The 72,089-nt window shown below is 45.5% G+C and overlaps 1 protein-coding gene across 1 annotated transcript; it reads right to left on the bottom strand.

Annotated features, from left to right (window-relative positions):
• Positions 1 to 27,469: 27,469 nt before the first annotated feature.
• On the bottom strand, positions 27,470 to 63,034 carry LOC136122014 (mucin-13-like). Its single transcript, XM_065875849.1, has 14 exons — positions 63,027 to 63,034; positions 59,710 to 59,832; positions 58,918 to 59,061; positions 57,086 to 57,189; positions 56,893 to 56,997; positions 51,992 to 52,114; positions 50,942 to 51,048; positions 47,455 to 47,510; positions 36,510 to 36,661; positions 32,686 to 32,811; positions 32,213 to 32,345; positions 31,517 to 31,554; positions 29,845 to 29,929; positions 27,470 to 27,671 (listed from the first exon to the last, which is right to left on the bottom strand). The coding sequence occupies exons 1-14, from the start codon at positions 63,032 to 63,034 to the stop codon at positions 27,470 to 27,472; spliced, it is 1,506 nt and encodes a 501-aa protein (XP_065731921.1).
• Positions 63,035 to 72,089: the final 9,055 nt, after the last annotated feature.

Below are 72,089 nucleotides of genomic sequence, written 5' to 3'. Positions count from 1 at the left end.
CAGCAGTCCCCAGCCTTTTTGCCACCAGGGACTGGTTTCGTGGAAGACAATTTTTCCATGGACGGGGGGATTGGGGGGGGAAGGCTCAGGCGGTAACACAAGCGATGGGGAGCGGCTGAAGAAGCTTCGCTCGCTGGCCCGCCACTAAGCTCCTACTGGGCGGCCAGGTTCCTAATAGGCCACAGACCAGTACCGGTCCGTGGCCCAGAGCTTGGGGACCCCTTGTCTAAAGCCACCAGGGAAAATGAAGCCACAGTTAGAAAATGAAGACAGGAGGGGCTTCCTTGGTGGCGCAGTGGTTGAGAGTCCACCTGCCGATATAGTGGACGCGAGTTCGTGCCCTGGTCCAGGAAGATCCCACATGCCGCGGAGCGGCTGGGCCCGTGAGCCATGGCTGCTGGGCCTGCACGTCCAGAGCCCGTGCTCCGCAACGGGAGAGGCCACAACAGTGAGAGGCCCGCCTACCGCAAAAGGGAAAAAAAAAAAAGAAGAAAATGAAGACAGAGCAGACAGAACCAGCATGAAGTGTGGAGACGGTGGAGGGGGGGTGAGGGCACTGGCTGACTCAAACGCCACACCTGTGGGAGAATACAGTGACGAGAGGGGGGACTGGGGAGAGGAGATGGAATTAGGCTACAAGCAGTGTTAAACGCAGAGTAAGACGTCCCCACCCCCACCCCAAATAAATAAGGAAGTCATTGTGGGATCTGGAGCAGCGGGCTCCTGACGGAATGTGCTCGGGGGGTTAATCTGTGGCGGTATGCAGCCACAGGGTGGCTAGAGGCGGATCAGCATCCACGGGAACACACTAGTTAGGGACCAGGCCCTCCCTGGCCCTCCACTCGGCACCAGCCCTCCAGCGCACACACGTCATGTGTTCTTGGCAGAAACCTCACTTCTGCGCTGATGTCCCAGGATTCACTGTTAAGGCACTCGGCCACACTTATCCTGTCTCGCTAAGAGGCAGGGGTTGATCAAAACTATTCCTGAATGCCCCAAACCCAGCTCTCTGAAACACACTCAGGCCATGGGGAAAGTTCACCTCCCAAGAGGCTGGGAAGCCGCATTCCCGAGCAGGCATCACAGGAGGTTCTTCAGCCAAGATTGAGGCTATAAGCACAGAGCGAACCCAGGTGTGGGGCCAGGACAATGATATGTTCCGCAAGATAACATCAGTCACTACCAGTGTCGGGACGTCAGACTTGGGAAGTACTAGCCCAGGAACGGAAGAGACCTAAAGTAGACAATGCAGCCCGGCTTCCTGATCCCACTGCCCACACTCCACTAGAAAATATCCGTAGATGACAAGGTTCAGGAGGCTTGGTTACTTAGCAGTCCCATCCACAAGCCCTCTCGTGAACTGATCTCATTTTGTACTCCCAAAATGCTGGAGGGTGAGAATTCTCATCTTCATTTTACATACCAAGAAAGTGACAATAAATAAATCATGGTAAAACTGAGATTTAAACTTTCGTTTTCTAACTCCATGTCTTTTTAGCAGGCTTCTTTTATCAAATATGAATTCCTGCCAGATTCTTGGCCAGATCTGAAGATGAAGAAGACAAAGATTCTCAAGGAGATGATGATTTAATTGGAAGCAGGCATGAAAACAAATGCACAGAATAAGAGGCTATAAGTGCAACGGAAGGAGGACGGACTACAGGGGAGACAAAGAGGTGGTCATGGCCTGTACGTGCAGACACGTAATAAACAGCCACTCAGTGAAATCCTTCCATCAATCTTACTGAGCAACTACTATGTGCCAGGCACCAGTCAGGGTGTGGGGGATCCAGCAGTGAAGAAACCAGATAAAACCACTGCCATAACATTCTGGTGGAGGCAGCTTACATTCTCATTTCAGATGGATGGATGGATGGACGGACAGATGGATGGTTGGACAGATGGATGGATAGATGGTTGGGTGGACAGACAGATGTGTCTGGGGGAAAACCATGGAAGTTTTCATGGAGTAGATGAGTCTTGAACTAATTTTTCCTTTTCTTTTTAATTTTTGGCTGTGTTGGGTCTTCATTGCTGCGTGCGGGTTTTCTCTAGTTGCAGTGAGCAGGGGCTACTCTTCACTGAGGTGCACAGGCTTCTCAGTGCGGTGGCTTCCCTTGTTGTGGAGCACGGGCTCTAGGCACGTGGGCTTCAGTCGTTGTGGTGCACGGGTTCAGCAGTTGTAGCGCACGGGTTCAGTAGTTGTGGCGCACGGGCTTGGTTGCTCCATGGCATGTGGGATCTTCCTGGACCAGGGCTCAAACCCGTGTCCCCTGCATTGGCAGGCAGATTCTTAACCACTGCGCCACCAGGGAAGCCCTTGAACTCTTGAAAACTGAAGACAAGGTGCTGGTCAGGGAAAGGAGGGGAAAGCCGGGAAGGCCCTGCAGGAGAAGCAGCAGCACAGGGAAAACCATGAGGGTGTACATCAGTCAGGACTCTCTGGGGACCTTCGAGCCATTCCCTGGGGCTAAAGTGTTGCGGGCAAGCAAGGGATGAAGGTGGGGAGGCAGGCAGGGGCTACAGAACTTGGATTTGTCATGCAGGTCATAAGGAACCAGTGAAAGGTTTTAAAGAAAGTTGATAACAAAGACAGTACAATTAAGCACAAATACGAGGGGTTCATATGTTGGGAAGAGTCCTCTCTCAAAGTAGCTTGTTTAGTAATCTTACTCTCTACTAGAAAAAATTCTAGAATAGTCACATGGAAGAGGCAGTGTAGCCTAGAAGAGAGAGGCTGGGCTCAGAAGTCCAGGAAGCCAGACTGAAACCCTAACTTTGGAACATGGTGTGGCCTTGAAACAGTCACTTCCCCTCTCTGAGACTGAGATTTTCATCAGTAAAACGGGTGTACTGCCACCCACCCGACAGAGCTGTCGTGCGGATTAGACACACGATATACGAAATGTGTGGCATCTAGTAGGGGGTCCCCACACGATTGTTCTCAGCCATCAGAGGCTAAAGGAGTCCCTAGACTTCTGCAGTTGCATCATGGCGATGAGGTCTGGCCTCCCAGGAGCCATCCTTGGTCCTCCTGACAGGCACGCACATTGAACTGCAGAGGCTGAGGCAGCCCAAATGGCGAACCTTGGGTTCTTTTAAGAATACCTTTAACGGTGTACTAGTGCAGAGAGGGTTTGTGCTCCATGGTTCCAACAAGTTTAGAAAAGTGACCCAGAAATTTCCCCCAAGACAGGAGGGTTAGAAATTGAATATTTCCTGATGAGCCCACCAAGCACTGGTATTTGTATTGCTTTACGATAGCAATACGCCTATCGCCACCCCAAACTTACATCCCTTCCTACAGGGTTTGAAGAAACAGCAGCCATTGTCTTCAAATAAAATCATTTCACAGAGGCCAGTTCATATTATTCATCCTCAGATAAGCCACTCCACAATGACTGGCGTCCACCAACAGGCCACCCACCCAGGCATGTTTTAAATTGTTATGCAACAGACTCACTTCACAAGCTCAGGTCTTTTACCAAACTGCAGAAAACTATACAAGAGTCATAACTGGTTCCCCCACAAAAGGGAAGAAGACCTTGCTTCCCCAAAACAGGATTAAACCATTCAACACTACCTAGAGACCCAACTTATAAAAATGTAGCTTTTCTTTTCGTCATCGCCTTGGGAGAAAGAGGAAGAGGCAATTCGCAGAATCTGCACAGTCAACTTGCGTGCTGTGGTGCAGCCCATGCCCTCCCCCACCCCGCTCCCACCCCTCCCCCACCCCTCACAGCACTCCTCCCCTCCCCCACACACATACCTCTTTGGAGCACCAGGCACATTTTGGGTGGATTAGCAGACATTCTTCACAAGAGGTGGCACTTCCACTAGTGCATATGTTGAGACCTTCAAAGAAAGATAAAGATGCACCAATTAGTTTCTGGCCGTAATCTCTATTAATGAGGCTTTTGAATGGGGCGGGAGGAGGAGTCACTTCCTTTTTTTTTTACCAGGGGACCTCCGCGAGGCTGAGGGGTGCAAGGCCCCTGTGCTAACTGCAGGTGAAGGCTCACTGGCCAAAGCTAAAGACGGACAGTTTTCGAAGCACCCACCACGTGCACACTTGTGTTAGCAACTCCCATTCCTTCTCCTGCACCCACTTAGTTCCCACTGCCTTCTCCAGTAACACAGCAGGTCCTGCCTCATTGAGGGGGAACAAGGCCCCTTTACACTTAGTCCAGCCAAAATGACAAAAATAGTACAAAAAGGCAAAAAAAAAAAACCGATCGATCTTCTTCAGGCATAAGAAAATCCTGAATCAGGTACTGTCACACCAAATCCACAGTGTACCAAAAGAAGCCAGCACAGCCCTTAAAGAAGAATACATTCCAGGAATACAATGTCAGCTTAAGATATGGGAAATCCATTAATTCAATATATCTACTAGTAGGTCAAGTAAGAAAAAAACATACCACCTCAGGAGGTAATAAAAAGGCATTTGAGGGGCTTCCCTGGTGGCGCAGTGACTGAGCGGCCGCCTGCCGATGCAGGGGACACGGGTTCGTGCCCCGGTCCAGGAAGATCCCACATGCTTGCGTACCGCAAAAAAAAAAAAAAAAAAAAAAAGCCATTTGATCAAATTCAAAATCCATCCCTGATTTTTAAATAAAATCAGAAACTAAGATTAGAAGGAAACTTCTATATTGCTATAAAAGTCACTCATTTCAAGCCCAGGCCAGTACCTCCTCCACCCCATCCCTGTGCCGTTCATCTGGGGAGGGGCCTCCCGAGGCAGGCTCCACTGTGGTACTGAGGTTAAAGCCCTTGTCCCCTCTCCTCACCTACCTCCCTACCTCACTCTACCCCACCTCCAGCTCCCACCCCCAACAGCAAAGACATTCTTGGTGAAACTTAGCATCCAGTTCTTTTTCTTCCTTTCTGAAACATCCCTGACAGATTTCTTTTGACCAAGAGCAGAACTGGTTGGTTTTTCTCTGAAATAGAAATAACTTTATTTGGTCCTCACAGCACTAACAGACCCACTGGGTCTCTTCTGGCTATTGCCCAGGGGCACAGCAGATAAATAGAAAAAAGAAAAGCCCAGGGCCACCAGCCCTAGGAAGAAGGGCTCAGACCATAAAGGGGAAAATAAAGAGTCAATGAGATTAACAAGAGAGAGTGGAAGAGAAAACACCGGGAGGCGGAGACTATTCCCTAGCTCCACAAAACAACATAACAATATTGGTTGTAAGACATCTTAAAACTGTAACATTTCCCTAATTTGCTCATTTTAACTGTCTGCTTCTTCTTTGTCACTAGCAGTGAAAATCCTCAGCAAGTGGGTGACGCAGGAAGCTGCACCGTGTCACCCCACACTAGAGGGAACAAATACCATTTGGGATAATAATGGCAGCTGGGATGGAACCTGAGGTGCTAGGAGGAAAGGCAGGGCAGCTTTGGGAGCCCACAGAGGGCAAGAATGATGGTTTTCCCCAGCCAGAGACCCCAACCTGAACCCTCCCCACCAGCCATCGCCCTGTTGGGACCCCTGCCTCATACCCCTGGAGCTGGGGGACCACAATCTCACTGCCAGGCCTACAGCAGGACCTCCTGGGTGCAGTAATGGACTCAGAACACATTTTCCAGAAGAAACAAGCTGGGACCAACCACCATGCACGCCTCATTTCAGGAGGTAGAGTCTTTTCCGGGTCCCAAACACTCACCAAGAAGGTCTTAGAATCCAGCCCACGGGGGAAGTTGGGCTTGCCTGCCTCCTGCCCACCTTGACAACCCCCTTTCTCATTGTAAAATGAATCCACTCACTTGGAGACGTTCAGATAGATACTTTTTAAAACACCTTTTAAATAATGCCATTTGCAGCAGCAACATGGATGGTCCTAGAGATTGTCATACTGAGTAAAGTAAGTCAGACAGAGAAAGACAAATATCATATGATATCGCTTATATGTGGAATCTATAAAAAGGCTACAAATGAACTTATCTACAAAACAGAAATAGAGTTACAGATGTAGAAAATAAACTTATAGTTACCGAGGGATAAGGGGGGAGGGGAGGGATAATAAATAAAATAAAACAAAATATAATAAAATTAAAAAGCCTTTTAAAAAAGAGAATGATGGCAGGAAAAGTTTCAAAATGCCAGTTCCATGTTTTGGTCTAATCTCCTTACTGGAATCGCTTTGCTGTACAGCAGAAATAAACACAACATTGTAAATCAACTATACTTCAATTAAAAAAAAAGATATTCCCCAGAATACTTAGCTTGAAGTATTGACATTAAATAAATAGATGTGGATAACTGAAAAAAAAAAAAAAAAACTCCTTACCTGTCAGAAACCACTACCTGAGGGGGTGAAAAAAAATCAAAACTAGAATGAAAGTGACTTTTCTTCTGCTCTCCTCAACCTTATCAAATACACACTCAGGCCCTTGTGGCATGTCATTTGCTTTGATGTATAAAATCATTTCTATAAAAATAATGGAACTGCAGAACCCTGGAGCTAGAAATGCTTTAGCATAAGCTCGTCAAGTCACCTCATTTTACAGTTGAAAACATGAGAAAACAAGAGTGACTTGAAAGAAGGAGCCCAGTCTACAAGTAAGCGGTCGGAAGGGGCACTGGGGCTTCCCTGGTGGCACAGTGGTTGAAAGTCCGCCTGCCAATGCAGGGGACACAGGTTCGTGCCCCGGTCCGGGAAGATCCCACATGCCGCGGAGCGGCCCGTCCGGAGCCTGTGCTCTGCAGCGGGAGAGGCCACAACAGTGACAGGCCCGCATACCACAAAAAAAAACAAAAAAACACAGAAGGGGCACTGGTCGGCAAGTGCCCACGTAGGGTACCTGCCTGGGGATCCCTGCACCATCCCAGACGCAGGCCATGTGACCAGTGAGCTCCAGGGTCCTCTGGAGGAGAGAAGTCCAACAGGCCCTCAGTCAGAAAGGAATTTGAGATTGGATGTCTCATTTATGTCTCTGCCCTAATCAACATAAATTCACAAACACCGCTTTCTAAATAGCAGGGCCTCATCACTGAGCTCTGGGACCTTGGGTCGGGGTCCAGGTTCACAGCATTAAGGGCTCCTCTGTTCTGACCCATATCAGACTGGGCTCTGGTCGTCTGCTTTGTCAGCCCCAAAGACCTTGGACGTAATCCTGAAGAGGCTCCAAGGATGTGACAGGCATCTGGTAGGAAAACATACTGAACAACTATAAAATATTTGTCATCCTTAATTGTTTCTGTTACTCTTACATATTCACATGCAATAGTAAAGTAGTTTCCCTGCACTCAAAATGATTCCTCTAAAATCACATTGCTATCATCTGTAGTAACTGTAAATGGAAAGTAACCTTTTACAATCGTATAAAAATTAAGAATTTATTTTAAATATAAAAACAAAACTAGGTTGCTGTTGGGACACATTAAAATTCAAGAAACCCTGTTCTAAGCATGTCCCAAACGCCAAGCACCGGACTAGGGGATGCTAGAGATACAGAGATGAATGACCCAGGCCTTGCTCCCCAGGAGCTCACAGTCTGCCAGGGACCAGGTAGCAGCCAGGAACTCAGGGAACCAGAAGCACAGACTGTGTGCTGGTATGAGCCACGGTGCCAGCCTTACTCCCTCTGGCATCTCTCCTCTTTCCACCTATTAATATTTCAGTAAGCTTAGATTTGGCTGGATGAGTCACTTGGCACCAATAGCATTTTGAAAGGAAGGAAGCAATGAAAAAAACGTTAAACAGCTGCAGTTCACAAATGTCAGAGTGTTGCGTCTAGGTCATGGTAATAGATGCTAGCGGCCCAGACAGTGGCCACAACTTTTCTTGGTTACTGTTTGCACAGTGACCATTCCAGCTCAATGTCAGCTGCCTGCAGCCCTTAATGTCTCTGAAGCCAGGGGTTTACTGCAAACCATCATCTGAAAACACTGTCTCCTTCCCAAACTCATTGACTCATCCTTGCCTGTCAACAGTCATATCCAGGCAGCCGCCATGTCCGGCCGATTCTGCCTTCAAGATGCGTGAAATGTTTCTCCTAATCCATCCCTTCCTGCCCGCACCCTCCTCCAGCTAGGTGAGAGAAACACAATCCCGAATTACATTTTACTCATTGTTTTCAAGACAACAGAAAATAAAAACATTTCATCATTCTTGTTTGGGGTGGGGGAAAAAAGTGGTAAGGCACTGGAGTGCCTCTTCCCATGCCCTGAACCACAATCCCCACGTGTGACAAAGTCTTTCCAGTGCTGATTCTAGCAATTAAAGAGTCATCAGTCTAAAGATGTTACCATGAAGTGTAAATACGCCCTAGGAAGGATCTGTCTTGTTTATATCTTTACTGCCTTTCTGAACAGCAGACATCTGCAAAAACACGCGACAACGTCGGCTTTACAGATGTGACTTGGTTTTTTTAAAACACCAATTCAAATCCTAGAATACTACGTGGCTTTAAAACAGAATGTGCATGCTCCCTATTCCCTGCATACTGATATGAAGCCCACTCAGATATACTTGTCGCTAAGTTAACAGAAAAGGCAAGGCACAGAACAGTGTGTTTAGTGCCGCCTTTCAATAAAACTGGGGGAGGGAGATTTGTAATAAATGTACAGAAAACACTATGGATCCATAAGAAACTGACAGGGATGGTCTGTGCAGGGAAGGGGGTGTGGGCAATGTCCCAGACTAACGGGCAACAAGAATGGAAAAAAGATCTCCCACCCTACTCTTGTTATGCTTTTAAAAAATATGTGAATATATTACCTATTCAAAAATTTATTTTTAAAAAGACAACTGGGGACTTCCCTGGTGGCACAGTGGTTAAGAATCTGCCTTCCAACGCAGGGGATGTGGATTCGATCCCTGGTCAGGGAGCTAGATCCCACATGCCGCAACTAAGGAGCCCTGGATTTTCGTTAATAATAACATATTGATGTGGTTCATTAATTGTAACAAATATGCCATATGAATGCAAGATGTAAATAATAGGCAAAACGGGAAGTGGGGCATACGGGAACTCTCTATACCACCTTCTCAATTTTTCTGTAACTAAAATTGTTTTTACATGTTTAGGAAGTTGAGGGTTTTAAGGTCATTGAAACCATGGTAGGAGTGGCCGGCCGGGGAGGACTCAACTGAGTACCAATCATTGTGTCCGTATCAGGGACCTAAAGGTAAGTGAGACCCGGCAATTCACCACGTAGCAGATGAGGCAGCCCCCAGTCTCTCTAACAGACAGAATATGCTATGAGAGCAAGGGAAGGAGAGGCCAACTCTGCTCCATCTGAGGGATGCAGACAAGGCTTCACAGAGGACGGGACATTTGGGCTGGAGTCATGGGCTGAGGAAAAGGCTTTCCTGGCACGAAAGATCCAAGTACTTGTTCTGTCACTTATTGGCTACAAGTCACTTAACCTTTCCTGGCCTCAGCATCTACCTGCAAACAATTCCAGGGGTGGACTAAATGGCCTCTCTCATAGATTCCAGCTCAAAAAATCTTGACACACTCAAATGAGTTCTCTCCCTCACACGATGAATGTTTCCTCCTAATAAGTTACAGGCATAGTCCCTGACCTCAAAGCTAGTTGGAGGAGGAGGCAAGGAGGTGAGGATGGGACACTCCGCCTCCAACACACACACACAGTACCAAGACGCGTGTTCATCCATTCATTCAACAAGTATGAGTCAGGCACTGGTCGAGGCACAGAGGATACAGTGTCAAACAGAACGGACAAAGCTCCCTGCCCTCACGGAGCTTACGTCCTGGTGAGGGGCACAATGCTCAGAAGAGAGGATGGACGATAATCCAGATAAGGAAGTACATTAGATGGTGATAAGTGCTAGGGAGAAAGATCGAGGAAGGCAAGGAGACAGGAAGAACGTGGGGCAGGAGGCTGCAGCTCTGGCTGAGCTGGAGACACTGAGAAAAGGCTGGGGGGTGTGGGAGCGGGGGTGGAGGCAGCCCGCCTGCAGGGAGAGCATTCCAGGCAGAGGGAAGGCCTGCAGCTGAGCTTGAAGACAACGAGGCCCTCGGTGCTGGACTGAAGTGCATGAGGGGAAGTGGTGAGAGGCACGGGGGGCAGGGGGCGTTCATGGAGAGTCTGGCAGGACACTGGCAGGACTTCCGGAAGCCACTGGAGGGTTTGAAGCAGAGCGACACGATCTAACTTGAGTTTTAACAGGGTCACTCTGAGCGAGAGTTGAGAATAACTCTACAAGAGACAAGCAACCATCTCTGAAAAACTCTGGGGGGCAGTGGGGTAGGGAACTAGCCTGGAGCAGGGGAGGGGCACTCTACAGCCCTGCTTCAAGCATCCGCCACAGGGGAGGTGTCAAGGCCTGTCTGGGAGCAAACTTTTCACCATGTGGCCCAGTAACCAAACCCTGCGTTCAACAGAAGCAGCAGCCTCACCAACAAATGGGCACCTGTAAATCAAGTGTTCCTTTACATTTAGAAAGGCCATTAATCCCATTCCAACTAGAAAGAAAGAAAACACACCACAGCCCTCCGCCCCGCCCCGACCAACTGATAATACCTGTGAAGCGACCCCACCCCATTAACACAGCTGCACACCGCCACGTGAAAGGGGCACCATCGTTTAAGTACTGTGTAATCGTCCCACACGATGTTAAAACTTCTCAGAATGTTTCCATGAGCTGGCTGGAGGAGAAAAAGTAGTTACCAGGGTAGGCAGGCACAAAGGGCCTTCTGCCAACTACTTAGATATTTTAATTCTCTGTTGCCTCAGTAGCTAAATAAGCATGGAGAACAAGCAGGAGAGGAATACTAATTAGAGCTAATTAGGCCCTGCCCTCTTCTGCCTCAATCCCCTTTATTGAAAGTCCCCCTAATTCAAGGATGATGGCGCTAAAGTGTAAATACCTAGGGTAAACAGCAGCCGACACACCAAACCCCCTGTTTGCCTTTCTGAACCTTTGCCTGGTTACCTGAGGAGGGCTGCAAACCCAAGGCCAAATTCCAACAGCCCCAGCGTAGACCACGGAATCATGGGGGGAGGGAGTGCTGCCAAGAGGAGTGCAGTAAATAGGATAAAGGGCTCTCCTAGGATTTCCAGCATTCTAGCGTGCAGGACATTCACCAGAAGAACATTTGATTTTTTTCCTTTTAATAAACAATGATAGCAAACGTGACTCCAGTTCCACAGCCCGATCAATGCCACACTCCTCCCTCCTTCTTAGCAAAGATCAAGGGCCTCACCCCAGAGAAACCCTTCCCTGGTTATGTGGGAAGGCCACATCTTCGGGTCCTGTCTGGAGGCCCTCGGCAAGGGGATAATAAGGAGAGCAGATAACCCTGGGATGGGGGCTGTCAGCCTGCCAGGGACTTGTTTGAAGTGAGCCCCCTTAAATTAGAAGTCTATTTCATGCTGGATTAAACACACAGATGAAAGATGTATACAAACTTTGAAAAACAGAAATCACAACTCAAATGGAAAATAATGTATTGAAAGAATTATTTGCAACTGGAAGTATTTAAGGTTTTACTAGAATCAGAATGTCAAACTGTAAGGAAACTAAGAAGTCATCTCCTTCAGCAGTCCCCAAACTTTTGGATTTCACAGATTATTAGGATCATTATGATTTAAAAAGAAAACAAAAAGAGAAGGTAAAATGTATATAGGACTGCCAGACTTTTTCTTTTGCTCAAAATGAAAACCACTCTCTATTATCATTACAAATTATTAAAAAGTTTTCCCACCAAAAATAAAAAAGACATAATTTCAAATTAAAGGACAGTCCTTGGGAAGCAGGGGGCTGTTGGCAATGATATACTCCTGTGTGTGACACAGGATACATCCTTCTCTTTGCCTTTCCCTGGGGACCCATGAAAACATCAGCAATGGGCACTGGTTGCCAGATGGGTGTTTGGAAACCGGTGATCTACCCCAAGCTCTGGAGTGAAAAAAGAAACCTGCTACAGTAATAAGTTTGAATTAGGCCTTGAAGAAAGTTTTTGTTTGCCTAGACCTCTCCTCTCTCTCAGACAGAAACCTCCACTGCCTTCATGTAAATGAGACACGGCAGGGGACAGTCCTTCCCTCCCTCGCAGCCAGACATTTGCTTCACGAGAGCAATCAAAAATCTCGGGCTTGAAAGTGAATCGAGCACCCCAACACAATTATCTCCTACGGGGAAAGGAGAAAGTTTGGAGCTTCCTGCGTTTGGGGGAGGGGGGATGGGATGGCGGTAGCTCATCTGCCCGGCAGCCCCAGCGCCCAACAGAGCATCCCTCCGCTGTGGCCTCCCAACTGCCACATCCAGCCCCCTCCCAACTCCGAAAACTTAAAGCAGGTAACTGAGGGCTCCTCACGCAGCCGCCGACCCCGGGCAGTATCGCGCGAGTGCAACTGCACACCCCCTGCCCTCCGTTCCAGAATCAATCCTCCAGAATTAAGGGAGTGTGCTGCTCGGGGTGTTTGTAAACTCCGGGATAAAGCCTGGCAGAAGGAATCAGACTGGGAGGTTCCAGCTGGGGCTTGGTTCCCAGGTGGGGCTGTGGTTTGGGACGCGGGTCTCCCCTCGGGTATGCGAGGGCTTGGGGGAGGAAAGAGGGGGTTACATCTTTAAAGGAAGGCGGCTGGCCTAGGCGCGGTGAAACTCTAGGATTCGCTACGAGGGCCTGAACACCAGCGGTTCCAGGAGACTAGCCCTCGGGAGTAGTAGCCCTGGCCCCCACGCTTTGGCTCCAGCGAAGACTCCGGATCACGCGCCTCCAGCTGCCCTTCGTCTCCCCGGGACCAGGGTACCGGTGGCATCACTCGTCGCCTCCAGCAGCCCGGCCGTCCCCGGCCGGCCACAAGGGCCGCTTTGTGCCGGGAGTGCAGAACCCAGATCCCGACGCGGGGCTGGCGGCGGCCCTCCCCGCGCAATGGGCGCGGGCGCTCGCGGGCTGGGTCAGCAGACGGGCAGGGCTGTTTACTCAGGAAGGCTCCTCCTCGCCCGGGAGGGGACCGGAGGCCGACGACCGCCCTGCGGGGCTGCGGCGGGCCGCGCGCGGGGTGGCGCACGCAGTTCGGAAGCCCCCCACCGGGCCGTCCCCAGCGGCTCGCCACCTGGGAGTGCCCCGAGGATGCCTCCCACCTTCAGACAACGGCCCGGGGCCCTGCCCCTCCGAGACGCCAAGGGCGGCTCCGTGCGCCACAAAGTTTCTTTGCACCGCCAGCGGCACGGCTTACCTGGGAGCCGGGGCACGAGCGTGCAGAGCCCGAGGAGGCAGGCGTACAGGGGCGCGGGGGCCCGCGGCATGGTGGGGCGCCCGGCTCAGCTGCGGCGCGGGCGGCGGACTCCGCGGGGACGTGCGGCCGGGGCGCGGGGGCGGGGGGCCGGGGGCCGCGGCCTGGCGGGAGGCGGGGGCGGCTGCGCTGGCCCGCGCCCCGCCGCCACCATCCCTCCCGCAGCGCTTGCCGCCGAGTCCCGGGGCCGCCGCTGCGCCGGCTCCCCGGCCGGGACGCCCGGGGTGTCGCCGCTCGGGACGGTCCCGGCGGGCGGCTCTGTGCAGGGAGGACTCCGGCTCCTGGACGCACCACGGGCTGAGGCTCCCCCGCGCGCCGGTACACTGTGCCCGTCGCCTCCGCCCCTTCCCTTTTCTTCCTCCCTCCGGCCCGCGGGGCTCCACTTTCCTCCTCTCCTTACTCCTCCCCTTCTCTCCCCGTCCCGGCCCCCGCCCGGCTGCCACAAGGTCAGCTTACGGCGAGGCGGGGCGGGCCGAGCTCCGCCCCTCCCGGGGACCGGCCAGCACGGGAGGCCGAGGGCATCCAGGTGGAAGTTGCTTCCGGCGCACCTGGCGGCCTGGGCAGGGGTCGAAATCCTGGGGTAGCGTCTGGCCCTGCTTCCCTAGCAGCTACGGGAAGGGGGAGGGGCACGCTCCACGGGCGAGCCGGGATTATACTTGGGGTTGCTGGATTTGAGGAGAGAGAGCGGGTCCGGGGCGGGGAGCGGGGAATCGTGCCGTGGCAGTCTAGTCCTCTCGAAGCCGCGCTCGCCGGAGGGACGGAGGCACCGGCCAGTGTTACCGCGAGGCGACGTGCTCTGTGGGGAAGTGAGGGCACGTGGGGCGTGGAGACACACACAAAACGCACTTTTCCCTCCCTCATTAAAGTTTTGCCCCTTACGCGGATTCGAGACTGGCCAATAGTCACTATTCTGCGTTTTTCTTATGTCGATACGCTGGCGGTTTCCGTGAAGCCGAACAAATAAACTGAAGAACAGATGCTCAGGTTTTCACCTTATCCTTTACACCTGAGCTGGTTCTAAAATTGACTGTAAGGGGCGGGGGTGGGGAGCTTCCCCTAACAGCACGTGCAAAGCACCAGGTGGGCTTGGGCTGGGCCACGATGAGTGGGTTAAGACTGGAATGGTTTATAGGCAGCAGGAGAAGAGGCAGCCTTCATGTACCAATAGAAGGAAATAATAGTAGGATGCCTAACACGTACAGTACAGAAAGCACACAGCTAGCCAGGAACTGAAATGTAAATACTTACCTTGTTAATTCACAAAATCCTCCCCACAACCCTACTGTTATCCAGATGAGAAAACTGAGGCACAAAGGGGTTAACTTGCCAGGAGAAGTGACAGAGCTGGATGCATCGTCCAAAAGTTCAGAATGCTTCGACTAAAAACAGAAGCAGTAAGCAGTAAAGAGAAAAGTGATCTGAACTTTGCACATCAGGAACCAGTTGGCAAGATGGCTCTGAGTGGGCAATTAGTTCTAACTGCCCAGATTAGGGAGCCGGAGTTTAACTGTGCACTCCCACCCTACACTCTACCAGGGTGGTGCCCTACTGCCAGAGAAAATAAACTTCTCCTTGTGGCATCGTGTGCATAGAGGCCAAGCTCCAAATTCCACTTGAAGGACAGTGTTTTATGCTTAAACTCCATGGAAGTGTCATCATACTCTAAATATTCCCCACGTTTATTCTGATGGAAGAGTTATGCTTGTCCCCAAACATTTTCCAGTAAACTTTGTGCTGCAGGGCCTGCCCCAGGTTTATCTTGGGTCTTTCTGCCTTAGCAGAATGGCCTTGCGGCTACTTTTATCCAAGCTTGAGAGGCAATGATTATAACTAATGGGCAGCCGGTGAAAGAGTTTGAACTGGGAGGTGTCAGTGCCAAGTGGTGATTTTAAGACTTTTCTGGTAGGGATGTGATGGATGGATTAGATGCAAGGAAAGTTAAGTTGCAGAAACTGGGTAAATATTGCATTGATAAGGACAAACAAATCTTGCATTTATCAAGCATCCTCTAAGTTTAGGCCTTGTGTTGTCTGATCTGTGCATCACCTTCCCCAGCCCAACATGGCGCTTTACTGTTCAGACCCAACACACACCCCTGTTTACCTGGACTGCACCTGGAAAGTGCTGCAACCCAATCTGCCCTCCTCCTGTCCCACCTGGCGGTTTCCAACCTGCCCAGACCTGCCATAAACAGCTGAAGCCCAAGTGATGACAACATTCTTCCACATTCCATTATCTCGGAACTAGGCTGGAGAGGATAGACGGCTCTTCTAATTCCTCCCAAGCTTTTGTTTTCTGGTTTGTGGCTTTTTCTTGTCCCGTCATCCTTCATTCTTTGTACTAAGCTGGAGAGTGGAAGTGCCTCTTAAATGCTTTGACTTCCTCTGACTGGCAAAGTCAGCGTGCACTGATGGCCTCCATCGGTGCTTCCCACAGCCACTGGCACAGTTCCCTTTGTGGCTGCCTCCACAGCATCCCATTTCTGATCATTGCTGAGCTTCTGGGCCCAAAGGAGGCTGCCGGTTGCACTGAGTTTGCATCTCAAGGTTTGAACACAGATAACCCAGAGGAATTTTATGTTTCTTATTAGTTTTAAAATAAGATTAATTCCTCAAAAAGTTAAATATAGCATTACCATATGATCCACAAACTCCATCTCCCAACTCCCAAAAGAATTGAAAGCAGGGCCTCAAACAGATGGTTATACACCCACATTCATAGTGGCATTATTCCCAGTCACCAAAAGGTGGAAATAACTCGAATATCCATCAACAGATGAATGGATAAATAAAATGCAGTATGTACATACAATGGAATATTATCCAGTCTTAAAAAGGAATTAAATACTGACACGTTACACAACACATATGAACCCTGAAAACATTATGCTAAGTGAAATAAGCAAGACACAGAAGGACAAATACTGTATGATTCTATGTATAAGCAAATTCATAGAGTCAGAAAGGATCAAAGAGGTTACCAGGGGCTGGACAGAGGGGTAAACAGGAGGTTATTAGTTAATGGGTACAGAGTTTCAGTTTGGGATAATGGAAAAGTTCTGAAAATGGATCGTGGTGATGTTTGCACAACACTGTGAGAATACTTAATGCCACTGACCTGTACACTTAAAAATTATTAAAATGGTAACTTTTGTGTTAGGTGTATTTTACCATGATTTCAAAGAACTTGAAATCGGATTAGTTAAAACTTTTCTATTTCATAATTCAGATTTACATGCTAATTCACTCGCACGACGAGTAGTCGTACTGTGCAATTCGATCTATAATCCAGGTCAAGAGTCTTTTACTGATAAATAGTTGCAATGTAATATGCAGGGGAAAAAGTTGGAGGGGGAAAAGACAACAACCCTACAGTATTCACCTTAGTTTAGGGAATATGCCATGCCAGATGTGGCCTGGGAAGAAATGCCACAGAATGAGGGGAGCGTGATGGGATAGAGGGAAGTGAACACCATAGACGTTGGCAAGGGTGATATCTGAAGAGCAGAAGGAAGCGGCGGGAACTTGGGAATGCTCTTGGAGGCTGAGCTAGCATTCTGCCCTCGGCCACTTGAGTACCACTTTTTTTTAATCCTCCTTTTCACCTACAATCCCCTCCGTGTCGCCCCCCACTTTCATCTTGCCTTTCTCTTCTGCCTTTTCTTAGCTCTATCAGTGGTCCTTCAGACAATGCTGGAGCTAGGAATTCAACAGCTTTTCAAAAGGTAGGACAAGCTTCTGACCCTTACCCCTTTCTGGGGGCCAGGTTTGGGGGTGTGATGGGGGGGTGGAAGCTGAGCAGCTTGCTGAAGGACCAGGTCTGCAGAAGTCAAGGGCCAACAGGCCCGCAAAAAGCCTCCAGCCCGGGACCCAACTTCGGCCTGTGTACAGGGGCTACTGCACCTTTTGTAGACTATAGCTCTTCATATTTAATTGCTAGTAGAGAAAAACTATAAATCTGGACTCAGAAGAATTCAGTTCCGGGCCTCAGTGCTATCAACTAGCTGAGCAGCCATGCAATTACCTGCCCCTCTCTGGACCTCAGTTTGCTCAGCTGGAAAGCAAAGGATCTGGTCCATGCCAGAGCTGGCTCTATAATTACTGCTTGTGAACTCAAATGCGTTTGGCACTTGGCAGCAGGCTCTGGTTTACATAACCTGTTCTACCAACTAAAAATTGTCCTTCAAAAAACTACTGCCCTTTAATAGGATACAGGACTTAGTTGAACACATTCACTATGTGGGAAGATTGTGAGGGCCTGTCTCGAGAGTAGACTCTGAAAATGACCATTTCACCTCTTTAAGGGATGTCCCAAGGAGCCCCCATCAGCTCCCTGGCTAATCTACTCTGATTGTTTAATCATCAATCACAGCGAGTTCTTCATTCCATGTAACCTAAGTTCCTTCTTTGGTAGTTTCCACTTCCCCAGCCTCACTGGAGATAGGCCACTATCTGCTCCAACATTTCAGAGACGATACAATAAAACACGATGCCTGCAATACCCACCAGAGGTTCCTCCGAGGGTCAACTCAGTATTCAGACACAAGCCTTCTAGAGGCCACACTTGGCTTTAAAAGTCAGGACAATGTAGGGAGGAACCACAGCTGGCCAGCCTGGCAGCATTGAGTTCATCTCATGGGAGTTCTGCTCTCAGTCTAGCATAGCAGTCAGCTCAGGTGCAGGAGCTAAGAGCCTCGTTGCTCAGGTGTAGGCCCCTCCCCAGCTTAGAAGCCATCATATTTTGTAATATAACTCTAGGAGTATAGTTTCCGGGTTCCTCACAAAGACAAGCACAGTTCAAAAAGTCCCCACACTCAGAGAGAATGGAGTCCAGCCAAGTATTTATAGTTCAATCAGGTATTTACAGTACAAATCAATGCTGTAAAACATACCTCATTCTCCCCATTTGGACGCTGGGGCTTAGAGAAGGGATAAGTGATAGAGCCAAGAGCTCCTGACTCCAAGGTCCACAGTTCTTTCTGTTCTATCACAGCTGCCTCATTTTGAATGGAACTCTGATCTTCACTATGACTATGACATAGTCTTAATTCGAGTGTACTTAAAAGAAATATATCTTAATATTTTCGAAAGTGCAATGTTTTCTCATAATTGGTCTTATTTGTGATCATTTCAGAAAATATTTACATGCAGGTTAAATTAGCAAATACATCTGAAAATACCTGGCACACAGTAGGCATTTAATAATTGTTTATTGAATCTGCCTTGTACTTCCTAAATTGGGTCCCCACCTGATTTCTTAGGGTGACAGCTTTGACCCACTATTCTTCTAAGTCATGTTATGTTATACAGGGTGGCCATCCAGGGGCACAGTGGACCTTTCATTACATGGAGCCCCATGCTTTATAGCTACCCTTGTAACATTCATCCCCAAACCACAATTAACAGCAAACGCAGGGCCTTTTACCCTTAGGTCAGTAGGCTGAAGTGTAGTTAGCTGTGGAGATCTGTGACTCCCCAGACTAGGGCACCCAAATCATGTTTTCCAAGTGTAGCTGAAGGACAAAGCCAAGCCAGACCCAAAGCAGGATACCTGCAAACTATAAGTTGAGATAGCTGGGCTCCCTTCTTCCAAAGGGGCCAGGGAGGGCATTGCAACTGTCTCCACACAAGAAGGCAGAACCTGAGTGAATGCCTTATTAGGTATAGCTGTTCAGCCTTCTCTTCAGAAAAAGCAGGTAGGGCACACAGTTGGTATAACTGAAAGATCAGCACACCAGGAACCAGATGACCATGCAACACACGAGGCCCTTCAGAGCCTGGCCCCAACACGCATCCTCACAAACACATTCTCACCTTTGCACATCGTGTCTCTTCTCCATAGATGGTCATGTTCCTGCTCTTTCCAGCTAGTAAACTTGACTCCCCTTTCCATACCCAGCTCAAGCCTTCCAGAACTGATGTTCATAGAACGTTTTCCTCCATGTTCTCAAAGGGCTTGGTCCTTCCTCTATCAGATGAGTTGAATTTGAAATTACTTGCTTACGGCACAACTGATTCTCTGACTTAATTGAGAATTAAGAGAGTAGGCACTTAAGTATCTGTGGGATAAACAACAAAGTCCTACTGTATAGCATAGGGAACTATTAATATATTCAATATCCTGTAACAAACCATGATGGAAAGGAATATGAAAAAATATATATGTGTATGTATAACTGAATCAGTTTGCTGTACAGCAGAAACTAACCCAACATTGTAAATCAACTATACTTCAATAAAATAAATTTAAAAGAAAGTATTTGTGGAATGCCTCATTTTTTAAACAAATATTTATTGAGTGTATATTCTGTGCTAGATACTGCTCTAGGTTAGGGATGGAATTGTGATATTTATGCAGAATCTTGAAGGGTGACATAATGTTGTAAGGTAGAGGGAGGGAGAGGACCAGAGACGGGATAGCTGTTCCCAAAGCACCCATTTCCTGGTCTTCCTGGACATGGAGCTCCCTTATATTCCTCTGTCTCCCTGGGTGTGTTGGGTGTAGTTATGTGGCTAAGTTCTAAGCCAATGTGATGTGGGAAAAGATGAGAGGTGTTAACACCAGACCTGACCCATAAAATCTGTCTTGCGTGATCCTCCGTGCTTTTCCCTTTCCGGTAGATTGATGTAGATGAGTGCAGTATGACCTTGAGAAACATGTTCAAAATGAGGAAGCCGTAGCAGGAAGGAGCCTGGATCACCACGTAGAGGAGAGCAGAGGGCTCATGAGGAGCACCCAGGAGCAAGGACAGATGTCTCCGGACTATAATGCAGTCCACCGTCCAAATGTCTATTTGTGTTGACCCTGCTGGGGTGTGTGTCTTGTTTTAAGCTTGAGACTTAGAATAATACCAATAGAAAATTTTAAAAGATTAGTGTAAAATGATAGACATTCTATTATGGAATAAGAATTACGTACAACTTAGAGGGTATTGTATAAGTTAATTCCTCTCAAGAAAATGGTAACGCTGGTTGGTTAGGGCTGGCTAAGAGAGGCTTTCTGTTATGGACTAAGCTTAAAAACAAAATACCTCAAAAGTGACATTACAAATAGACATTTGGACAATCGACCCTATTATAATCTGGAGCCTTCTCTTGTTTTGCCCTAATTCTATTCTTTGCTTCCATAGTCCAGGATATTCCTTGCTCGAGGATGTTACTTCACTGAAATAGGGCCTTCATTCTTTCTTGTTTTGTTGAGAACCTTCTACATACCAGAGAAATAAGACAGAGGGTTTTTCTCCAGAAGCTCAGGAGCAGAGAAGGACTGGCTGATAAAGGTGGTACTAAGCAGGGGTGGGGGTTGGAGGTGTCCAGTGTCAACCCAGCGGGGCCTTGGACCCTGTCAGGAGGTTATTGTTTCTAGCATAAGGAAAGAAGCCTCAAGGATTCCTCTGTCACCACATATGGGCAGGATACCACAGCTGGGCAGAGAGAGAATGGAGAGACTTTTCATTAGAGAGAAACTGGAGGCCCCGCACCCAAACAGAGAGGGAAGCCACAGCCACAGCTGGGGCCATCGGTAATGCACAGCAGGCATTTTGCAGATGATTTTAGATGAATTACTTTAATGGAGAGAATATGTTCTGAAATCTGAACAATGACGTAAGGACAGAATTTTTCATTTTGGGTAATAAAGGCCCATTAACCTATACACTCCAGGAAGATCTGGCACCAGGCCTAGTAAATAGAGGACACTCTCGGTTTCAAATATATGTCTCATAGTCTCTACGAACCATTGAAATATCCTACATACGTTAATATTTTGGCATTAAATGACAGAGGGTTGTGCCAATTACTACCCATAAAACTTTGGGCAAGTTTCTTGCCTCTATTTCCCCAACTATTGAACAAGGGTAATAATAGTATTACCTCACAATTATTGTGAGAATGAAAGGAAGAATTATGCCTGGCCTATATTAAATACTCCATAATATATTAACTACTATTATTATTGTTTTTTCAAACTGGCTGTCATCTGGAAGCAGGAGAGAATTCTTTTATTAGACCACACGTTCTGATTGTGGGCTCAGAAAATGTTCCTGAGCCTGCAGGAATAATGAAGCCTTTGTGGTTTGCTCCAAGCTTTGTCTTTGAATAAAAGTGCACACATGTCACAACCTGGAGGTTGAAGAAAAGCTCCCCATACTGTGTCCCAGGGCTCTTCCCAACCTCATTCTCTAAAAAATCCAGCCAGACCTTGATCACCTCATAAAAGCTGATGATCTTAGAAATCTCCCACTGGTGGCATTTTTTTTTAAACTTAAAATGATGAATTTTTCAATGCAAATTGATTTATCTTCTTTTTTATTTTGGAAAGCCATTAAATAAAACATTGATTATCTGAATAATTGTACCAAATTTTATGCATCATTAAGATGACATTAACATTACTTCAATTCTTAAGTTATTATAGGGCCACTGGAAAGAAACAATGTATGATTCTAATGATCCAGTAAAAATTATGCAAATGTGCAACAAGAGTGAACTGATAACATTCATGTTTCCCTGGCACAAGAGCAAGGAATGAAGAGACCAAGAAAAAGTCAAGGGGGAATTATTTAGAATTGTTGCATTAAAAGTGAATGATTTCCAACAAGGCTTTTAAAACAACTGTCCCACTGGAAGTTGGGTTTTTGCAAGCCATAGGAGACAGCACCACCTACTGGCTGCAGAATTTGCCCAGCGGCTAGGAAGAAGGAAGAGGGTGGTGGGTAGTTCAGGGGTAAAATTGCCCCTTTGGTGTTGATGCCACCTGGACGATTGACCTCCTCCTCCATAAGGAAGCTCAGAGACCACTGAAGCTTCTTATGCATAATAGATTCCTGGTTTCTAGAATCTCTGGGGAAGGAATGGGAAATGATGTGATCTGGGGCTTGACCTCAAGGAGCCAAGCCGCTGGTCGAGAGTAGTGATTCTCAAACTCCCCTGCGCATTCGAAGCACTTGCGGAGCTTAACCCAGCCGGATGCTCTAGACCAATGAAGCGCTCTGGGATGGGACCCAGGCATCAGTGATTTTTAAATCTTCTCAAGTGACTCCAGTGTACAGCCGAGACCTGCTGCCGTCGGGGCAATGGTCCATCCCCAGCTGGTTTTACCCAACGTTGACCTCAGAGAGCCTTCAGGCTGAAGCAGAGATCAGCAGAATGACACGTATGTGCTCCTGTGCTGTCTGAGGGCAGTGATTAGAGGATGCCTCCCTCAAGGTCAGAGAGGCTCCCGCGGGAGTGTCCACACTCCACTTTAAAAAAAGAAACAGCTCAATTGAGGTATATATACAATAAACTGTACATATGTAAAGTTTGTAATTTAAGTTTTGCTATAACCGTGGTAACCTTCACCACCATCAAGATAATGAACATTCAAGATTGAGCTGGAAGAGTCCCGCTTTATACTGTTTCATAACTATTTAATATTCTATGCCAGGCATTGTGCTGGGTGAGAAGGAAACACAGACTTACCATGCAGGACCTCTTTACCAGGGAAATGAGTTCCAGGACCCGGCTGACATGAGTGAGGCGATATTTCTGCTTGAGAGGGCTGTGTGGAGAAGGGGAGGATTCGAAAAAGCTGGTCAGAAGAGATGGTGTTTTAGCTGATCTAGACAGTTGGAGGTGTTTATTAGGCAGTTGAAGGAAAGGGGCATTTCAAGTGCAGGGCACAGCACAGGCAAAAATATGGAGGTAGTATAAAATAGATAACTAATAAGAACCTGCTGTATAAAAAAAGTAAAATAAATTCCAAAAAAATGGCGGTAGGAGGAGGTGGCATGTTTAGGGAACAGCAGGTATGCCAGTGTTAGAGCACTGCGGGGGTAGTGGGAGTGGGGATGGGGGAGGAGAGGCAACTCTGGAGCACTTGAGCCACAAAGAGTCTGGCTTGAATCTCTGAACTTGATTCTCTCAGTGGAGAACCCCTGAAAGCCTTACGCAAGGGCGTATCATGATCAGATTCACATCTTGGAAAGTTCATTCTGACAGCCCTGCGAAGTTGCAGGACAGTCAGTTAGAAAACCTTTGCAAAGGTCCCAGTGAGCGGAAGCAAATGAATTACACGTCCTATTATGTAAGATCAAAAGCAACTTTGGAGGCCAAAGCCATTTTCATAAATATTACACATATACATATTTGGAGCATTATTTTTATTCAAACAATAGCAATGAAATTCACCCAAGAACGGATGTACTCTGGTCCATGAAGCCCAGAGTTCTGTATGGCCCAGGACCTTTGAGAAGTGATGGAAACTGACATGGTGTAGTGCAGAGGGCCATGAGAGAGGTGGGACTCTTTAGAAAAGAGGTTCAGGGACTTCCCTGGAGGCGCAGTGGATAAGACACTGTGCTCCCAGTGCAGGGGGCCCGGGTTCGATCCCTGGTCAGGGAACTAGATCCCACAGGCATGCTACAACTAAAACTTTGCATGCCACAACTAAGGAGCCAGTGAGCCGCAACTAAGGAGCCCACCTGCTGCAACTAAGACCCGGTGCAACCAAATAAATAAATAAATAATTTTTTTAAAAAAAAAAAGAAAGAAAAGAGGTTCAAATAGCCTACTTTTAGCACTAAATCCAGAATCATCTTCAAACGTAAAGGAGGTAACATGCAGGTCAGAACTAGAGACTGTGATGTCAAGTTACAGTGGTCAGCCAATTTTAAGTTATGTCTTCATTAATTCTGTTAACCTATTGATTGCTGACTAATATTTTTACTGTGGGCATTAATAGGTCATACGAGTTTCTTTTATGTTCACCAGCTAGCCTTGAGAACACAAGAGTAATCACAAGCTGTATCAGTGAGGATGCTTCCACCTGCAAAAACAGAAGCAACTACTCAAACTGTCCTAATAGTAAAGTCCAGAGCCTTCAGGGATGGTCTGATCAGAGCACCAGCTCCATTCTTCCATGGTTCTCTCAGCTTTGCCCTCCTCTATGTGTCAGCTCAGCAAAACTGAAGCAGTTCGACGCCTCACATCCTCAACCCCGCTCTCCAGAACGAGTTTCTCCTCCTCCAAGCCTCCTACCAACATCTGAGATTTATTCTAATCATATCCACTTGTGCCATATGCTTGCTAAGTCAATCACTGGCAAGCCGGCATGGGATTCCACTGATTGGCTTGGGCCAACCAAGGCCTACATTTGGAGCTAGGGGTCGGATCAATCCCACCCAAAATGCTTGGTTGCTTCAAAATGGAAGGGTTGTGGGATACGCCTGGGGAAGCAGCCAAAAATGTCTATTCCATGACAAAAAAAAATTACCTTGGGTAATCCAACAGCCCCTAATGAGCAGATGTTAATCAATTCGGTTTACCATGTGTCATGTCTGCTATTGAAAGTGAAACTTAACTGCTATGTGCATCACCCAGAGTCCCAAACACAAGGGAGGACACCATCTATTAAAGACACTTTATTTGTTACTGCTAATAGTTAACAGTCAAGAACAAATAACAACAAATAAAAATAACTTGCAAAGAGACCAGACATTAGACATAAGCAAGGATACTACTAACATTAAAGAAAGCCTGTGCTGGAGGTGGCTGCCCCCATTCTTAGCTCTGTGTGTGTGTTAGTGACCACGGCTAAGGCTCTGTCCCCAGGGAAGGCTGAGGCTTTGGTGGAATACCTCTGGAGTCTGTATCACGAGGCTGAACATTTGGATCCAGAGCACAAGCTCCCTCTCTCACCATGAGCCGGTCAGAATGTCTACAATTTCAAAGTGACTTCAAGCTCTTGCTCTGGGGGCTCTGTCTTCACATCCTCTCCTAGGTTCTAAATCTTGGGTAGGGCATGAATTAGAGGAAATGCCCATTTGCTCATTGAGGAGGGGAATCTGAGGATGAAGGTGGGCCCTGGGTACCTTCTCCCTTACTCAGCCTCCAGCCCAGCTTCCTTCTACCTCTGTTCCTCCTTCTCCTGGTCACATTTTTCCCCACTGACTCCCCTACCTACCGGCATTTCAAACCCTCTAGAACGTACCCCTGCAGAGGACATTTCTAGTTCAGGCCTTCTAGTTGACATTAAGAAGGCCCTGGATTGCCAGTAACTGCTCCCAAAAAGCTAAGAGACCTGTCTCTTTTTATCTGTCCTCTTGATTTGAACCCAGGTCACAAGCTTCTGGCAGTTCAAGGGTAATGAAATCCCTACATTTGAGGAAAAGAAGGAGCTTCCCTGTTTTAACTTGCCAGAGAATGAACCTGAGCATCTTCAAGGATGGTATGTCCTCCCATCTCCTGGGACCTCCACAGCTGATGTGTCAGAGTCTCCCAGAATACGTCACTTATCTACAGGGTATCAACTCAAAGCAACACTCTTCTAGACTCTTTCAGGAGTGAAAAATCCTGGGGAGCTTCCCTCTAGATAGATAGAATGATTACTGCTGCATGGCCAGGAAAAAAAAAACCTAACTATTGTACTGATTGGAGCAATTCAACTGTCTTAAGTATAGATGCTTACTAATAGCATCTATGTGCATTTAATTTCATAGGTACTTAGTTAGCAAACAAGCTGTATTCATTGCAAACAGTCACAACTTCCATTCAGAGAGGCTGGATGGAAGAGAAATACCAAAGGCCAGACCTTCATGGCTGCTCCCTTCTCCATCAGTCTTTGAAACACTCAAAATAAAAGCTCATACGTTGGGTTGAGGGGCCATGGATGGTTCCAAATTTTTACTGTTCTAGACAAAACGAGAGAGAGAGAAAGAGAGGGGGAAAAAACTCTTAGAAAAGAAGTATTCCAACAGAAACATATGAGAAAATTTAGGTTCATAAATGATTAACATTATTGTAATTAACACAATTTGAATACTATTATTCAAATTAGAACCCATCGTGCTGTGTTCTTTATGCATTTTGGCTTATTTGATATTTACCCTCTGAGGTAGGCTTCATTTTAACCATTTCACAGATGAGAAAACAAACCCAGAGAAGTCAAATAACTTGTCTGAGATCACACAGCTCGTAGCAGGAAGGGCCAGGCTGTGAACCCAGGTCTGTCTGATTCTAAATCCCATGCCTGCTCAGCCACTAAAGGGCTTTCTTCAGAGGTTATACTTGAAGTAAGGGCTCCACTGTGGGAAAGGGAGGTTTGAAATGAGTTCCATGGTTAAGGTTCACCTCATGTAGGAACAAAGGGAGGTCCATCTCGGCTCTTGCTGGCTAGACCCTGTGTCCGACCCCACACGGCGCATTTCGTGCAAGTCATCCCTTCGTGCACGCATGGAACACTTAGATTCCATGACTGAAGGAAAGCTGATACGTAAAATCAACCGTGGGATTTCAAACTAAAAATAAGTCAGATTTTCCCAGAATATTCAAAGTGCGTTAAGATCCACAAAGGATGACCTGCTCACCTGGGCCGCCTGCAGAAGCAAGGCTCACACACGGGGAGTGGGGATACTGTGCTCCCCTTCCCCGGCCCCTCTACCACCCTCCTGGGTCCCCCTTCTCTTTCAGCCTCTTTATTTTTCTTCTCTCCTGGGGATACTTCACCCCTCCTTCTTTCCCTTTCTCCCCACTCTTCCTCTTTCAAACAAGTCATTTCTCTCCTTTCCTCTCTTCTCCCCCCTCTCTCTTCTCTGGCCACATTTCCTCTCCCTTCTGTCTTGTCACTCCTCCCCAAGGGAGTCCTCTCTGACAGGCTTTCTCCTTTCAGTATTTCATTTGGTCACACTGAGCAATGCCAGCTACGATTCTCCAAAACAAATCTAACAAGGACAAGTTACTTGCCTTGAAAGTCCTCCCAAGGGAAAGAAAATATTATCGGCCTCACTTGCCTTGTTGCTTTAGAAATTGATCGGGTGGCCTTGTGGTCTGGGGTGGGGCGGGGAGGAAAGGAGAGATTTGCCTTCATGTGGGCTGGCTGGAAAGGATCCATGTAAACAGAACCATGTTTACATCCAACAGTCCTCCCCAGGCCTGCCCTAGGTCCTAGGCCCTTCAGCAGTCTGGGAATTGTCATCACAACCACTGGAGTTGTATCCCAAGAAACATATCATTTAAGGAGACCTTAAGGGCATGTGAATTAAGATTCCTTTTTTATAGCTGAGGAAACAGATGAACAAATAAATTAAGTGGTGTATCTAGTCACATAGATGGTCAGTGTTAGGGACCAAGTGGTGGCTACTTTCAATAGCTTTTGATGAAAAAAAAAGTCTACTGGGCAGCCAGGGCTGCTGATGATACAACAGCCAGGTCCCAAGTCGGCCCTGGGGCATTTCACTCTGCAAAGGCAAACAGAAAGCATGCAAAGACTCACCTAATAGTCTGCGCGGGGTACACCACCCGGGATTACATAGGGATTCTGTGTCTGACTCTCTTTGGGCAGGTTCATGTTGATCTTAGGGAAGATGATCCTGTCTGCTCCTAGATTGCTAAAGCTGGTATTCTGCAGTTTCAGATTTTGAAAATCGTTCTCAATCAATTTCTGTTCTTCCACATTCCTCCTTTTGTTCTTTGAGCTGTAATCGGTAAGAAGAATTAGGGTCTGACAATGGCAGCAAGTTCCTTGAAGCAAAAGTTAATATTTTTTCTTCAAAATGTTTTAAATTTTTGAAATAACTTCAAATTTACATGTAAGTTACCAAAAAAAAGGAAATATTACACAGAGCTCCCATACATCTATCACCCAGATTCCCCGACTGTTAACATTTCTGAACCATTTAAGAATAAGCTGCAGACCTGATGTCCATTACTGGTAATACTTCATTACTTCATTCAGTGTAGATTCCCTAAGTCTCCTCATAAGCTCCATGTAACCATCAAAACCAGAACGTTGACCCTGATCCAACGTTACCATCTAATTCCTCCAGTCCCATTTACATTTTGCTAATAATGTTAGTATTTTTCAGTGTGCTTTTGAATTATTTATGGAGGTGGTAATAAAAGTCAAAGAAAAATATGATTTGTGGTACAATTTCTCATTCAGGCAAAGTCAATGTCTACAGAAGCACCTCAGTGAACAAAATGAGTTCAAGGCATAAAGGTCTTAAGGAGAAATAGGAGTTTCCCACGTTGTTCTGTGGGCCCTCAAGGACCTCAAGTGTAGGCATTCAAAGCCACGTGGATGGACTTGCAGGTGAGGGAGGCACCTGTCCCCCAGTTAACTCTGATCATGACCCTTCTCTCCTTCTGGCCTGCAGCGACAGTCCTGCCCTGTTAGAATATGGGTAGTGGGGACAGAGGCATCCATTATGGCCACAGGGCAGTCCTGGGGTGACTCTCAAACACTGGAACGTCAGAAAGGAAGACCCACTCACCTGGTGACCCTGACGGTCAGCCCAGCCCGCCACGGAGTTCCTGCCCTGTGACAGCACTCCCATCTAAGGTAACTGACAAGAGGCTTCCTTCCCTTTGGAATGGGCAAGAAATTATAATTCTTGGAGAGCTCCCAAGAGTCATGAATCTGTGGCTGAGCAAAGAGCAAACGGGGCTCTGCAGCAGGAAGGGGAACTGAGAACCGAGGCTCTCAAGGGGCACAAGCTCTATCACAGTCCCTGAGGACCCTGGAGACTGGGGCAGTGAGCCGGGCCACTGTGGAGGAAGCAGCCTTGCTCCAGAGTCACATGTCCTGTCCCCCACACCCCCACCCCTGGAAAAGGGAAAGTCGTGTTCTCAGTTCCCAGCTTGGCATCCTTATAATCAAGTCTCTGGGGAAGAGTTACTATCATAATGGAGTAAAAGAAGAAAAAAAAAGAAACAAAATATTTTAGGAATGTAAACTCTTATCCTCTCGCATTACAGTGCAAAAGAAACCTATTTTGCCAAAATATAAGATATTAGCTAAAGGTAATTTTCAAAAAGTAGCTTTCTTTAAAAAATCAGAGTAGCTCCTCACTTGGCACATTTAGAATGGAATAGATGATAGTATTCCGTCTCTATTAATGGAGGGAACTTTATCTAAATGTTTGTAGAATAAATCAATGGACCCTACTTAAGTTTTTAAGAAGGGCATTTAAGGCACAGCTGAGAAAAGGCCATGCAGAGGTAACGTTTCTACTTAAAACCCAGGGGACTCAGTTAAGGTGGACGTTAGGCTATTTGCAGCGAGGTCCTGGGCAAGGGAGTGACTTAATGAAAATCATATTTGACAATATCAATGGAGTTAAATACTGCTAACAAAAGAGTGTTTTGTTTTCTTTTGTTTTTGAGCAGATAAAGGTTTATTGCAGGGCCAAGCACATGGGTGGCTTGTGCTCAAAAGAAAACCCCTGAACTCCCAAAAGAGTTTTTAATGACATCAGAAAATGGTTGCTATGTCACTTTATAGTATTAAGCAAAAACAAACCTCAACAAAAAAAATTTTAAAGCACAAAAGATACGAAATTACATATATAACTTCATTTTAAAAAGTAGCAGAAAACCTGGAAGGATGTATGCCAAAATGTTGGTTGCTTCAGGGTGGTGGGTTTTGTGGGTGACTTTTTAGTCTGCTCCTTTACACATTTTCTATTTTCTTCAGTGATCATGTGTAGCTTATAGAATCAGAAGAAAATTCAGGTAAGACAAAAAGGGCAATGGTATTAGAGAGGCCTTGCCTTACTTTTCTTCTCTTGCCCAGGAAAGGCTGGGCGTGTTTGGAAACCAGAGTGTAATGCCGGTGGCACTGTGTCCCAGGAAAGGGACACTTCATACCTCACTGAGAAGATGAGTGCAATCACCAAGCCGAGAATGAGGATGCCAGCAATGGTGCCCACGATCGTGAGGATCAGCTGAAATGCTGAAAGGGAAAAGAGAAGAGTAGGAATGGCTTCCCCCAAGCAGACTCCCACTGTCTACTGCACAGGTACATGTGTTCCCAGTGGTTCCTGGCCAAGAGGACAACTGGGCTCTGGTTTCTGACCCTCTTCCAGGACCAGGATGGGTGGGGGGCTCACCTCCTTTAGCCCTCTGTCTGCCCACCACCAACTGTGTCTTCAGAACCCAATCAAAAGAGGCAACCTTGCCAGATAAAAGAAGCCCATAAGCACAGAGGAGGCCGTGGTGGCAGGACCTTCCTGGGCTTTGTGGGGGGTGAGATCTCAGCGGAGGTCCACACTGCCTCCTTACCTCTGCTGGTTTGCCTGCCTGCCAGAACGGACTTTGCTGATAAACTAGGGGAACGGGGTTGGAGTTAAATTTGTCCCTAACAGAGGAGCTTGATGGAATTGATGAGGGAAGAGACTGGAGGTTCATTACCACCCCTTCTCCTCTGGATCTGCTTGTTTGGTGCTCTTGAAACATGGCTATGGGGTGGCAGGTAAGTGTAATTTTAACATACACAGCAGATTTCAAACACATAGTATGAAAAAAATGTAAAATATCTCATTAATCATCCTTGTACTGATTGCCCATTGAAATATTATTTTCTATATATTGAGTGAAATAAAATGTTACTAAAATCAACTCCACCTATTCCTCTTTGCTTTTTAAAATTTACTTAGAGCTTTTAAAATCTGAAGCTCGTGTTACGTTTCTATTGGACAGTGCTGCTCTAGATCCCTTTGATCCTTTCTGCTACATGACTGCCCTATATGTCACCTCTAACCAGGATGCAAGGGACCATTAAGTCTGGAAAAAACCTCAAAGGTTATCTGATCCGAACTTGTCATTTTATAGGTGTAGACACTGAAAGCCCAGAAGAAAGAAATGACTTAGCAAACCCAGCCTCACAACAAAATACAGTAGAAATTAAAAGCATTTCTTATCACTAACTTTGTGGCTGGCTGGGAGGCTAACAGGAATATTCCCTTCATCTTGGATCATTGATCTTTTAGTTCATTATATAAAATTTAAAATATGAAATCACTTAAAATATACAGTTAGTATTGTCCCAATCTGGTGACGGTAGGGCCTGGGAGGGAACCAGGCAACTGAATTTATGACAACACATCCCAAAGTAGTAAATAGCTCTGAGACAGAAAGATGATTTGAGCATTTGAACGTCTGGTTTCTAGTTCTGCTCTACTGTGAACATAAACGTTTTTGGAATATACTGGTCTTTATCCTTTTTAGTAGCAGACAATGCATATTTAATCTAATGTAGGAAATGAATATAATGTTGGGACAAACTTCTTTGGCCTAGGACAAGTCCAGAGACACCAGCCCACCTCTTGGGCTGAGTTCTATTATTTCCCATAACAGAGAGGCTCTGCCCACAACCTAAGGGTGAGCATGGAGTGGCCTGACCCAGAAGACAAACTCCAGGTAGATTTTTCTCTCTCTTTATGAAACAAGCCAGAGACTTTGGGGGACCGGACAGAATTTTGAATGTGGTCAATGTCTGTTTCTTAGAAGCTTATTAACAAAGCAAGACTCTTCTACTCACAGTCTTCACAATCAACTCCTCTGTAGCCAAACGCACACCTAAAATACAAGGAGTAGGAGACCATGGTAAGGAGCCTTGTGAGAGCAGGTCAGAGTTCCCACCCAACCTCCATGTCTTCCTTGCACCTTTCTTTCATTCTCTCCTCCCCGTTCCGTCTCCTCTTTCTCTTTTCTTCCTTATGCTCCCATTCTTCCAGGTGAGCGCCTTTCATGGCACTCTGGAAGGTTGAGGGGGTACACAATCCCGTGTGGTTCCAGTTGCTACCAACTGAACGCTCCATCTTCTGAGCGCCAGGAGGATTCAGCAGTTTGGGTGAAGCCGAGTCCCAGAGGCATGGAGCTTAGTGGGGCCCCCTCGGGCTGCAAGACCACCTGGCTCGGCCATTTATTTGCTGCCCTGGGAGTGGGGACGTGTCATTTATATTCTCCGAGATTCAGTTTCCTCACCTGAAAATGGGGAATAAATACATTCCTGACTGTTGTTGTATGAGAAGCATTACCTGCTGTGGTTCCCAGCACACGGAGAATGTTCAAAAACTGATGATGATGATGGTGGTGGTGATGGTGAGGCTCTGTACCTACCAACTTATGCCAGCGAACCAACTTCCAGACCCTAAACTCATACGTATGTGACAAGCTCTATCCTTTTTGCCTAGCTTCAGCTATGACAAGATGCAGAAGGAGGGATTTCTCTTACTGTTCACAGATCCCATGATCATCTTCCTTGTAGCCTGGCAGGCACACGCAGGTAGCGTTCTGGCCGTCCTTCACTAGGCATTGCTTATGTGTGTTCTGTGTGTTGCAGTCATCAGGACACTTTGGACCCAAAGCTTCAAAAGAGAGTGATTTCTGGGTAATTTTCAGAAACAACCCCTTCAGCACCAAAGTGACACATCACAGAATACAATTTTTTCACGTTGCTTTTTCTGGGTAAAACGCGGTGCTCAGTGGCTCTGCACTTGACGTGCGCCCTGTGAAGCGGCATGTGGGCCTCCTCACCAGCTCTTAGCCAAGGCCCTATCCAGGCCCACAGGACTAAAGCCAAAATTCACACCCCTCAGACTCTGAAATGCACACGGACACTTGAGCAGGAAAGTGTGTACTTTGCAAATGCAAAAGGAGAGAGTGGAGGAGGCATGAAGAACATTTAGAAGCAGGTGGAACACTTACCAACACAGTGGGGGATCTGTAGGTTCGGTCTCAGCAGCCCCGGTTTGCACTGACATTGTAAACCATTGGTGCAGTCATCCTGCCCCTTCTCTTTCACACAACCATAATAATCACACCGATCTTGCTCTAAGAGGCACAAATAAATCAAAGACATATATAGCAAGACAATATGGATAAGGTAACTTGTGAAAGCACCCCATTCCATTGTGGATATTGTTGCCTTTTGACACATTTTGGGATTCAACCAATGAAAATCTGAGATTCTGAAATTCAACTCCCCAGTGGATCTCTTCTATAACTATTTCCTTACATTATTCAATTAAAATTAATTCAATCCAGTGCAATGCAATCATGTCCCAAGTCTCTTTTGCACCTACCTCTTTGCTGGGTTCCACAAGGGACACAGTAGCTGCATAAGTTTTGGACCCCATCTTTGGAGAGTTACCTGTTTATACCCTTAGAGAATCGCATCCAGCAACTTGTAATACAGACTTTAAGTACAGTGGGAATTCAGGGGCTCAGGTAGCTAAAGGTAACATCGTGGAGGAGGTGGAAATTGGGCTAAGTCTTGAAAGATAGGGAAGATTTGAACAGTCAAAGGAGAGGCAAGGTCTAAGTGGAGTAAACAAGGCATGAAAAGAAGTAAAGTATTCTTGTCCAGGAGTGATGGAGTTGTACTTGGGCAGGGGAGAGGCAGTGTGGTGAGGAGGAACAAAAGTGAGAACTCTTGGCTCTACCGTTGATTGGCCATGGGCTTTTTGTTCAAATGTTTAATTCGTGGTGGGTCCAAGTTCCCTCCATCTATGAAATGGGCTAATGATTCTTGTTTCACATGATTGTTGTGAGAACTGAATGAACTAATGTAAATGCAATTGTCCACTATAAGATACTCAGCAAGTAATCGTTCTTTTGTTCACTCATGGGTATAGCAGGGTTTGAATGTCAGGTTATAGATACTGACTTTTATCCTACAAGCCTGAGAATCCATTGATAGATTCTGAACAGAAGCATGGCATAAGAAAGCCATCTTTTAAGAATGTTAGTCTAGAAGCAGATTGGAAGACATTAGGGACAAAAAGATGAGTCTGAGAATAGATTAGGGGGAGAGAATAGGAGCAGGTAGAACAGATATGTGGTTACTCTCTTCTAAACATCCCAAACCTGTAACTAACCTTCCTTCATTACCTGCCATTTGAAAATGCCTCTAAATAAAAACCAGAGAAAGAGATTCTACAACTTTTGACACAGAAAAGAGAATCTGTCTTTGCAGCAGAAGCAAGAGAGCAGGAAAAAGTGTTTTTCTCTACAAGTTCTGAGCTCTCCCTTCCATGTGCTGGGCGGCTCATGCTCCTGTGGCCATCTCTAGCTGGCATCATTCAGTAATCTGCTAATGTACCTAAGAGCACATGCCTGGTCTCAGAGGGGAGAGATGTTGAGAAGAGTTGTCCAAAAAAAGAGCAATTCTCAGCCCTGAGACCAGATGCTTTCAAGTCTTCCAGGGCTCTGAACCAAGGCAGTTACTAAGTAGAGCCAAATGAGAGAATTGCAAGGGTCCCCAACTTTATTTTGAAGAATGCACTGGTTATTTTCATCTGACAACCACTTGGAGTGGTCAGTCCCCATGCTGATGGGGATCCTTAACTTCCTCACACTTGCTAGAAGTCTCATTCAGCCCAAAGCAGAGCCTATGATAAGGTTTTTGTCTTGCCTTGCTGACAATTTCATCTTCTGGGGGTAGATGTTCTGATGGCATGAATTGCTACTCTGGACAAAATTGTGACCCTGAGGAGAAATCTATTGGCAGGTGGAAGTGATGAGTCCCTTGGAAGACAAGGACCAAGTGACAGTCAGAAAGAGGAGTATGACTTTGAGAGAGTAAATATTGAAATGTTCAAAAAGGATAAGGTGTAGTTCCATGGCATGAGACTCTGGAAGATGCAAACAGTTCAGGAAAGTAAGAAGCTCTGAAAATGTAATTCTAACTTTCAGCTGCAAATGATCCCAACAAGCTGTAAAGAAAAAAAAAAAATGGGAGAGGGCCAGGTAATATAATAAACTGGCATGGTTTGCACAGGAAGCTCTCAGATGAGAGACATAAAATATAAAAAGAAGATCCTATAACCAAAGATGGAATATTAAAAGTGTGACAGAGACAGTCTAGAGTCCCACATGAGCTCAGGCTTGCCACAAACAAAACCCAAAACAACAACAGCAACAAAAACCCAACAACAAAGAGCAAAGGGTTAAAAATTTAAAAATGGGCAAATGAATGAAAGGGTGTATGTTTTCCACGTTACAGGGGCTCATGGAAAGGCCAGGCCTGGTTGGTGTAGTGTTGATGAATGACATGAGAAAAACAGAATGGCTTCAGAACAATTTTTCTCCTGTCTTGCCAGGAAATAATACTTGGATGGAAAAGAGTTGAATGGACATTGCTAAAGGGACCGCAGCCCATGGAGCGGGTAGAGTGCAGGGGAGCCCCCATCTTTTCTAATAGAATTTTAAGTGTTTTATTCCAGAGCATTTACATTCCAGGTCCTGAGAGAACAGTGATCATCTGTGAAATCTTGAAAAAGAGAGAAGGTGCTAGAAAACCATAAATGAACAGAATTTGATTATATTTTCAAAAAGAGAAATAAGTTTTGCAAACTAGGACATGGAGGTTACAGTAAGCAAAAAGCAAAAATTTAAGAGACTAAAGAAGGAGTCGCAGAAGGATCAAAATGAAAGATGAGGAAGGCAGAATGGGATCAGGAGAATGGTGAGTGGAGGTCCAGAGAGAAGAGGACTTCAGGAATGGGAGGATACGAGTATCAAATGTTACAGAAAAGTCAGATAAGTTGTGTCTCAACAGAGGCCTTTGGGTTTGGCAACCAGGACTGAGGACCAGTTGCACACAGCTGCCCCCACGGCTGGCCCTGGACAACTCTGAAATGAGGAACTCCTGATGACTGCTGTGGTGATTGCAGTAACAGTGCGAGTTTATTCCTGCCTTCCTGTGTCCATGCCCCTTCGTAGGGCCTGCCACACTGTGCTTTGTCATGTGAATTGCTTTGGCCGTCAGAACAGTTGTAAATATAACATTAGCAGAGAGTGAGAAGCACCTGTGTACTGAAATGTGCCCTCTTGTTGCTCTTGAAACCCTTTTGGACTAACCTGCTGGAGGATGGGAGACCATGTGGAGCAGAGACAAACTGTCCAGCTGAGCCATCTTAGATCAGTCAGCCCTCAGCTGATCCACCCGGCAGCTAATGCCCGATGCTTAAGTGAGCCAAGCAGAGATCAGCCGAGCCCCGCCTAAATGAGTAGAACTGCCCAGGTAAGCCCAAATTCTGACCCACAGAATTATAGCGTTATAATAAATAAATGGTTGTTGTTTAGGCCACTAAGATTTGGGGTGCTTGTAACACAGTAAAAATGAATTGTTAACAGCTGTCCTGTGGGGGGGTGTTGTGTCTGCCTAAAGGGGAAACAGTATAGATAAAACTTTCTGTAGCATTTGGAAAGCTAAAACTTGGTATAGAGCCCTCTTGTTTCTCCTTTCTTCATCCTTCCTCGTCCAGAGGCTATTTGTCCAAGACTACCTTCCAAGAAGAGGAACAAACTAGTCAGTCTGATGACTTGGGGGATGGTTATAAAGGAGCAGAAGCCAAATGACAGGGGAAAGGGAGGGAGGAAGAAAGGACAGATTCAAAGGAAACTGGGAGATGTCTGTGGATTCAATTATCAAGTGCTTCTGGCCCCCTTCAAACATATAATAGAAAAATTTATGAAAAGTAGATAGGTCTTCAGGTAATCGTCATATAAAATTATTTCATACTTACTGATGTATCCTGTAAACTCATTTGCACTGTTATTAACTGCGCTTTCAATGGCACGTGATACGGTTTCTGCAGTTTCTTTTGTAGTTTCCAGAAAAATGTTTACTACTGCTACATCAACAGTATGCATTGCAGATCTTGCTGAAGGAGATGTGCTAAAAATGAAATGAATCCATCACTTGATGAATTGAACTGAAGCATAAACAAATAGGTCTTCACAGCAGAAGCAAGAAGAAATATAATTCTGCAGCCTGTGGAAGGAAAACCACATTCACAGAAAGACAGACAAAATGAAAAGGCAGAGGACTTTGTACCAGATGAAAGAACAAGACAAAACCCCAGATAAACAACTAAATGAAGTGGAGATAGGCAACCTTCCAGAAAAAGAATTCAGAATAATGATAGTGAAGATGATCCAGTACCTAAGAAAAACAATGGAAGCAAGCATCAAGAAGATGCAAGAAATGTTTAACAAAGACCTAGAAGAATACAGAACAAAAACTTAGAAGAATTAAAGAACAAACAAACAGAGATGAACAATACAATAACTGAACTGAAAAATACACTAGAAGGAATCAATAGCAGAATAACTGAGGCAGAAGAACAGATAAGTGACCTGGAAGACAGAATGGTGGAATTCACTGCCACAGAACAGAATAAAGAAAAAAGAATGAAAAGAAATGAAGACAGCCCATGAGACCTCTGGGACATTAAACACAACAACATTTGCATTATAGGGGTTCGAGAAGGAGAAGAGAGAGAGAAAGGACCAGAGAAAATATTTGAAGAGATTATAGTCCAAAACTTCCCTAACATGGGAAAGGAAATAGCCACCCAAGTCCAGGAAGTGAAGAGAGTCCCATACAGGATAAACACAAGGAGAAACATGCTGAGACACATAGTAATCAAACTGACAAAAATTAAAGACAAAGAAAAATTATTGAAAGCAGTAAGGGAAAAATGACAAATAACATACAAGGGAACTCCCATATAAGGTTAACAGCTGATATCTCAGCAGAAACTCTACAAGCCAGAAGGGAGTGGCATGATATATTTAAAGTGATGAAAGGGAAGAACCTACAACCAAGATTACTCTACCTGGCAAGGATCTCATTCAGATTCAATGGAGAAATCAAAAGCTTTACAGACAAGCAAAACCTAAGAGAACTCAGCACCACCAAACCAGCTCTACAACAAATGCTAAAGGAACTTCTCTAACTGGGAAACACAAGAGAAGAAAAGGACCTACAAAAACAAACCCAAAACCATTAAGAAAATGGTAATAGGAACATACATAATTACCTTAAACATGAATGGATTAAATGCTTCAACCAAAAGACACAGGCTTGCTGGATGGATACAAAAACCAGACCCATATATATGCTGTCTACAAGAGACCCACTTCAGACCTACGGACACGTACAGACTGAAAGTGAGGAGATGGAAAAAGATATTCCATGCAAATGGAAGTCAAAAGAAAGCTGGAGTAGCAATATTCATATCAGATAAAATAGACTTTAAAATAAAGAACGTTACAAGACACAAGGAAGGACACTACATAATGATCAAGGGATCAGTCCAAGAAGATATAACAATTATAAATATATATGCACCCAACATAGGAGCACCTCAATATATAAGGCAACTGTTAACAGCTCTAAAAGAGGAATCGACAGCAACACAATCATAGTGGGGGACTTTAACACCTTACTTACACCAATGGATGGATCATCCAGAGAGAAAATTAATAAGAGAACATAAGCTTTAAATGACACAATAGACCAGATAGATTTAATTGATATTTATAGGACATTCCATCCAAAAAGAGCAGATTACACTTTCTTCTCAAGTGCACACGGAACATTCTCCAGGACTGATCACATCTTGGGTCACAAATCAAGCTTTGGTAAACTTAAGAAAACTGAAATCATATGAAGCATCTTTTCTGACCACAATGCTATGAGATTAAAAATCAATTACAGGGGGAAAAAAATGTAAAAAACACAAACACATGGAGGCTAAACAATATGTTACTAAATAACCAAGAGATCACTGAAGAAATCAAAGAGGAAATTAAAAAATACCTAAAGACAAACTACAATGAAAACACGATAATCCAAAACCTATGGGATGCAGCAAAAGCAGCTTTAAGAGGGAAGTTTATAGCAATACAAGCCTACCTTAAGAAACAAGAAACATCTCAAATAAACAACCAAAGGCATAACCTTACATCTTTAGGTGTAAGGCTACACCTTACACCTAAAGGAACTAGAGAAAGAAGAACAAACAACACCCAAAGTTAGTAGAAGGAAAGAAATCATAAAGATTAGAGCAGAAATAAATGAAATAGAAACAAAGAAAACAATAGCAAAGATCAATAAAACTAAAAGCTGGTTCTTTGAGAAGATAAACAAAATTGATAGACTCACTTAGCCAGACTCATCAAGAAAAAGAGGGAGCTTCCCCGGTGACGCAGTGGTTGAGAGTCCACCTGCCGATGCAGGGGACATGGGTTCGTGCCCCGGTCCGGGAAGATCCCACATGCCACGAAGCAGCTAGGCCCGTGAGCCATGGCCGCTGACCTGCGCGTCCGGAGCCTGTGCTCCACAATGGGAGAGGTCACAACAGTGAGAGTCCCACGTATGGCAAAAAAAGAAAAAAAAAGAAAAAGAAAAAGAGGGAAAGGACTCAAATCAATAAAATTAGAAAGGAAAAAGGAGAAGTTAGAACAGACACCACAGAAATACAAAGCAACCTAAGAGACTACTACAAGCAACTCTATGCCAATAAAATGGACAACCTGGAAGAAATGGACAAATTCTTAGAGAGGTATAACCTCCCAGGACTGAACCAGGCAGAAACAGAAAATATGAACAGACCGATCACAAGTAATGAAATTGAAACTGTGATTAAAAATCTTCCAACAGGGCTTCCCTGGTGGCGCAGTGGTTGAGAGTCCGCCTGCCGAGGCAGGGGACGCGTGTTCGTGTCCCGGTCCGTGAGGATCCCACGTGCTGTGGAGTGGCTGGGCCCATGAGCCATGGCCACTGAGCCTGCGCGTCTGGAGCCTGTGCTCCACAATGGGAGGGGCCACAGCCATGAGAGGCCCACGTACCGCAAGAAAAAAGAAAAAAAAATCTTCCAACAAACAAAAGTCCAGGACCAGATGGCTTCACAGGTGAATTCTATCAAACATTTAGACAAGAACTAACACCCATCCTTCTCAAACTCTTCCAAAAAATTGCAGAGGAAGGACCACTCCCAAACTCATTCTAGGAGGCCACCATCACCCTGATACCAAAACCAGACAAAGATACTACAAAAAAGGAAAACGACAGACCAATATCACTGATGAATATAGATGCAAAAATCCTCAACAAAATACTAGCAAACAGAATCCAACAACACATTAAAAGGATCATACACCATGATCAAGTCGGATTTATCCCAGGGATGCAAGGATTCTTCAATATATGCAAATCAATCCATGTGATACACCATATTAACAAATTGAAGAATAAAAACCATATGATCATCTCAATAGATGCAGAAAAAAGCTTTTCACAAAATTCAACACCCATTTATGATAAACACTCTCCAGAAAGTGGGCATAGAGGGAACCTACCTCAACATAATAAAGGCCATAGATGACAAACCCACAGCAAACATCATTCTCAATGGTGAAAAACTGAAAACATTTCCTCTAAGATCAGGAAAAAGACAATGATGTCCAATCTCACCGCTATTATTCAGCATAGTTTTGGAAGTCCTAGCCATGGCAATCAGAGAAGAAAAAGAAATAAAAGGAATACAAATTGGAAAAGAAGAAGTAAAACTGTCACTGTTTGCAGATGACATGATACTATACATAAAGATGCTACCAGAAAACTACTAGAGCTAATCAATGAATTTGGTAAAGTTTCAGGATACAAAATTAAGGCACAGAAATCTCTTGCATTCCTATACACTAATGATGAAAAATCTGAAAGAGAAATTAAGGAAACACTCCCATTTACCATTGCAACAAAAAGAATAAAATGCCTAGGAATAAACCTACCTAGAGAGACAAAAGACCTACAGACAGAAAACTGTAAGACACTGATGAAAGAAATTAAAGATGATACCAACAGAAGGAGAGATATACCAAGTTCTTGGACTGGAAGAATCAATATTGTGAAAATGACTATACCACCCAAAGCAATCTACAAGTTCAATGCAATCCCTATGAAATTACCAATGGCATTTTTTACGGAACTAGAACAAAAAATCTTAAAATTTGTATGGAAACACAAAAGACCCCAAACAGCCAGATCAGTCTTGAAGAAAAAAATAGAGCTAGAGGAATCAGATTTCCTGACTTCAGACTATACTACAAAGCTACGGTAATTAAGACAACATGGTACTGGCACAAAAACACAAACATAGATCAATGGAACAAGATAGAAAGCCCAGAGATAAACCCACGCACCTATGGTCAACTAATCTATGACAAAGGAGGCAAGAATATACAATGGAGAAAAGACAGTCTCTTCAATAAGTGGTGCTGGGAAAAGTGGAGAGCTACATGTAAAAGAATGAAATTAGAACACTCCGTAACACCATACACAAAGATAAACTCAAAATGGATTCGAGACCTAAATGTAAGCCCAGACACTATAAAACTCTTAGAGGAAAACATAGGAAGAACACTCTTTGATATACATCACAGCAAGACTTTTTTTGATCTACCTCTTAAGGTAATGGAAATAAAATAAAAAATAAACAGGGGCTTCCCTGGTGGCACAGTGGTTGAGAGTCCGCCTGCTGATGCAGGGGACACGGGTTCGTGTCCCGGTCCAGGAAGGTCCCACATGCCGTGGAGTGGCTGGGCCCGTGAGCCATGGCTACTGAGCCTGCGCGTCTGGAGCCTGTGCTCTGCAATGGGAGAGGCCACAACAGTGAGAGGCCCACGTACCACAAAAACAAACAAACAAAAAAATAAACAAATGGGACCTAATGAAACTTAAAAGCTTTTGCAAGCAAAGGAAACCATAAACAAGACCAAAAGACAATCCTCAGAATAGGAGAAAATATTTGCAAATGAATCAACAGACAAAGGATTAATCTTCAAAATATCTAAACAGCTCATGCAGCTCAATGGTAAATAAACAAACAACCCAATCAAAAAATGGGCAGAAGACCTAAATAGACATTTCTCCAAAGAAGACATACAGATGGCCAAGCAGCACATGAAAAGATGCTCAACATCACTAATTATTAGAGAAATGCAAATCAAAACTACAATGACGTATCACCTCACACCAGTTAGAATTGGCATCATCAGAGAATCTACAAACAACAAATGCTGGAGAGCGTGTGGAGAAAAGGGAACCCTCTTGCACTGTTGGTGGGAATGTAAATTGATACAGCCACTATGGAGAACAGTATGGAGGTTTCTTAAAAAACTAAAAATAAAATTACCATATGACCCAGCAATCCCACTACGAGAAAACCATAATTCAAAAAGACACATGCACCCCAATGTTCATTGCAGCACTATTTACGATAGCCAGGTCATGGAAGCAACCTAAATGCCCATCGACAGACAAATGGATGAGGTTGTGGTACATATGTACAATGGAATATTACTCAGCCATAAAAAGGAATGAAAGTGGGTCATTTGTAGAGAAGTGGATGGATCTAGAGACTGTCATACAGAGTGAAGTAAGTCAGAAAGAGAAAAACAAGTATCCTATATTAACGCATATATGTGGAACCTAGAAAAATGGTACAGATGAACCAGTTTGCAGGGCAGAAATAGAGACACAGATGTAGAGAACAAACATATGGACACCAAGGGGGGAACCTGGAGGGGGTGGTGGTGGTGGGATGAATTGGGAGATTTTGATTGATATATATACACTACTATGTATAAAATAGATAACTAATAAGAACCTGCTGTATAAAAAATAAATAAAATTCCAAAAAGAAAAAAAAAAAAAAGGTCTTCAGACCTCCCAGACTCTCAGATCTCTCAGCACTAGTTCCTACCCATTGTTTTGTTTTTTGGGTTTTTTTGCGGTACACGGGCCTCTCACTGTTGCGGCCTCTCCCATTGCGGAGCACAGGCTCCGGATGTGCAGGCCCAGCGGCCATGGCTCATGGGCCCAGCCGCTCCGCGGCACGTGGGATCCTCCCGGACTGGGGCATGAACCTGTGTCCCCTGCATCGGCAGGCGGACTCTCAACCACTGCGCCACCAGGGAAGCCCCCCACCCATTGTTTTATATCTACCGTTGAGGCTCACATAGGGAGGCATGGGGTTGCCATAAAATGGCCATTTATAGGCCTAGAGATCTCTATTCAGCATGCATTCGGAGGAAATCTAGGGCTATAGCAAGGTCTTGTTGGAAGAGACTTAGAAAAATTGTGGACAATCATTTTTAGGATTAAGGAGCCTGGAGTGAAGCAGAAGTAGAATAAGTGATATCTGAAACAGTAAGCTGTCACTTTCTGCAGAAAGTCAAGAGTAGGTCTCTTGATGAGCTGTAAAATCTCAGATTTGCGCTTTGAGAGAGACAGAGGGGTGTGTGTTCCTCCCTGTGCACAGAGAGAACAGTAATCAACCATACAGAGTCTGGATCATTCCAAGAAAGGGCCCAGGAAGCCAGAAGTCAGCTTCAAAGTGTGTGTGTGTGTGTGTGTATGTGTGTGTGTGTGTGTGTGTGTGTGTGTGAGATTGGACCTGGGCACACCTGACCCAGAGGAGAACTGATCCCAAGGAGGGATGGGGCGGTGAGAAGCATCAGAATATAATACCAAATCACATCACCAGATACTAAGTGCTTGCTACGAGCAAGACATCATAAGAATCTCTCTAATCAGTGCTGCAACTTGGGGCCCTGAGATCAGCTGTACCAAGTTCTAATTCTTTCATTATCCAAAAAAGAATCAAGGGATACAACCACTGAGAGAGAAAAAAAAGGACTTTAAATAACTTCTTCCTGCCATTTGCCCAGCGGTGGGTGGTTGCCACAGCTGGTTTAGGTCCCCGACCACTGGGCCCCCTTGTCAGGAGGAGGCAGCCTCCGGGCTGGGGAGAAGGCACTGCCACCTCGGGCGGCCGACGCGGTCCCCTGGGACAGTGCACTTCCTGGCCTCGGTTCCCCGCTGAGTTCGGTTTCCAGGGTTCAGGCCCGGCTCCCCTTCCTGGCCTCTCTTCTCTCGCTGGGCCGGTTTATCAGGAGAAGATTGTTTTCCAGGGCTAGAAACCGGACTTCTGATGATGTTTGACCCAGCGGCAGCAACAGCAGGCAACGTGATTTCAAAGCTGCGCTCAGCTTTTGTTTCTTCCCTCTTGTAATCACAAAACCCATTTCGGACCAGGAATTCCAATCATGTCTGTGATGGTGGTGAGAAAGAAGGTGACACGGAAATGGGAGAAACTCCTAGGCAGGAACACCTTCTGTTGTGATGGCCGTGTGACGATGGCCCGGCAAAAGGGCATCTTCTGTTTGACCCTCTTCCTCATCCTGGGGACGTGTACACTCTTCTTCGCCTTCGAATGCCGCTACCTGGCTGTCCAGCTGTCTCCTGCCGTCCCTGTGTTTGCTGCCATGCTCTTCCTTTTCTCCATGGCTACACTGTTGAGGACCAGCTTCAGTGATCCTGGAGTGATCCCTCGGGCCCTCCCAGATGAAGCAGTTTCATAGAAATAGAGATAGAAGGAAAGGGACTTCCCTGGTAGCACAGTGGTTAAGAATCTGCCTGCCAATGCAGGGGACACGGGTTCGAGCCCTGGTCTGGGAGGATCCCACATGCCGCGGAGCAACTAAGCCCGTGTGCCACAACTACTGAGCCTGCGCTCTAGAGCCCGTGAGCCACAACTACTGAAGCCCACACGACTAGAGCCCATGCTCTGCAACAACAGAAGCCACTGCAGTGAGACGCTCACGCACCGCAACAAAGAGTAGCCCCTGCTCGCCGCAACTAGAGAAAGCCCACGTGCAGCAACGAAGACCCAAAGCAGCCAAAAAAATAAATAAATAAAAATTTATTAAAAAAAAAAAGAGTAGAAGGAAATATACCAAAATGCATAAATATCCCTGAGTTGAGAGACCGTCGGTGATTTTTTTGTCTTCTATTCATATTTTCTGTTTTTTCCAAATTTTTTACAGTAAGCATGTATTACTCTTATTTTTAAATAATTGTTTTTCTGATTCTAAATATCACCAGTCTTTTTTCATGCATATATTTTATTTTTGCAAGGTAAAATCCTTTATACATGCTTCTTTTTAGCGTACATTTTCATTTTTCAGTATGTTGTGAATATTTTCCTGTCATCATTTAAAATGTGTACATCATTTGAAATGGCTGCATAATATTCCATCCCATGCATGTATCATAATGTACTTAATCAACCTCCTATTATGATACTGAGGTTATTTTCAATCTTTCACTATTAAAAGGGACGTCTGTGACCAAAAAACTCCAAAAAACAAACAACAACAAAAAATCTTCTTCCCTCTCTGATTTGTGGCTGTGTGTTTTTAAGACTCAGGATATATATTTTCCTGTCCAATTGTTTTCCTATACTCCTTTCTGACTTTTGAAGAAATAGAGAAGCTTGAAAACATAGCCAGCCTACTTAGAAAATGTTCACAGCCATGTGGGTTCTGCAGAACAATCCAGAAAATCCAAAACATGAACCAAGTTCTGTTTTTAGGAATGATCACCTCAAAAGGGAGTCCAAAAGCAAAATGGGCTTCAGAGTTCTAATTTAACATTTCCTATCATGATTGGTTCATGATGGGATTTGGAGGTGACAGTGGAAGGTATAGGGCAGTGAGAAAGGGGTACTCGATACAAGCTTTCTTTATCAGTTGAAAGATGACCACAGATCTATGGTATAATTTGCAGTGGGGCTAGGAAAGAAATGCCATCCATAATGCATTCATTTAAAGAACCTGCTAGCATACTCTCCAATTCAGGAGACAAGACATGACACTTACAGAACAGTTCAAGGAAATGATGGAGCGGTCGTGTTCTTAAGTGACAAAAAGGTGTAGTATAAATGACTAGAGCACTAGCCTCTGAGTTAAGAGCCCAGAGATCTAGACCCAGGATAGCCACCATCTTTTGTGGTCCAAGACCAGTCCCAGCTTCCCTCAGCCTGAGTGTCCTCCTCTGTCCAAAGAGAGATTTGAGTGTTAGAGAAATTCTGAGGATCCTTCCAATTCCAACATTTGGACAGTAAATAAAGAGCTTGGGGATTCAGAGGAGAGAGCACTGGTATGGAGCCTAAGAAATGCCTTCTGAGGTGAGACTGAGGTCTATTTGCCTGCCATGGCCCCCTTGCTGGGGGAGTCCCTCCTGTCAGGACACTGAGCTCACAGGTAAGGGGTTGCCTCCAAAACTCCCCTTTCCTTAAGAACGGAAGGAGTGCCACAGTTTCCCCAAGTGACTCTGTGGGACCAGCTCTCCATCATACTTGCAGGGTCCCATATTCTGGAAGGGGAACTAACTTGTTGAAACTGACTATGTGCCAGGCACTTTGCACAGGGAATCTTTCCAAAGGTATCTCATTTGCTCCTCCCAGGGTTCTGGGAAGGTTGATCAGATTATCCCAGTTATAGAGATGAGGCAACAAAAGTTCAGAGAGGTTAAAATGCCTACCCAGTCACACAGCAATAATGTGCCAAGGCAGGGATCCAAGCATAGATTTACACCTCATTGTTCCTGTTTTTATCCAGTCATCCTGATGCATGAACTCCCTGTTGTCCCCTAAATCAAACCTAATGTCCTTCAACAATGCATAGACATTCAGGAGTCTGCTGTACCTCCAGCTTCCAGCCTGTGTGTTGGGGCCCAGCCTCTCTGCCTGCTGCTTGCACCGTGCCTCCCATTAAGCTGCCTGCCAGCCTTCTGGCTACCCATCACACGTGCACCTTGCTCACCGACAAGATCAAAACTCACCACTTTTAGGAGGTCTTCTCTGAATTCACGTATCTAAATATATATAGTATGTTTTTCCACAAAGGACTTGACAAAGTTTATAAAGATAGATGCAATAGTAAAACCATAAACTATAAATACATTAAAGCTGCTTTTTCTGCATGGTCTGTTCACCTTAGAGCAGTGGTCCCCAGCGTTTTTGGCACCAGGGACCGGTTTCACGGAAGACAATTTTTCCACCGATAGGGGCGGGGATGGTTCAGACAGTAATTCGAGCGATGGGGAGCCGTGGGGAGCCATGGGGAGCCGTGGGGAACCATGGGGAGTGGCAGATGAAGCTTTGCTTGCTTGTTGCTCACCTCCTGCTGTGCCGCCCCCCGGGGTTGGGGACCCCTGCCTTAGAGCATTCTTTCCTCAGCCTGTAGCACTCATGTATCAATACGCTTCAGAGAAGGCCAAGATTCTTGAGAATCCTCCGCCCCTTTGGGTTCCCAAATAGCATGCAACCCTGGTCACTGCATGTTGCTATGCTCACTGCATTCTCGTTCTTACTGTAGAAAGAGCTCACGACAGGCCCTGCAGTAGCCAGGTGCATGACTGGGGTCTTCCTGTCTGCCTCATTCCCCCCAGTGAGGGAAGAGATGGCTGTGAGCCATTCATTCTCCTCCTGACCCTCTGGAATGCACATTCCAGGGATTGACCAGGTGTGATTTGTAGCCAAAGCATCAAACCAAACAAAGAGAACCAGGTGATGCCCTGGGCTATGTGGGCAAGTTACTGAGTAGCCAATCACAGGCAGCATCTTGTTATCCCCAGGTTACACCCTGCCCACCCAGGCCAGGGTCAATGTGACGTCAGAGGCAGGGCCCTCCGTGGTACTCAGACTAATCATCTCTTCTTGACCTGTGACTAGCCATCCTAGGGCCTCAGTGCCACATGGGGTATGCAAGAGAACACAGAAGTTAGGCAAACACAACCTGCTTCCAAAGTACCCCATCAGTCCACAGCAAACTTACCTTAATTTACCAATTACAGTCTGCCCGTAATCAGGACTGTGAAATGCTTTTTTAAACTGTGGAGAAAAAGAACAGAATTAAGAACAACTACAAAGATAGGGGAAAAGTGATATTACATCTAGGTTTTAACATAAATCCATTTCTAAACTCATTTATACAACTATAACACAACAAATTATTTATTCTTTCCATGCGCTCTAATACCTTTCAGTAATTTTTGCTGTAACATAGGAAGATTCTGATATAATTCAGAGCCACCCAGGAAAAAGATGGAAACCTGAAGCACCCAGCCAAATCAATACTCTTAAAAATAACGTGACTGACTTGTTTTGTCTTTTCAAAGTTACTGTTAGACTTACATATATGCATACTTTATACACTCATCAGTTTACCTAAGGAAGACTTAAATGCCTACCTTACCAAGGCATCATGCCTGAGACATAGAGATTACCAAGATGGGCAGACCCAGCCTCTGATCAAATAAGAGGTTACACCATGAAGTTGAGAGAGGTAAGTGACAGAGAGAGTAGAATCTACCGTGGAGGTTCAAAGAAACTCTCATCTAGTCGCAGAGAATCAGAGAGGGCTTCATAGAGGAGATGGGCTGTTGTAAAGCATTTCAGTAGGTAGTGCGGGACCAGGAAGTGGAAGAAGGAGCAGCCCACACCAATGCTCAGAAGCAGTGTGCCTCAGAAGGCAGCAGGCTGGGCTGCCAAACTTCTCCGCTTAGCTTTTGCAAAATTTAACTGCTTTGAACCTCACGTTCTCATTGGAAAATTTGAGATAGCAGTAATTCCCACCACACAGGGCTATCATGCATAGAAAGTGAGATAGAATATATGATACATGGCTTTGTGAGCTGGAAGGGGCTCCAGCACAGGTAGATCTTCTTAGGCCTGAGTTGCGTTCTAAGAGCAGAGACAATTCTAGACACTTGTTAACAAGTGGCCAGAGATTAAGCTGGGACCTCCGGCAGGGGTAAGGTGGAGGTAGCATGGGGGTCTCAATTAGAACATAAGTTTTTTGATGCCAAGAATGGGGTTCGTTTTCTCTTTCTTATGACACCCCCCTACCGCCTGCCATCTGCCCATCCCCATGCCTATTCCATAGCACTCAGCGCAGGGCAATCCCTAGGAAACACTCAACAAACACCAGTTGACCGATGATTGAATGACTTAACTGTGAAAGACATGACCTTGGACATGTCTTCCTCTCTTTGGACCCCATCTCCATATTTATTACATGAATGTTGAACTGGGTTGGTGCAAATTTTTTTATTATATATCCAAGAATTTTATTATTTTTCTCCCATGGGGACCCCACATTTTAAAAAATCATGGCAACCAATGTCATTTAAAAAGATGTTAAATCATTTCTCTTTTATTCTAGTCAAATTCAAATACATTTGATGCTCTAGTTAGTCTGGGCAACCTTGTATCCAGAATATGTCCATATTCCTTTTAATTCTTTTACATATCAGGAAGAGCTGGTATTTCTGTAAACCATCAGGGCCCTGGGAATCTACCTAGGAACAAGTTCACTGGATGATCTCCAAGGTTCTATCCAGCTCCCCTACTGACCACTTTTTGCACTTTTAATTTTCTTAATCCCAAAAAATGAGATTGCAAAATTAGCATCTGGCATAGGAAAACGGTCTTCCATTTTTTTTCTTCTATCAGGTCACCCTTTGAGGATTTGCGGATATACACCTCTCAGTCTGAAGGGCTGCAGGACTGGGCAGGAGGGCAGGAACCATGCTAACAGGCCTGCCCAGATCTCATTGCACAACAGAGCCAGCGGGGAAGGAGAAGCAGCCCTGAGGTCAGGCAGGTCTGGGTTCAAATCCCCCATCCTCACTCATCAGCTGGGTGACCTTCGGTCAGTTACTTAGCCTTCCTGATCCTTGACTGTTATTCTGTACTTTTTGGTCCATTTTCATGGCCACTGTGCTTCCTGGGCCCCCATTAAGATGTTAGTTTTTTAAAGTGTTTCTCCAAGAGAACCCTCTTGCACTGTTGGTGGCAATGTGAATTGGTACAGCCACTCTGGAGAACAGTATGGAGGTTCCTTAAAAAACTAAAAATAGAACTACCCATACGACCCAGCAATCCCACTACTGGGCATATACCCTGAGAAACCATAATTCAAAAAGAGTCATGTACCACAATGTCCATTGCAGCTCTATTTACAATAGCCAGGACATGGAAGCAATCTAAGTGTCCATCGACAGATGAATGCATAAAGAAGATGTGGCACATATACACAATGGAATATTACTCAGCCATAAAAAGAAACGAAATTGAGTTATCTGTAGTGAGGTGGATGGACCTAGAGACTGTCATACAGAGTGAAGTAAGTCAGAAAGAGAAAAACAAATACCGTCTGCTAACACATATATATGGAATCTAAAAAGAAAAAATTGTTCTGACGAGCCTAGGGGCAGGACAGGAATAAAGATGCAGACGTAGAGAATGGACTTGAGGACATGGGAAGGGGGAAGGGGGAAGGGTAAGCTGGGACGAATTGAGAGAGTGGCATGGACTTATATATACTACCAAAATTAAAATGGATAGCTAGTGGGAAGCAGCTGCATAGCACTAGAGCAGTGGGATAGGGAGGGTGGGAGGGAGGGAGATGCAAGAGGGAGGAGATATGGGGATATATGTATATGTATAGGTGATTCACTTTGTTATAAAGCAGAAACTAACACACCACGGTAAAGCAATTATACTCCAATAAAGAGGTTAAAAAAATTAAAAATAAAGTGTTTCTCCACCTAGAGTTCTAAGACATATTTCCAAGCTAACATTTTTCCCTTCAAAACTAAATTTTGAGAAACACTGGCTGGACACCCTCTCTAAGACCTTCCAGGTCTGACATCTGTGGTTCCAGAATAGAGATCTCCATCTCTTTCATGTCGACACACTCACAATAATCAAAATGAAATGAAGCTGTTGTTCATTTTGACATTTTTGACAATGGGAAAAAGAAGTAACATATAATTCAGATGGAGTTCCTCTTCCAGACATTAAAAAAGCCAGACTAGTATGCAAATTTGATTGTAAAAAGGAAAAAAAAAATCATCTTTAATTTTTTTCTCTTCAATTCTATGGAAGTAATTTATTTTAAAACAGCATTACATTTCTCTGTCCACTTAAAAATATTTAAGAATATTTCTGTATGAATGAGTATGGCATGGCTGGAGGTGGCTTCTAAAGGCCCTCTGCTGTGCCAGATGTTACCCCTCTAGGTGCAGGATCACGGTGAGGACCCAGGGTCCCAGAGGAGGAGCCTGGGCAACCAGGAAGCAGTGGCCCGCAGGAGTTTGGAACAGCTACTGTTTACAAACCAATAAGCATGCATTTCACTACTTGATCCACCGGTACAGCTGTACCAGCATGTACCACCTGAATACCAGTCTACACTCTACAAGTCAGTGTTAGAATAAAGAATATTTATAGAGGAAGGATGTTTGGAAAATACTTACAAATCCAGTAATATTCAAGTGTAATTCCTGATAGGCCACAGAATTTTCATCTTCTAAGCCAGATGTAGATAATATATTGACCATAATCGTACCAGGGAATATCTTTCCTGAAATTCAAGCAGAATCTCTCTGTGGTATTTAATGTAAAGAATGCTACATAATATTCTATGAAATACATCTTTCCTTCATTGATGCAGTCATTTTTTGTTTTCAGTGCTTCTAATTATTTAAGAGGGAAAAAAACAGTTGCAAAGAACATCTTCATGCACAAACCTTCCTACATATGGAGTCATTTACTTAGAGTGGATCCCCAGAAATGAGAGTATTAGTGCTAAAAACAGGAACATTCTTTTGGCTTTGGGGATATCTCTAATTTCTGTGGCCAACACAATGCATTCATTTCCTGTACAGTTGGTCTGTTCTGGCAAGGAGGGATATTGCTCATTCATAAAACAGACAAAAACATGTAACTCAGGAAACAGCCTTGGACTTTCATAGCGCCCAGCTGATGTAACCAAAAAAGTATAGGGTCGCTTTGCTCTTAAAGTTCATTTCCAGAGCTGAGAGGCTCCTAAGTCTCCAAAAATAGGGTTTGCTGTTATAGAACCAGCAAATCCTATGACAGAGAACTGAACCAAGGTCAGAGACCAGGTTCCTGGCTCGTCTGACTCTGTGGTTTTAGGAAATCACCTCATGCTGCATCAGTGTCCCCATGTAACAGCACCACTTTGTATTTATGCAGCCTGTGTACTTTTCCAGGGACTCCGACATCTATCATTCTCATTTTGACCCCATGGCACCGTTCCCTTGAACGGTTGAAGTGAAGGGACCCATCTACTCCCGTACCTCTAGGACTAGCTCACAAATCTGAATTGGTCTATTTCCATTGAGATAAAGACAGGAAGCTTTTTTCTACTTGGCTGGCCTTTGTTGCCTCCAAATTTTCCTCTAACTTTAGTATTCTGGAAGCTCTTTTTGTCGTTATTTTAAGTTTTCTATTCCACTTAGGTCTGAGGTGCAGCTCTCCATGATTCATCCTTTGTAACTCACCTTTATTGCATGTAGAAGAGTTATAGTAATACCCTTCTAAACACAGGCAAAACCGTGTATCATGCAGATTAACACATGAAGAATCACCCTTACAGGGGTCCTTTTGGCAAGGGCTTCTGGAACCTGAGATACAGTAGAAAGAGATTAAAAATCCATAGGATAACAACAAATAACACCAAGAAACATACTTTTAAATCTCCTGGGCACTTTCTATTCCTTGGCTGTGTTACTCCATGATACACCCTTAGAACAGCTGAAACAAATACATATTTTCTTATGTTTCTAGGAAGTTTGTTGCTAAAATTCTAGAGCCAAGCGCTTGTCAACAGTAAAGGTCAGAGGTTGGTGGGTAAGAGTCTGCTCAGAGAAAGACAGCACTCTTCTAACTCCAAGGAGTAAAGAAATACTTTGGACCTCAAGGATCCTCCAGAACCTTGATGTCTGGTTCTCTAACACTAGGTAGAACTCTCCAAAACAATTTTAGAGAAAGCATCATATTTTTTTTTTGAAGATATGAATAATTGACTTATAGGGAAGATCAGGCCAAAAGCTCCCCAAAGAAACTAGATATTGTATTCTGGTTAGCATACATGGTATACAGACCCACGAGGAAAGGCAAGGGAGAGTAAGGGAACAGTGTGGATTAACTCAGTGAAAATTCTAAGAGGAAGTGATGAAGGGTCACTCTACTCTCTGGCTTTCTGAGTGGATGACCTGAATAAATGGAGAGAAGAATATTACAACGGTTTCTACACCACTGGCCAGGACTCCTAGAGCAGGCAGGGTGCAGCATCTTTCTTATCTTTGGAGAACTGACGGGATCCAAGAAGGGAAGTTAGGTCAGTGGCCAAATGGTGATCTTGGCTAGTCATTTCCTTTATCTCTGTCAAATGAAATGATCCTGAGCTTTGATTTCAGGGTAGATTACGTAACTGACAACCTTCAGAGCTGTCTTAAGATTCTTATAATCCTGTAGGTGCAAATTATTGCTTAAAAAAAAAAAAAAAGAGACTACATATGAGGTACGACGTGTATAACATTGTCTCTTTTTTATTGACGTATAGTTGATTTACAATATTACATTAGTTTCAAGTATACAGTCCAGTGATTCAGTATTTTTGGAGGTTATACTACATTATAAGTTATTACAAGATAATGGCTATAATTCCCTGTGCTATATAATATATCATTGTTGCTTATCTATTTTATACATAGTAGTTTGTATCTGTTAATCCCATACCCCTAATTTGTCCCTCTCCCCTTTGGTAACCATAAGTTTGTTTTCTCTATCTGTGAGTCGGTTTTTGTTTTGCATATACACTCATTTGTATTATTTTTTAGATTCCACATATAAGTGATTTCATACAGTATTTGTCTTTCTCTGACTTATTTCACTAAGCATAATATTCTCTAGGTCCATCCACAATGCTGCAAAAGGCAGAATTTCATTCTTTTTATGGCTGAGTAATATTCTATCATGAGCATGTATCTTTTCAAATTGGTATTTTCATTTCTCTGGATATATACCCGGGAATGGAATTGCTGGATCATGTGGTAAAAACTGAAAATAGAACTACCATATGATCCAGCGATTGCATTCCTGGGTATATAGCCAGAAATAACATGCTCTCTCTTATGATAAAAAAAAAAAAAAAAGGTGGGGGATCTCCCTGGTGGTGCAGTGGTTAAGAATCTGCCTGTCAATGCAGGGGACACGGGTTCGAGCCCTGCTCTGGGAAGATTCCACATGCCGCGGATCAGCTAAGCCCGTGCGCCACAACTACTGAGCCCGCGTGCCACAACTACTGAAGCCCGCGCACCTAGGGCCCATGCTCTGCAACAAGAGAAGCCACCGCAATGAGAAGCCCGCGCACCGCAACGAAGAGTAGCCCCTGCTCACCACAACTAGAGAAAAGCCTGCATGCAGCAACGAAGACCCAATGCAGTCAAAACTAACTAACTAAATGAATATTTTTTTAAAAGGAGGGAAATACATAGAAACATATAAGTCTATGTGTTTGTATTTGCACAAACACAAAAAACTAGCCACAGAAATTGCCTCTGGGGAAGAAAACTGGGGGTCTGGGTCCTAGGGGTCTAGGATAGGAGGTTTAGTTTTTACTGCATATACTTTTGCCCCATTTAAGCTTCTTTTTCCATGACTGTGGGCCTAATTGACTTTTATAAAAAATAAATAAAACAGTACTGGTGAGGAGCTCTGATACTGGTTGGGAGTGTAAAATGGTGCAGCCACCTTAGAAGACAGGCAGGCAGCTTCTTACAGAACTAAACATACTCTTAACCATATGACCCCACAAGTGCATGCTTTAGTATTTACTCAGTGTAAATGCTGAGTATTCACTTATTATTTATCAACTTAGACCCACTCAAAGCCTGCAAACGAATACTTATAGCCGTTTTCTTCATGACTGCCAAAACCTGGAAGCAACCAAGATGTCCTTCAGTAGGTGAGTGGATAAACAAATGGCTACAGCCAGACAATGGAATATTATTCAGTGTTCAGGCCTTGAAAATTGACATGAGGGAATCTTAAATGCATATTACTAAGTAAAAGAAGCTAATCTGAAAACGCCACATACTGTGATTCCAACTACATAACATTCTGAAAAAGGCAAAACTACGGCGACAGTAAAAAGATCAGGGGTTGCCAGGGGTTAGCAGGGAGGAAGGGATGAATGGGCAGAGATTGTTAGGAAGGTGAAAATAGTCTTTATGATACCAAAATGATGGATACATGTCATTATACATTTATCCAGACCTACAGAATATACAACACCAACAGTAAACCCTAATGTAAACTGGACTTGGGGTGATTATCATGGGTCAATATAGATTCATCAAATGTACCCTCTGGGGAGGAAAGTTGATAATAAGGGAGGCTATGCAGCTGTGGGCGTAGGGAAATATGCGAACTCTACCTTCCTTTTGATTTTGCTGTGAATCTAAGACTGCTCTAAAAACAAAGTCTATTGAAAAAAGTTTTATAAGAGTGAAGAAAACAGGCTACCTGGGACACAGGAGGCGTAGTGCAGTACCTCACAGACAACAGTAAGGGTCACCTCTCTGAGAAGGTGTAAACCACTATTCTAAGTAAAGTAAATGGCTTTTTAAAAAGCCTCAGCCACATTGCAAGGATGATTTGGCAAATCCTAGGGAAGAAACTGAGTGCAGCTCCATTCTGGATATACTGCTCATATCACTCCTGGTGTGCTTTCTCCCTGGCAATAGAGGACAGACTTGTTAGTTTTTCTGTGTGCCAGGAATAAAATCACAGGATGTTACAGTGGGAAAAGGATTTTGGTGGCTATTTAGTTCAATCACATCTTATTAACAGTGAGTATGTTGAAGCCAAGAGAGAAGTGATTGGGCCCATGCCCCGTAGTTAGTGTAGGGCCAGAACACAAGAAGACTGCCTTACTCTGAGAGAGTGTCTGGGGAAGCAGAAACAGCTTTAAAAAGCTCCCTTTTGGGCTTCCCTGGTGACGCAGTGGTTGAGAGTCTGCCTGCCGATGCAGGGGACATGGGTTCGTGCCCCGGTCGGGGAAGATCCCACATGCCGCGGAGCGGCTGGGCCCGTGAGCCATGACCGCTGAGCCTGCGCGTCTGGAGCCTGTGCTCCGCAACGGGAGAGGCCATAGCAGTGAGAGGCCCATGTACCGAAAAAAAAAGAAAAAAAGCTCCCTTTCCTGACTGCAGGAGAACTGATTGTGTAGCTGTGTCCTTGTTGACCTAGCCTTCAGAGCGGCCCCTGCAAACATGAAAGAAGATTGGGAGCCAGGTTTTGATACAGGCTCTGGTTCCATTTGCTTAATCATCCATTTCTTAGATCTATTGCAGAACACTGGGGAAGACAAAAGAAGTAAGTATAGGGAAACATCAACTTGCTCTTTGACCCTGGGTAAGTTGCTGCCCTCACTGGGCCTCAGTTTCCCTAACTGAGAATAACAGGGTTTATCTAGACCCTTTAAGCCTAGGTTTGAGGATTCTTTAAGACCAGGGGTTGGCAAACTATGACTTGAGAGCCAATGCTGGCCAGTCCTGTTTTTGTAAATAAAGTTTTATTGATACACAATCAGGCACATTCATTTGTATATTGTCCATGGCTGCTTTGATGCTAATATGGCAGAGTGGAGTAGTTGTAAGAGAGACCTTATCATGGCCCACAAAACCTGAAACATTTATTAGTTTGCCTTCACTGATAAAGTTTACTGACCCCTGCTCTAAACTTTGGGAAATGAGGCAAGTGCTTTCTGTTTCAATAACTTGGGCTTGAGGTCAATCATCATCTCTTAGATAGTAGCCCCAAATATCTGTCCTTTGGACCACAGCTCTGGTCATGTCTAGGACTGTTTGAGTACTGCTGTTGTTTGGCTTTTTAATCTCTCAGGCTCAAATTCCATGAATTAGCTCAAATTCTAAATTGTGATCAGCTACCTTTGTAATGTCATAATTTTTCCATAACATTTGATGAGGAATCAGGATAGAAGTGACTCTTTTCTTCAGTAGACCAGGGATCTAGACCAGTGGGGCTGGAGAGTCAGTGCTTATTTGCACCTGACCTCAGAGAAGATAAAACTATTTGCAAAAATCTACCAGGGAGAGGGAAGCTGGAAAAGTAGCTTTGAAAAGTCCAAGTTCATAAAAATATTCCACATCTGGCAAATAACTTGAGGAAAGGAGAATGGAACAGGTAATCGTTTAGCATGTCTGCCATTACTATTAGCCCGTGCGACCCAGACTTTTTAATTGCAGGGGTTCATATCCAAGGACACCTTGGGTCTCTTTATATGCACTTCCCTACTCTGGTAGAACAAACTTACCTACCCTCCTCCAAAATACTGTGACTCCTCAGTGAGAAGCTTTGAGTGAATTGCTCTTACCTGGGGTATTTGTGGAGGGAGTAGGTGTACTCGTTTTGGTGGCAAGAGTTGCAGGGTCTGTGGTAGAAGGAGGAGCGCTCGTGGTGTCGGTAGGAGCCGCGGGGCCTGTGGTGGAAGGAGGAGCGCTCGTGGTGTCGGTAGGAGCCGCGGGGCCTGTGGTGGAAGGAGGAGCGCTCGTGGTGTGGGTAGGAGCCGCGGGGCCTGTGGTGGAAGGAGGAGCGCTCGTGGTGTCGGTAGGAGCCGCGGAGCCTGTGGTGGAAGGAGGAGCGCTCGTGGTGTCGGTAGGAGCCGCGGGGCCTGTGGTGGAAGGAGGAGCGCTCGTGGTGTCGGTAGGAGCCGCGGGGCCTGTGGTGGAAGGAGGAGCGCTCGTGGTGTCGGTAGGAGCCGCGGGGCCTGTGGTGGAAGGAGGAGCGCTCGTGGTGTGGGTAGGAGCCGCGGGGCCTGTGGTGGAAGGAGGAGCGCTCGTGGTGTCGGTAGGAGCCGCGGGGCCTGTGGTGGAAGGAGGAGCGCTCGTGGTGTGGGTAGGAGCCGCGGGGCCTGTGGTGGAAGGAGGAGCGCTCGTGGTGTGGGTAGGAGCCGCGGGGCCTGTGGTGGAAGGAGGAGCGCTCGTGGTGTCGGTAGGAGCCGCGGGGCCTGTGGTGGAAGGAGGAGCGCTCGTGGTGTCGGTAGGAGCCGCGGGGCCTGTGGTGGAAGGAGGAGCGCTCGTGGTGTGGGTAGGAGCCGCGGGGCCTGTGGTGGAAGGAGGAGCGCTCGTGGTGTCGGTAGGAGCCGCGGGGCCTGTGGTGGAAGGAGGAGCGCTCGTGGTGTGGGTAGGAGCCGCGGGGCCTGTGGTGGAAGGAGGAGCGCTCGTGGTGTGGGTAGGAGCCGCGGGGCCTGTGGTGGAAGGAGGAGCGCTCGTGGTGTCGGTAGGAGCCGCGGGGCCTGTGGTGGAAGGAGGAGCGCTCGTGGTGTCGGTAGGAGCCGCGGGGCCTGTGGTGGAAGGAGGAGCGCTCGTGGTGTCGGTAGGAGCCGCGGGGCCTGTGGTGGAAGGAGGAGCGCTCGTGGTGTGGGTAGGAGCCGCGGGGCCTGTGGTGGAAGGAGGAGCGCTCGTGGTGTGGGTAGGAGCCGCGGGGCCTGTGGTGGAAGGAGGAGCGCTCGTGGTGTGGGTAGGAGCCGCGGGGCCTGTGGTGGAAGGAGGAGCGCTCGTGGTGTGGGTAGGAGCCGCGGGGCCTGTGGTGGAAGGAGGAGCGCTCGTGGTGTCGGTAGGAGCCGCGGGGCCTGTGGTGGAAGGAGGAGCGCTCGTGGTGTCGGTAGGAGCCGCGGGGCCTGTGGTGGAAGGAGGAGCGCTCGTGGTGTGGGTAGGAGCCGCGGGGCCTGTGGTGGAAGGAGGAGCGCTCGTGGTGTCGGTAGGAGCCGCGGGGCCTGTGGTGGAAGGAGGAGCGCTCGTGGTGTGGGTAGGAGCCGCGGGGCCTGTGGTGGAAGGAGGAGCGCTCGTGGTGTCGGTAGGAGCCGCGGGGCCTGTGGTGGAAGGAGGAGCGCTCGTGGTGTGGGTAGGAGCCGCGGGGCCTGTGGTGGAAGGAGGAGCGCTCGTGGTGTCGGTAGGAGCCGCGGGGCCTGTGGTGGAAGGAGGAGCGCTCGTGGTGTCGGTAGGAGCCGCGGGGCCTGTGGTGGAAGGAGGAGCGCTCGTGGTGTCGGTAGGAGCCGCGGGGCCTGTGGTGGAAGGAGGAGCGCTCGTGGTGTCGGTAGGAGCCGCGGGGCCTGTGGTGGAAGGAGGAGCGCTCGTGGTGTGGGTAGGAGCCGCGGGGCCTGTGGTGGAAGGAGGAGCGCTCGTGGTGTGGGTAGGAGCCGCGGGGCCTGTGGTGGAAGGAGGAGCGCTCGTGGTGTGGGTAGGAGCCGCGGGGCCTGTGGTGGAAGGAGGAGCGCTCGTGGTGTCGGTAGGAGCCGCGGGGCCTGTGGTGGAAGGAGGAGCGCTCGTGGTGTGGGTAGGAGCCGCGGGGCCTGTGGTGGAAGGAGGAGCGCTCGTGGTGTGGGTAGGAGCCGCGGGGCCTGTGGTGGAAGGAGGAGCGCTCGTGGTGTCGGTAGGAGCCGCGGGGCCTGTGGTGGAAGGAGGAGAGCTCGTGGTGTCGGTAGGAGCCGCGGGGCCTGTGGTGGAAGGAGGAGCGCTCGTGGTGTGGGTAGGAGCCGCGGGGCCTGTGGTGGAAGGAGGAGCGCTCGTGGTGTGGGTAGGAGCCGCGGGGCCTGTGGTGGAAGGAGGAGCGCTCGTGGTGTCGGTAGGAGCCGCGGGGCCTGTGGTGGAAGGAGGAGCGCTCGTGGTGTCGGTAGGAGCCGCGGGGCCTGTGGTGGAAGGAGGAGCGCTCGTGGTGTGGGTAGGAGCCGCGGGGCCTGTGGTGGAAGGAGGAGCGCTCGTGGTGTGGGTAGGAGCCGCGGGGCCTGTGGTGGAAGGAGGAGCGCTCGTGGTGTCGGTAGGAGCCGCGGGGCCTGTGGTGGAAGGAGGAGCGCTCGTGGTGTCGGTAGGAGCCGCGGGGCCTGTGGTGGAAGGAGGAGCGCTCGTGGTGTCGGTAGGAGCCGCGGGGCCTGTGGTGGAAGGAGGAGCGCTCGTGGTGTGGGTAGGAGCCGCGGGGCCTGTGGTGGAAGGAGGAGCGCTCGTGGTGTCGGTAGGAGCCGCGGGGCCTGTGGTGGAAGGAGGAGCGCTCGTGGTGTCGGTAGGAGCCGCGGGGCCTGTGGTGGAAGGAGGAGCGCTCGTGGTGTGGGTAGGAGCCGCGGGGCCTGTGGTGGAAGGAGGAGCGCTCGTGGTGTCGGTAGGAGGAGCGCTCGTGGTGTGGGTAGGAGCCGCGGGGCCTGTGGTGGAAGGAGGAGCGCTCGTGGTGTCGGTAGGAGCCGCGGAGCCTGTGGTGGAAGGAGGAGCGCTCGTGGTGTCGGTAGGAGGAGCGCTCGTGGTGTGGGTAGGAGTTACAGCTACACCTGTGGCACAGGCACAAATTTCTGATGTTAGTAAAAATAAAATTGGCGACTTTAAATTAAATCATGCCAAGGTTTTGATACACTTGTCTTAAGATATTAATGAAACACTTCAAAACACTGATACAAAGTGTCCAGATTCTCAGATATTGTGTGAGTTTTGTTTCGTTGTATTTATTTTTTTCAGTGAATGTCTGGCTCATTGCAATCCTCAAACATGTGGTTATCTTTGTTGTATTGGCATTATCAGTGACTTGTACATTCAGCGATAGCATTTCAGCAAGTTTTATCAGCAAGCAATATTTTCAGTTAGTAAATAAGGTTTCAAAAATCACATAAGAGTGGATTTAAACTTGCTGAATGTGAACATTGAACCTCAAGTCACTGTAGCTTTAATAATTGCTTATTGTATTAGAGGCAGCTGAGCTTGAAGCAGTTTGGTTCTCGGCTGGAGGAACAAAGATATTAAGTTTCAGAAGACATAACATTGAATATATAATGACAGTTGCTATTATTTAATACTGATTAGTACCCAGTCCGTTTTTTTGTCTGAAAAATAAATGTAGTGGATTACATTAAAAATGAAAATACATGACTACTTCTTTAAAAAAAAACCCACAATAAATACAAATAAAAATTAAACAGACAAAACTGGAAAAATGTTACTGGGGATTTCCCTGGGTGGCCTAGTGGTTAGGATTCCAGGCTATCACTGCTGTGGCCCGGGTTCCAACCCTAGTCAGGGAATTGAGATCCCGCAAGCCGCGAGGCACGGCAAAAAAAAAAAAAAAAAAGTTACTGAAAAATATGATGTTCAACTGGTAGAAAAATATGAAGTTAATATTATTTATTGTATTATTGTTAATTATAATATATTAATACAATTTATAATATGAAACATCAATTATATATTAATATCAACATGTCATATTACTACAAGATGTAATATCATTTATGCCTGTAGTTGCAGAGCTGTCGATCTGAGTTTAATATTCCTCAGAGCAGTTCTCAGTGAGGGCAATTGAAAATGCCACCAGGTGGAGCTGTTTACCACCTGGCCATGCCTCCTTCTGTCTTTTTACAATTTACAGCCAATTGTCCCAATTTTCCATTACGGCGCTCATTAGCTGAGGGATGGTAGGGAAGGGGTTGTGTTTAAAGAATGATGAAATAAAAATACCTCATTAAGGTATTTAATGTATTAAACTTCTTCAAAATGTTTTCTAGTGATGTTTACCCATTCGTAATTCTAGAGACATGAACTTTTTTTTTTTTTTTTATAAATTTATTTATTTATTTTTGGCTGCATTGGGTCTTCGTTGCTGCGCACGGGCCTTCTCTAGTAGCAGCAAGCGTGGGCTACTCTTTGTTGCGGTACGCGGGCTCTAGGCGCACGGGCTTCAGTAGTTGTGGCACACAGGCTCAGTAGTTGTGGCTCGCAGGCTCTAGAGTGCAGGCTCAGTAGCTGTGGCGCATGGGCTTAGTTGCTCCGCAGCATGTGGGATCTTCCCGGACCAGGCCTTGAACCCGTGTCCCCTGCCTTGGCAGATGGATTCTCAACCACTGCGCCACCAGGGAAGCCCGAGACATGAACTTTTTAAAGAATAAGATGAATACAGGTGGTTTTTGCCCTAAGGGCTATGCTGATCACCAAAGCTGCCTTTTTTCAAATCTTAGGAACCCCTGGACACATGGGGTAGCGTACTCTTAGTGATCCTATAATCACTTTTCTAGAACCCTTAATTGTCTCTAAGAGCTCTGACAATGACAATCGGTTAAAAAAATTATTAAAAGGAAAAGTTTTAGTGAGGAAGCTATTTGTAAACCTTTGGATATAGAAAACTGCCGAAGATGTTGCCTAATTCCCGCTTGGGTCTGGAAGCCCCTGGATGACAGAATCTGGCTCTTCACCTTGAACAGGGCTGGGCTTAACCAGTCATTCATAGGCCAATGCTCTCCCAGGAGCAAGAAAATAGTTCAGCAGCTGGCCATCTCGACAGCTGCTACCCTGTTCCTCCTACTACTCTCACTTATCAAGGGCTTACCCTGTGTCCAACAGGCCTATGGAATGGTTATGAGCATCCACATTTGACAGGAATGCTCACCAATACTCAGAGGGATTAAGGGATTTGCCCAGAGGTAAGCCTTGACCCCCACGAGTAAGGGGCAAAAAAGAACTCTTGATGCCACATTCAGGGATTAAACCAGGTCCCTGCTCTGCATTAGGACCCAAATGACATCTGAAGGTTAAAGAGAAGGGGATTCTAGGGCACTGAGCCCTTGGAACTACCAAGTTGTTCTTGTCTGGCCTCAGGGTTCTCAGGGACAAATCTCTGGCTTGCTGAACCCCAAATCTTAGTCCAGAAGCTTCCTTTTACTACTGTTCTATCTGCCTTCATCACAGACTGAAATGCCTTGTGTCTTTGAGCCCAGTTGGAGAGGAAACTTCATCCACAAAATAGTCCACCTAATGGGGCCGTGGGAATTAAGCTTAAGCCTGCTGATTCTATCCCAGAGACAACAAACATGATTAAAAGAATTAAAAAATTTTAAATGTTCCTTACCTGAGATTAGAAAAAGGTGGGCAAGAAGACTGAGGTGAGTGAAGGCTTTCATTTTAGCTGTTCTTGCTAGGTAATCCAGGAAGAAAATGATTTCCCTCCAGCTATCTTTCTTTCTAACTCTCTCTCAGGTTCAAAGTCCAGTAATTGACGTCAAACCAGACAAAGGCAATTACTAGTTAGGGTTTGGTCATATAGCGTAGGTCCCTTCCGAGCTTTTGAGATAGAAGAGGCGAACCAGGAGTTATGGATTATTTTAGTCTCATAGTCCAAAATAACTCAGGACAGTCCAAACATCCTTGGGAGACTGGGGAGCAGAGGGGGGTGTTAGTTAATCTCCTTATATTCCAAACATCCCCAAGCTACCACCTTTTATGAGGTCACCGTTCCTTTAAACACTCAGTAATATAGTCTGTGCTCTTCTCCCTCAGCTGGAGTGCAGGAAATCCACAGTTTCCTCCAGCTATAGTTCTGAGAATCCCTGAGGAGTCCTCACCGTGTTTCTCCAGACTGTTTGTTGCTGAGCTTTTATCACCTTTCACTGTGGACCACCACTCTGGGCCTCTCTGACGGTCACTTCTAGCAACTTTGTATTCATGTCTCCAAGCTTCCCTGGTTCCCCACATATCACTGTACCTGGACATGACCCCCCATTAATGTCCTCAGAGGCAGTGAATATCAAATTGTAACCTTTAATCGAACTTTACTGAGAGTTTGTGTGTGACAGATCAAGGAGGGGAAAATACAGTGCAGAAAGAGAATACCTTAAAACAGATGACTTGATCTCTTGACTCGTGGTTGTTCATGGGCCAGGTCCCCCCTCGCAGGTCCTCTACTCACCTCTTATTCCTCAGCCCCTGACCTCTCACTACGTTTCCGGAACCAGCTTTATCACTTGGATGAAGGTCTTTTTAATCCAGTCCTCCCTCTTTCAAATCCAGGACCCCCACTCCACTGCATTTGGCCGCAGGCAGAGGAATGAAGCCAATAACACCTCGTGGATATTAGCCAGAGTTTTCACTCTAACCTTAGTGAAAACAAAAACTTTTATGTTACACAGCAGGCGAGTTCCCTGTTGTCCCAAAAACCTTCATTCAGGAATAGGATTTGGGATTTACTCTTCACAGCTGAGAGGCTCATTTAAATATCTCCCCGCCCCTCCGGAGCAAAGACAACTCTTGGGCCCATACGTGGTACATTATTCTCAGCTTGAATGATCCCTGGCAGCAAGAGTTAAACAAAGGCCTTTTAAAATTCTTTTTGTCCTTTAAAACTCACTTTATTTAGGTAGGTATAATTTACTTCAATAAATCAATCCATTTGAAGTGTAAAACTCAATGAGCTTTGATAGATGTATATTCATGTCAAACCACCATTACAATCAAGATACAGAACATTGATCACACCCAAAAGTTTCCTGTTGCCCTTTTGCAGTCTATTCTGTCCTCCACCCCCAACCCCAGGCAACTGCCAACCTGCTTTCTGTCACTAGAGATTAGTTTGCTTTTTCTAGAATTGCATATAAACGGAGTCGTACAGTATGTGTTATTTTATGTCCAGCTTCTCTCCCTCAGCACGTTTTGTGAAATTCATCCGTATTACTGTGTGTCAGTTCTTCCTCCTTCCCTGTTTCCTTTCTTTATTTTTCCCTTCTTTGACAACTTTATTGAGGTACAATTTATGTAAACTCACACATTTAAACCTTTGACACGTACACACACCCATGAAACCATCACCATAATCAAGATATCAAATGTTCTCATAATTCCCCAAAGTTTTCTTGTGTTCACCCTTCCCCACACCTCCAGTCTAAGGTAACCACTGATTGCTTTCTGTCCCTACAGATTAATTTGTATTTTCTAGAATTTTATACAAATGGAGTCATACAGATGTACTGCATTTGGGAGGGGGTTATTTTTTGGTCTGGCTTCTTTGACTCAGGACAATTATTTTGAGATTCATTCATGTTGTTGTATATATTAATAGTTTGTTTTTTCCTATTTCTGAAGAGTATTCCATTGTATAGATATGGTGAACATACTCCGGTTTATCTATTCATCTGTTGATGGACATTTGGGTTGTTTCCAGTTTTTGACTATTACAAAGGTCCTATGAATATTCATGCACAAGTCTTTGTGTGGTCATATGCTTTCATTTCTCTTGGGTGAATACTTAGGTGTGGAATGGTTGTATCATATGATAGGTATATGTTTCACGTTTAACAAACTCTCAAATTGTTTTCCAAAGCTGTTCCATTTTACATTCCCATCAGCAACATATGAGTTCCAGTTGCTACCCATCCTTGCCAACACTCGCTTACTCTCAGTCTTTATAATATTAACCATTCTAAAGGGTATGTAGTGGTATCTCACTTTGGTTTTAATTTGCATCTCCTGACGACAAATGAGATGGAGCATCTTTTTTTCTGTGTGTGTGGTACGCGGGCCTCTCACTGCTGTGGCCTCTCCCATTGCGGAGCACAGGCTCCGGACGTGCAGGCTCAGCGGCCATGGCTCACGGGCCCAGCCGCTCCGTGGCATGTGGGATCTTCCTGGACCGGGGCACGAACCCGTGTCCCCTGCATCGGCAGGCGGACTCTCAACCACTGCGCCACCAGGGAAGCCCCATAGCTCTTCTTTTAAAAAATATTTGTTTCAAATCATTTGTCCATTTTTAGTGGAGTTGTCTCCTTATTTTTGAGTTGTCAAGTGTTCTTTATATACATATCGCAAATATGTTCTCCCTTTCTGCCATTTTTACATGGCATTTCAACCTAGTACATTCCCTTTATAAAAGGCTAACCAGGAATTTTGGAAAATTGAGAAAGTGGCCTGAGGTCACATAATTAGCTGCAGTGTCTCAAATCCTGTCTCCTAAACCAGGAAGAGCCCACTGCTCTACCTTTTTCTGGTTTCAAGATATCAAGAGAGTAGGATCCACAGAGCACTACTGCCAGTGTCTGCTAATGCCACTCTATTACAACAGTGCCGATATCTACTGTGGTTTTCTACTCCACTTCTCTGCTGAGGACACAAGGAAGTATGACCAGGAAGGGATGGAGGTCTTCTAGGCACCTGCCTTCCTGACTCTTCCCTGGCCTTACCTGGCAAAACGTGAGCAACAAGAAGGTCAGGTAGTCCTGAACGTATGAATCCACAGTCATCCTTTCTTAGGCCTCTTTGAACCCTGGCCACACCAGGCTACAACACTCCAGGACTATAGAGACAAGTACATAGAGCTTCTCAGTTGTGGAAATGCTTCTTCCTCGTGGCTGATGGGAATCCTTCCCTGTGGAGCAGCTCAGTGAGCGCCACGCTCCTGGCCTCTCAGTGCCTTTACTGACTCTGCCCTAAGTGAGGTGTGCTGACTTATTTCAGAAGAATAAACTGGGAATACTCAGCTCCAATCCTGCCTTACCCTTCTGGGAGAGAACCTGGGTATTCAGGACTGTTGTAGCTGGGAGGTAAGGATTCAGTATTAGAAAGCCCTAAACCGCATTCTCCGAAATAAGCTCCTGTTGAAAGTGATATTTTGTCTCCATCTGCAATATTCTTTGTCTCAATTCTCACATGATTCAAAATGTGGGCAAGGAAAAGGGGTGATATTTATTAGCACCACACCAGCTATATTCTAGATACCTGTAAGTCGAAAACACAGACTCCATTTTCCCATAGAAACAACGGTCTGTTTAGGTGACTTAGTCGCAGAATCATCTAAAAAGAGCTAAGTTTACCCACAATTACCTGGTCACCAGAGAACTACACTTCAGCAGGGACCTTATCAATGATCTATTGGCTATGGAGAGGGACAGGACGGGCCCATTAATTTAAATTATATCCGACTATTCAGACATAGGGTAAACAGAAGAGAGCTGTGTCAAAGCCATTTAGGATTGGAATTTGATTTGGAAGAGCCCCTCTTCAGCTACTTTGATTCTGCAACATGGTGGTATCATCATAAGGGAATGCAAGTAAATAAGATATCATTCTGGGGCTTCAGACTCACCACCATTTGGATAATTTCTTTTCCAGAAGTTGATTGTCATAATCAAATTATCTACAGAGAGAAAATAAAGTTAGTAAAGAAATATGGGATAAAGTGGATAACTAATAAGAACCTGCTGTATAAAAAAATAAAATAAAATTCAAAAAAGAAGTATGGGGAAAATACTAAACTTTTCACTCGTTTTAAAGACATGCTACTAACTAGAACAAAAATGAAATGACATTTTACATCTGTTAAAAGTGTTCACATTGATAATGTTCAGTTCTGGTGAGGGTGCAGATAATTTAACATGCTTGCAAATGCTACATCCCCCCCGCCTCCAAAAGGCAATTCAGCAACAAGTATTAAGAGCCATAAAAATGTTCTTACCTTTTGACTGAGAAATTCACTTAGGACTGTATCCTAAGGAAATGTTTTCAGTTCAAGGGAAAAGTATATGTACAAATACATTTGCTGCACTATTATGTATATTATAAAAAGTTTAAGACAACTTTTAATATTCAAGAACAGAGGAATAAATGTGGTGACTATCCTTGAAACACATGACAGCATTGCACAAGGGAAGCTTAGATACAGCAATAAGGGAGAGTGCTGCTTCTACTGTGACAGTGTGGGGAAAACGTAGGGTTCTCTCTCCTACACTGACTGTTGGTGGGAATGTAAATTGGTGCAGCCACTATGGAGAACAGTATGGAGGTTCCTTAAAACACCAGAAATAGAGTTGCCATATGATCCAACAAATCCCACTCCTGGGCATATGTCTGGGGAAAACTCTAATTCGAAAATATACATGCATCCCAATGTTCATAGCAGCACTATTTACAATAGCCAAGACATGGAAGCAGCCTAAATGTCCATCAACAGACAAATGGATAAAGAAGAAGTGGTACATATCTACAGTGAAATATTACTCAGCCATAAAAATGAATGAAATAATGCCATTTGCAGCAACTTGGATGGACCTAGAGATTATAATCCTAAGTGAAGTAAGTCAGACAGAGAAAGACAAATACCAGATGATATCATTTACATGTGGAATCTAAAATATGATACATATGACCTTATTTACAAAACAGAAACAGACTCACAGACGTAGAGCACAAACTTATGGTTACCAAAGGGGAAAGGGGAAGGAGAAGGGATAAATTAGGAGTTTGGGATTAGCAGATACAAACTACTATATATAAAATAAACAACAATGTCCTACTGTATAGCACAGGGAACTACAGTCAATATCCTGTGATAAAACATAATGGAAAAGAATATATATGTATAACTGAATCACTTTGCTGTATACCAGAAATTAACACAACATTGTAAATCAACTACACTTCATATACTTTAATAAAAAAATTTTTTTAAAGGCAAAGTTTTCATTATATATCTAATTATGTGAAAAATATACCTCTATAAAGATAGGCCCTAGAGAGAAACATGGACCAATTAACATGATTGATTTGTTGGGAGGCAGTATCATGGTTGCGCTCTCTTCCTGAGATTGTCTCTTCTCACACACAGGTGATGTCAAGGGCTCAGAGGAAGGTTCCAATGCCGACATGTGGGCATTCCATCCCTGGAGCTGCGTTTCAAACACCTTAGCCTTCAAAAGGGCGAGGCATTGGCTTTTGGAGGTGTGGCTTATAAAACTTGACAATCACTTATCTACTCACTTCACTGAGTTTAGTCAGTTCTCAAAAAACTTTATTTTCTCATCATGGAGAGAGTCAAATTTTGTGGACTCCTTAATTCCATTTGAATATCGGTCTTTAGAAAATTCAACTCCGGGAGAAGTCATATGGAGGGGCATTCCCAAGGAAGTAGTGTGGCTTCTCACCTACTTCCTCCTCTGCTTGCCGATTTTGGGGAGGTTTTATGAAGGCCAGAAAGCTCTCTCCTGGCCACACAATGCAATTCAGCTTTCCTCCCAGAGGAAGTGAGTGTTTCTAGAAATTACAGCACTGCTCTCGGGGATGCCAGCCTTGGGCCTGGGCTTGTTGCTCTTTGAGAGGAAAATGGTCACAACGAACGGGAGTAGGTTTGCACCTGTTTGGAGTTGCAGTTGTTTCTGGTTTGCACCTGTCGGCCTTCCCTAGCCAGTTCTTCCTAAAGTGAGATGCGAGGCAATGAGGGCTGTGCCTTTTGGAGTATGTGCCCTGGACCAGCAGCACCAGCATGGCCTGAGCACTTTTTAGAAATGCACATTCCCTGGTGGCGCAGTGGTTAAGAATCTGCCTGCCAATGCAGGGGACACGGGTTTGAGCCCTGGTCCAGGAAGATCCCACATGCTATAGAGCAACAAGGCCGGCAAGCCACAACCACTGAGCCTGCATGCTGCAGCTACTGAAGCCCGCGTGCCTAGAGCCGGTGCGCTGCAACAAGAGAAGCCACCGCAATGAGAAGCCCGCGCACCGCAATGAAGAGTAGCTCCCGCTCACTGCAACTAGAGAAAGCCGGCGCGCAGCAATGAAGACCCAACGCAGCAAGAAAGAAAGAAAGTGAGGAGGGAGGGAGAAAGAAATGCACATTTCAAGCCCTAGCCCAGACTTACTGAATCGGTGATCTGTGTTTTAACAAGACTCCAGGAAATGCTGATGCACGCTCAGGTGTGAGAGCCACTGTGCTCATAGCACACAGACGATTTTAAGTGCTCTATGGACACAGCATTCGAGAACGCTGGTTCACTTAGAAGGGGAAGTTAATTGCAATTTCAAACTTATTTCAGTCATTCTGATTGTAAAATCTCATTTACTGCTGATATATCTTTAACTGTTCTCTTTCTTGCATTATTTCCCATTACAAGGAAGAGAACTGCTCAAAGAGCCTTTGGCAATCACAGATACCCACCTAGAATCCAATCACACTTCACTTTTATTGTATTTATTTTATGGTGACTTTCTATTTATGGAAAATGAAACTAATGTTTTATTTGAGGTGATGATGTAAAGTTTATTTTAAAAGTAAATTCATTTAGGTCTTGAAAAAAATGTCGATATCAAGAAAACAAATTATGGAAGAAAAGAGTAGAGACGATATATGGTTTGTCAAGAATCCTGTATGGAAAACACGATGTTAGGACACATCATTGGGTGGATGTGGCGGAGGAGGGCTTTTAAAAGTATGGGGGTGGGGGAAGCAAACAGGTAAATAGAAATAAGTAAAAAGAAATATGAAATATCAACAACATGACAAATGTCACATGAAAGTAGTAAAAGAGAAAATTGAACCAAGCCTGCGTTGGAGCTGAACTCCGAGTTATTTTCTGATACCTGACTTATTCTCAGATAAGCACATGTTCCTGGGAAGTTACCCCCCACCGCCAGCTTACTGTCACTCAGGGGAGAGTGTAATGACATTTAACTTGACGTTCAAGGCTCCAACTCGACCTGCAACTTTCCCAATGATCTGTAACCAGACATTCTTTTCGGTCGCTGTTGTTCTTCATCACCTATAAAATGTCTCTTCCAAGAAGGAATCTTTTTTTTTTTTTTTTTGCGGTACACAGGCCTCTCACTGTTGTGGCCTCTCCCATTGCGGAGCACAGGCTCCGGTAGCACAGGCTCAGCGACCATGGCTCACGGGCCCAGCTGCTCCGCAGCATATGGGATCTTCCCGGACCGGGGCACGAACCTGTGTCCCCTGCATCGGCAGGCGGACTCTCAACCACTGCGCCACCAGGGAAGCCCAAGAAGGAATCTTTGATCTGGCTATCTCAGGAACTGTTTTCTTTATGACAAATTTGAAATAAAACTTGGGCATGCATTCATAAGCAATCTCCTGAGAGGCTGCATAGCATCAGGAATCAGTTAGATACTCTGATTATGGGCCTATCTCACTGAGAAGATGAAAAGAATGACAATGCTTGCTGAAGACAATGGTGTGTGGGAAACAGGCCTCATACACAGCCTTTGGGGGAAGGGACGTTTGGCGATATGCATCACAGGCCTCTAACAATGGACCCACCACTTGACCCAGCAATTCCATTCTAGGAATTTATCCTAAGGGAACAGTCAGACCTGTGCTCAAAAACATCTATACAAGGATGTATTATTCTTCATAGGAAAAAATTTATACTATGAAAATGTCCAAAAGCTAGAGCTTGGTCAAGACAAATTTATTGATTTCGTGAGAAGAATATTACATAGTCACTACGACAAAGGAAATTTTCAGCAATACTGTATTTACTAAGTATAGATAAACTACAAAACAACAGATACAGTGAGGTACTATGCTTGGGTTCCACCAGGCAGTGTCAAGTCTAGGTGTTTTCCTTCATTCACTGAACACTTTAGCGCATCTACAACTGCCAGATGTTGTTCCAGGCTCTGCGGATAGAGCAATGACTTGAAATGAGCATTTCTGTGATAACTGTGAAAGTGCTATGCAGGGCACACGCAAGGTGGGCTGGGAGCTACTTCCCGTAATGGGAAGACCTCACCTTGAAACCCTCTCTGCAAAGTGCACCTGATAAGCACAACACCCAGCAGAGGCCAGCGCACATAGGCACGCAATAAACAGCCCCCGATTGGCAGGCTTCCTCTGCAGGCAAATAGCTCAGTCTCTGCTCCACTCTGGGCGGCAGCCGCCATAAAGGGAAGGACCAGAAACCACCCTTCCCTCTGACCTCCTGCAGTGAGGGAAGGTCTGTCTCCTCAGGGAGACTCCCCCTTCCTTTCTGGAAATTCTCTCCCAGCGGCCCTGGTCCCTCTCCCCAGAAGACTCCTTGGTGTCTCTGGAAATCACAAGGTTGGGGAGTGGGTGGTGGGAGGTAGGGCTGGGCAGTAGTGTCTACAGAACTTCTCTCTAGAAGTGATCTTGTGCTGGCTCCTGCTGAGTCAAGATGCCTTGTAATAATCTGCCCTGTAACTATTTGTAGTCCCTTGAAAAATATTTCCTCATCTCCCAATAATGCTCATTCAGAGGGTAGTATAAATGTGTGGGTTTGTGAATTGAAAACTAATTACCAATGGGGCACAATCTCTGGGAATCTTTTCTCCTCTGAGAAAAAGTTGTGTTTTAGTGCAAATACCCTGAAGCTCTTGCAGGGCTGGGCCCCCAGGGTGTTGTTCCCACACGGACCCAGTGTGGAGTGGTGGGAAGAGTAGTTTTCCCCAATACATCATCCCAGAGAATTGAAAGTGAGCTGGATATCACTTTATCATCACTAAGATGGCTATAAGCAAAAGACAGATAATTGCCAAGTATTGGTGAGGATGTGGGAAATTGGAATCCTCATACACTTCTGGTAGGGATGCAAAATGGTACAGCTACTCTAGACAAAAGTCTGGTAATTCCTCAAAATGTGAGAGTTCCCATTTCACCCAGCAATTCCACTTCCAGATATATTCCTAAGAGAAGTGAAAAAACTTGTCCACACAAAAATTTGTACATCAAAGTTCATTATTCACAATAGCCAAAAGATAGAAAGAACCCAATGTCTATCAACGGATGAATGGATTAACAGAATGTGGTATATTTCATACAATGGAACATTATTCCACCATAAAAAGGAATAAAGTACAATGTGGATAAAGCTTGAAAATAACAGGCTAAGTGAAACAAACCAGTCATAAAGACCACATCTCGTATAATTCCATTTATATTAAATGTCCAGAATAGGCAAATCTGTAGAGACAGAAAGTGGATCAGTTGTTGCCTAGGGCTAGGGGGAAGTGGGAGGATTAGGGGATGATGGCT

The sequence above is a fragment of the Phocoena phocoena genome, chromosome 4 (assembly GCF_963924675.1).
Source record: "Phocoena phocoena chromosome 4, mPhoPho1.1, whole genome shotgun sequence".
NCBI lineage: Eukaryota > Metazoa > Chordata > Mammalia > Artiodactyla > Phocoenidae > Phocoena > Phocoena phocoena.
This window is presented reverse-complemented; position numbering and strand designations above follow the sequence as displayed.

Excerpts from the sequence above, each read along its gene's own strand:
- LOC136122014 (XM_065875849.1), bottom strand. Across the intron at positions 57,190-58,917 it reads CGCTCCTCCTTCCACCACAG|GCCCCGCGGCTCCTACCGAC; the intron begins GCCCCGCGGCTC and ends CTTCCACCACAG. Across the intron at positions 56,998-57,085 it reads CTTCCACCACAGGCCCCGCG|GCCCCGCGGCTCCTACCGAC; the intron begins GCTCCTACCCAC and ends CTTCCACCACAG.